Source organism: Oryza sativa, chromosome 11 (assembly GCF_034140825.1).
Source record: "Oryza sativa Japonica Group chromosome 11, ASM3414082v1".
Taxonomy (NCBI): Eukaryota; Viridiplantae; Streptophyta; class Magnoliopsida; order Poales; family Poaceae; genus Oryza; species Oryza sativa.
In genome coordinates this window covers 16799143-16870325 of record NC_089045.1, presented here as the reverse complement: position 1 = coordinate 16870325, position 71183 = coordinate 16799143, and the positions used below count along the sequence as shown (strand labels likewise).

Sequence of the window (71183 nt, the reverse complement as noted above, 5' to 3'; positions counted from 1 at the left end):
CATGATTTTTATAATAAAGGAATTGTACCCTTGTTAAGTTGCACTAGATGAATCTGAGAGTTGAAATTAGTTTATTTCATCCCTGAATGTTCCTTTCTCCTTTTTTTTTGTAGATGGCTACTTGCAATGCTATACTTATATTTGACGCTTCCGCAATGCTTATGTTTTAGAGGAGTTGCTGTCGAAATTTCTCCTTCTTTGTTAAATGTATGTCTATTTAGTAGCATCCCGATGTCTTTGTAGTTTCTGGGGTGTTACAAAGATCATCCGCAGCATTGTTATCGCCAGCATCCCTGTCCACCTCGCCCGTTTGATTTCCTTCAAATCCAGCGTACTGAGCCCAGTCGGGAATGTTCTCGTCCTCCACTTCATCTTCTTCTATTTCAACCCCTTGCTCACCGTGGGATGTCCAACAATTATAGCTTGGCATGAACCCTGACTCAAACAGGTGAAAATGAATAGTCCAGGATGCAGAATACTCCTTCTGGTTCTTACACTTATTGCATGGACAACAAATAAAAATGAATAGTCCTGGATGCAGAATACTCCTTCTAGTTCTTACACTTATTGCATGGACAACAAATAAAACCGTTACGCTTGTTAGCTTCGGCCACTCTCAAAAAATAATGCACGCCCTCGATAAACTCTTTGGACCGCCGGTCAGCATACATCCATTGCCGATCCATCTACATGAAATGAAAAAAAAATCATACATAAATAAATTTTGATACAATAATGACAGTCAAACAGTAATGATAAAATAATTTAAAACTCTTTCGACGAGCAATTCTTATTAACAATTTTTGAAGTTCTAAACTAATATTAATGTTGTACTTCTCTTAATTTTCAATTTAGTTTGTTTTCTATTTTTTAAGATTAATTTTCATCATATTTTAAACTATGAGAATAAAATTTCTATATATTCTTCTTCCCCACATAAATTTTCTCTCTCATCAACTTACAACAAAGTTTTGTAGAAAAAAAAATGTGTGAAACATAGCTCCAAAAGTAATATAACAAGAAAAAAAATATTGGAGGATGAAGTTACTAACCTTTTAGACATATCCGATTTGTATATAATTACTAAAAAATTTTCACAATAAATTTTGGCATGACCTCCTCTTTCTTTGAGAAATTTGAAGCTTGCTCTCGGGCTAGAGGAGGAAGAAGGCATATATAACGGGGGGATCTTTATTCCCTTGGTGTTACCAACCAACTGGGGCTAAAGATCGGATCTTTAGCCCCTGTTAGTAACAACAACCGGGACTAAAGATCCCGGGGGCCCTGACAACATCTGACATCTCTACAACCGGGACTAAAGATGATCTTTAGTTCCAGTTGATGTTACCAACCGGGACTAAAGATCACATATACGCGTTGTAGCCACCGACCAAAGTTGGTTTCTCCACCGGCGGGAGTTGCAGCTTCATCACTCTTCTTCGGGTGCTTACGTGCCGCCCGCCCTCCCGTTAGCTAGCTAGGGAATACTATGTCTGCTTGCTTGATCCACTGAGACATGCTTCTAGTTATATATTACTAACTTGAAATGCAGTAGCTATAATTAGTTGTTGATAATACTATTCGTGAAGAGTGTCTCGATCAAGGTTAATGAACTATAGTTATATATGCTCCACGGAGACATGCTGTTAGTTATATGCTACAAGTGATAATTAATTATACTCCCTCCGTTTCAAAATCTTACTATTTTTGACCCTGACACAGTCTATGAGATACTACTTTGACCACCAATATTTATAAAAGTAAGATGTTTTAAACAAAAATTAATTATATATTATGATAGTTTGCTTAATGATAATTAAAATATTTGACTTGTCATTAAGTTAAAAATATTTATATTTTAGGACGGAGTGAGTAATTGTTATAATTAGTTGTTGGTGTGCGTGAATTGGTTGGCAAAAATATCCGATCGAGCGCGTCGGCAGGCCAAATGCATGCATTCTGCAGACTCTTGCAGCATGTGAAGCTCCAGGACAAGAGTGACCAGCTAAGGCACAGTTCGCGTCACGCACTTTTTGCATGATTGCATCCGGGTTCCGGTGATACTTGTTGCCCAACACTGGAGACAAGCACAACTGATAAAACACGCGCGGCCCATTTCATCCTGTGTTAATAGCCCACGGCCCATCTCCCTTCCCACCTTATCCTACCTAGGAATAAGTTCACCGGAGGTCCCTCAACTTACCGAGTTCTTTGAGGTTCCTTAACAACAAAAACCATAAATGTGTACATCAAACTCACTTAAACCGTTCAAAGGAGATCCATGGCAGTATTTTTGACTGGTTTTGCTGACGTGGCATCCAAGTTAGCAAAAAATAAAAAATAAATACGTGGGGCCCACATGTAAGTGAAAAAAAATGTGAGGTCTCTCTTTTCTTTTCTTTTTTTTTCTTCTCTTCTCTTCTCTTCAAATCCAAATCTAGGCCTGCGGTAGAGGTGTTAGAGGTGACGGCGGTGGCAGCGGCGCACAGCCAAAGGCAGGCGGAGCGGCGGCGGCAGCGAGTGAGTGCGGGTGCGGAGCAACGGCGTCGTCGGCAGCAAGCAGTGGGCGAGCGCGCGGTGGCGGGCGAGCGGCGGCTCCGGGTTGCCGCCATCAGAGTTAGTACCGAGGGAGAAGGAGGGCGCGTCAGGAACCTCGTAACTTCACCATTGCTCCTCCCAGTGGTGCTCCTCATCACCGTCGATGTCGAGAGAGAAGGATGGTGCATCGAGAGCCTCATAACGCTTCTGCTCCTCCCCTCCATTGCCGTTGTCGGTGAGGTGGGACTCATCACCGTCGCCCTCAAAATCGATTCCGAGAGAGAAGGATGAAGTCCATCTGCTAGCAACGGCGATGGAGGGATTTGGTGGAGAACTCAGTAGGTTGGCAGAGGGGGGACCAGCGGCGAGCGAGAGCGGCAGAAGGCACAACAGCGGCGAGAAAGCATGGCAGAGGGGGGACCAGCGGCGGGCGAGCATGGCAGCGGGAGGAGTAGAGTGGCTGGAGTAGGCCGCAAAGGGGGGACGGCTGCAGGCGACATGGCAAAGGGACGGAGCAGCGGCCGCCGCGACACTTCTCGAGCTTCTCAAGCTGTAGCTGCCGTCACGCTTCTCGAGCTCCACCTCCACGAGCTCCGGCCCTCGATCTCCTCCACCAGCTGCGGTGCCTCCACCGCCCTCCGCGTCTAACCCTGCTCCGCCCGGCGCCGACCCCGCACCGGGTCGAGCACGCGGCACACGAATGGTGGCGGCAACACCTAATGCCGCCTCCCCCTCGCTTTCCCGCCGGCCGTTTCCCGCCCCTCCCGCCGGCCACCTGCCCCACTCCCAAGCTTGGGTAGAAAAAAAACCGAGACCACACATTTTTCTCACTTACATATGAACCCCACATATTTATTTTTTTTATTTTTTGCTGACTAGGATGCCACGTCAGTAAAACTGGGCAAAAATATTGTCATCGGACCTTCTTTGAACGGTTTGAGTGAGTTTTGGAGTATATATTTCTGATTTTGCGGTTAAAGGACCTCAAAAAATCTCGCTGTTGAGTTAAGGGACCTCCGGTGAACTTATTCCTCCTACCTACCCCATGGCTGCCACTCCGCTCCAGCTGCCCCGGCCCTCCCATCCGTCGGCTCCACCTGACCCTAAAGTTCCCCTTCCTTGTTTAAAAATTCATTGAATAAATCGCCTGAAGAAATTGGTTCAAATTAACCTAGAGTTGAATTCCTTAATCAATAAATGCAAATAATAATCAGAATCGGCATGTGGAATTTTTCTTGGGTTCTATTCAGAAGCCTTGGAAATAATTATAACCAATTAAAAACATCAAACCGCAATAAAGAATCCCAGGAAAATCCCTTTTCCTTTTCTTCTTTTTATTTTCCCTCCTCTTCCTTTCTTGGGCCGTCGGCCCAACCTCTCTCACGCACCACCCTCCTTGCCAGGCCGGCCCATTCCTTCCCTCCTCCACCCGAAGTCCTCCCGGACTCCTCTCTCTCGGGCGCCGACAGCTGGGCCCCACCTGTCGGGCCTTCCCCCTTCCTCCCGCCGCCCGCTTCCGCCCAAGCCGGCAACCGCCGCCGCCGAAACTGCCGCACCCACCTCCTCCGCTCCTCCTGTGCCCACGCCCTCGCCTTCCCGCCAGCTCGCGCGCACCCGTAAGGGCGAGATTCAATTCGAATCATCCCACTCTCTCTCTCCACCTCCCCCACGTCGTCGCTGGCCAAATAGGCCAATCCCCGGCCGTGTCCGCCCCTCCCGCGCCCATAAAAACCCTCCCCCGAGCTCCCTCTCTCGTTTCCCACACTCGTCGCCCCCTCCCGTGCGTCCTACCGTACTCGCGTCGCTCGCCGCACGCACTGCCGCTTGCCGCCGCCTCCAGCCGCACGATGCCATTGCAATGGTCACCGCCACGCTGTGCGCTCGCCGCTGCCAGCTTCGCCGTCGTACGAGCTACCCCGTCCACCGCTCGGTTTCCGCAAATCACCGCCGTAGCTCCAACTCCTCGCATGCCGGTGAGCTATCCATCCTTTCCACCTCCAGCCGACAATGGCGACCACCGTGGTCTCTCTCTCTCTCTATTCCTAACCCCTCTCAACTCCCTCCCAAGGTGCCGCCGCCGCCCGTCCATCCCTCCGCGCCGCCAGTCGACGCCGCCACCTTCGTTTCCCACTCCGGCCCGAGCTCGTCGGTGAGGACCACCTCTCTCTCCCCTTCCTTTTCTCTCTCCTGTTCTCCGCGCGCACGCCGTCGCCTTCGGCCGACGCCGCCGCCTTCCGCACCGTCTGCCATCGCCTCGCATGCCGCCGGTCACCGCCGGTGGCTGTGCGCGCCATCGCCACTAGCCATGGCCGGCTGGCCGGCTTTGAAGCCGAGCCGAGCTTGGCGGCTGCTCCCCGCGCCGTCCGATCAGCTCGAGGCCGATCCGGACCGTTGGTCTCGTGGACCGACGCTCCATGAGCCGCTGCCAAGTGGGGCCCGCATGTCGGCGCCCCCCCCCCTCCCCCGCGCTAACGTCATCCGGGATTAATTATTGCACAATAATGATTAAGGACTCTTCTTTTATAGTAAAAACACATTTAATCATCTAAATTTCATAACTAATTCATCCGAGTTCTGTTTAAGTTCATTCAAGTCTCAGTAAGTTCATAAGAATCCGTAGAATCCATTAAAAATGGTTTTGTTCTCTGTTTCAGTAGTCTTATAGCCTATTTTGCTTGTGTGCTTTGTTTGTCGCGTAGATTTCGGTCGTTTTGTCGATCCGTGATTCCCCGAAGACGTTGCTGTGATCTCATCAGTGCGAGCTCGAGAGCAAGGCAAGTCTTTTATTACAATTGATCTTATTGTACCCAATTTACAAATGTCCCGCATTTCTATTAAATGTTGCAATATTTTAAAATATCATGTGGGATGGGTCCTATTACTGAGTCATAGGTTGTTCACCTCATGCCATTGTTAACTTGGGTACTAATTGGACTAGATGTTGGTTTAGGAGATGCTTAGCCATGCTTAGTTGAACTAGTACACAAAGGAGGAATCACATTAATGCATAGACTTTGATTATTGGTATAGCTTTGGATTAGTGCCACCGCAATGGTGTTGGTTAATTAAAATACACTACATGGTGGGCAGTGGGTGCATGGTTTTGCTAGTCATGCCATAGCAATTAAGGACCGGTTCGCGGGATGCCCTGGAAGAATTTATCGTACTTACCACAAGTCAGCGTGGACTACGGCTGAGCTTGTAGTGTAGCTTTCCTCTAGCCGACGTACCCAGGTTAGGATAGGCATGATGGAGTTGGGTCGGTCGGGGTGTTCGGTTGATCGGCTTTCGGATTCACCATGGCACGAGAGGGGGGCTACCCATTGCCTGCTGGGGACGGGGCGAACCCTGAGGTGTGGTGCGATCGGTTAGAGGGGATTATGCGAAGGGTCCTGTCACGGCCTCTTTCCGGTATGTCGTGGTAGCATGTCGGTGCACGGGAACGTGTCATGGGGCTGTGTCTTGTGGGTACAGTTGTACACCTCTGATCAGAGTAAAACTATTCGAATAGCCGTGCCCGCGGTTATGGGCGGTTGACCAGATTCACCGTGATTAGTCTCACCTTGTTAGCTAATGAACTGGTGTAGTTCAGGTGGTTAGTTGGGCCTATTGCAACGTGGTGTAGCGTTGGATAGTGATTGGTTAATATTGATTAATTACTACAACTGTTTTACTGCTTTTGACTACTACTTTTAAATGCCTGCTTTATGCAAATAAACCTGTAGCCTCCTTTGGTTATATCTTGCATTATACCTCCTCTTCCGGTATGACTTGCTGAGTACAGTTGGTAGTACTCAGTCTTACTCTCTCTTCTCCACACCAAAGTTGAAGTTCTTCCCAGTTGGAGCCATCTTGAAGAAGTTGGTTTTGTCGCTGCCGTCAAGGATGCCTGTGGAGTGGAGTCGCCTCGCTGCAGGAGTCAAGTCTTCAGGCTTAGCTCGCTTTCACTTTTTCCACTGTATTTGTAATCTTTTTATATTTTTGTAAAACGTGGATCTGTATGTCAACAATTGTCGTTTGTGTACCCTGGCTGGTTCTGGATAGGGGTTTAATGCACATTCAGCTTAGAAATTCTGGTTTGTGAATTTCTGGGCGTGGCAAAAACTTAATCCACCGTAGAGCCTAAACGGAAGCTACAGCGCACTAGTGTCGCTATGTGCAGGAGTGGATCCGATCCTGACCCGTACACCTTAGCTAGGCTGTGGCCCGGGGCCTGGAGTAAAAAGCGTATGGGCCAAGCCCTTTTGCCATTATGATAGGCCGAGCTAATTAGTGGGAAAAAAATGCAATTTGATCCTTCGAATATAGTTCGGATTTGATTTGTACCCTCAACCAAAAAATAGGGTATATTGATCCCTCTAACCATTGAAACCGTGCAAAATGACTCCCTCACCTGTTTCTAGAGTGGTTTTCGCTAACCTCATGGGCACAGCTACGCGGGGTGCTGGAGAGCCAACACCCTATCCAACCCCCCTCTATACTAACTAGCGCATTAGCATGTTAATTAGTCCATGATGAATAAATATGGTTAGAAAATTAATTAATAAGAAAGAGACGGAGAGACAAAGCAAATCAACTCCTCGTCTTCATTGCTTCGGCTTCACACGTCTCTCCGTCCTCCCATTGCATCTCGCTGTCGAGCATGGTGTCTCAAGTTTCAAACTATCAAACATCCAACGATACAACTAAAAAGCTAAATTCAAGCTTTTTTAGGGCAGAATACATGATGTCTTGTTTTATCATCAGTATTGCTTACTCTGATTTATCACTTGTTCGCCCTGCCCACACCCCTCTAACCATAAATCTTGGCTTCGCCCCTGGCTAACGTGGCATCAACATCACAACATGGGACCAACATGTAAGTGATTCTTATATCATCTCATTTTCTTTCTCCACTTCCCTCTCCTTTCTCTCCCCTCTCTTTCTCTCTGAGTTAGTTGCTCGCTTACTCTAGCCACCGGGAGGCCTGGAGGAGCACCGGTGAGCGCGAGTCACGTATATACGAGTTGGTCACAAGCGCAGCGACGGACGACGAGCAACCGATGGGCGACGAGGGCAGCCGCCGCCCCTAGCCGATGTGGACAAAGGGTTTGTGCCCTCACACCGTATACTATAGATGGCCAAATGGCCGCCTGGGCCGAGGTCAGTCGGGCCGGCACAGCCCGACCTACACGTCGGGCCATGTTGTGCTAGCCCACGGGCTGCACACATGGCCCAGGCACGGCCCAATAAGACTCGGGTCGTGACGTGCCGGCCCAAAGGCACGACAACCCATCGTGCTTCTCCACATAATAAGTCTATTTTGCATCCCTCAATTCTTTGGGATGTGTATATATGGCTGAAAAAAAAGCCTTTTTCGTATTCCTCTTTTCTTTGGACCTTGCCTTATATGGTTAATTAAGTCTATATTTTAGGTCTGTCTACTATTTTTCTTCGATCGTGCCGTGTCATGCCGGCCACCGTGCCAAGGCATCGGCCCAGACACGGCCCAACTGTCAGGTCATACCAGCACAGGCCCGACACCAGTCGGACCATGCCATGCTTGGGCCAGGCCAAATGGCTGTGCTTTGGGCCGGGCTGTCGGGCCTCGGGGCATATGGTCATCTAAATGCCAGGAAAAAAATCACGCGGGAGATGTTTAGCAAAATCGATCTCCGGATGCAATGCAATCATGCAGAAGTGCGCGACGCGAGCTCTGCCGGTGGTCACTCTTGTGAGTCTTGTCCAGTTGTCCTGGAGCTTCACATGCTGCGAGAGCCTGCAGCGTTCGGCCTGCCGACGCGGTCGGATATTGATTATTGCCAACTAATTCAAGTACGCCTCCATACTCCTATGATAGACGGTACTCCATTATATATCAACAACTAATTATAGCAACTAATTAATTATCACTTAAGAGCATATGAGTAGCAGAATGTCTCTGTGGATTGCAGCAAGACATACTATAGTTCATTATCTATTTTCTAGCTTGCCAACTGATTTATGGTCCTATTAAGATTGATGCTATTTTAAACCATACTATTATTTAGTAAAATTAAGTGTTTAGCTTCCTACCAAATATATATATATATATATATATATATATATATATATATATATATATATATATATATATATATATATATATATATATATATATATATATATATATATATATATATATATATATATATATAGATTCATTAACCTATATATATATATATATATATATATATATGAATGTAGACAATGTTAGAAAGTCTTATAATATAAAACGGAGGATTATGGCAGCGCTGGCGCCACGATCGGCTTGCGCATCCGCCGCGTGGAGGACCTGAGCCTGCAGGAGACGGAGGCGGCGGAGTCGGGGAGCTGCCCACCGCTGTACAAGAGGATTCTGCAGGGCAGCAACAGGAACGTCGGCCACAAACTCCTCGTCAAGGACAATGCAGGTTGCCTTCGTGGTCAGTGCGCCGCTCGTGCGCGGTGCGCCCTACTCCCAACCCCAACTCCGCCCGTGCAGCCCCGTCTACAGGTGCCACCACTAGTCTTGATGATCTCGATGATCTTTGTCACCTGGCTGGATATATGGATTCATTGAAGGTTTGTAACACCGGTAACAGTGTGTTCTGCCTTTATGTCGGTACTAGACCTTCTGCATGTAGCCCTGAAAAAAAAATATATAGATTTGCTAACCTCCTGCCCACAGAAATTGTATCCCCAAATCTTGCAGATTTTGGACCACCGGATGAGCTAGCTTTGAGATTCGTGCTCCAGGCCTTCTCCTCCAACTCCAACGACCTCCTTTTCTTCTCCGTCGCCAGCGACACCCTACGGGTTAGGGTCCCGGGATGGGGTGGGGGTGGAAGGGGAAGGGGAAGGGGAGGAGTTCGCCGGCTTAGAGGGATGGCCGGGGGAGGCGGTAGCCCGGCGGTGGGCGGCGAGGCGTTGGTGGCGGGGGCATCTTGCGCCGACGACTCGCGGAGAAAGGAGGGGGGAGGGGGAAGGGGAGGGGGAGGAGGCTGGTGGGGAAGGTCTCGCCGGCGCCGTTGACGTCCTCCGGCCAGCCGGCAAGGCGGGAGGCGGTGCGATGGGGCGGTGGCGGTGTGGGGATCGGGCGTAGGAATAGTGATGGGATGGGTGGCGGCTGAATATGTGCGACGTGAGGGGAACAGGAGGAGAGCTAGGGTTAATGTCTATGCACGAATCTTGAAGCGGGAGCATCTATCCATTTGTCGGGTGATTTCTAATAAAAAAATCACCCAAATTTTTTTTACCCTTGTATTTACATCCAACGGATTACAAAAGAAAAATAACAAATACATATTAACATACACATTATTTTTAACCAAAATTACAGTGCATTTACATGTCAAATCAATTAAATTTACAAATGTAATTTTAGTTATACAAGACTGTAATTTTATATTTTAAAGGAAATAATAAGTACATATTTACTTACACATTATTTTTATCAAAATTACAGTGCACTTACATATCAAATTAACTAAATTTAATTTACAAATGTAATTTTAGTTATATAGGACTGTAATTTTATATTTTAAAGAAAATAATAAGTACATATTTACTTACACATTTATTTTTACGGAATTGTTATATGTCATTCGAATGAAATTTGGGGAAGAAATCTTACAGATTTTGGACCACTAGATCCATGCCCAGATTTGTGCGTTGGCTTCTCTGCTCCATCTCCGGCGGGCTCTCCTTCTTCTCCAGCGCCGACGACACCCTAACTCCGGCAGGTTATGGTTTAGGGTTGGGGTGAGGGTAGGAGGGGGGTTGGAAGAGAAAGAAGAGGGGATTTCCTCGGGGTTTAGAGGGATGGCCGTGGGCGACGGAGGACCGACGGTGGGCGGTGGACTCCGGCGGGCGGCGAGGCGGCGGCCGGTGGTGGCGAATCCAGCGGCGGGGAGCCGCCGGAGACGGGGAAGACGGCGGGGCGGGGGCACCTCGCCGTCGCCACCTCGAGGAGAGGAGGGAAGGGGAGGGAAGGGGGAAGGGGAGGGGGCTCACCGGGGGGGCCTCGCCAGCGCCGTTGACCCCTTCCGGCTAGCCGGCGAGGCGGGCGGCGGCGCGGTGGGGCGGTTGCGGCGGGGATCGCGTGAGAACGGGGTGGTGGTGGCGTGCGATCTAAATCGGTGGGGAGGAGGAGAGGAGTTAGGTTAAAAGGGTCTGCACGAATCTTGAAGTATATCTAATGGTCCAAAATTCGAATGATATAGGGTGGGATTTTCTGTCACAAGATGTATAGATAGCCCCGTAATTTTATTTTTTTATTTTTTATTTTAGTTTCAAATGTCTTAATTTTTCAATGGTTAAAAAAATCAATTTTTATTTAGATTTTTAAGATATGTTAAATTTGTTGTATCGATTAGTACTTAATTTGACATGTAAATTAACATAGAGATATTTCTTAATTTGACATATGAAAATTACATACTTCACATATTTTATTCACACAACAAGACTAACACACCTTGACTCCCTGTCGACCTCATCCACGGCAATTGCTGCACAAATCTTGGCGCAAAGATCATGTGGCCAAAAAAAAACGTCAAATGCCAGGAAAAAAATCACGCGGGAGATGTTTAGCAAAATCGTCCGGAGATACTTGTTGACCAACGCCGGAGACAAGCAAAGTGATAAGTCTCGTGTGGCCCATTTCACCCTGCGTTACTCGCCCACGGCCCATCTCCCTTCCCACCTTATTCTATCCCACGGCTGCTTCGCTCCAGCTGCCCCTCTTTCATCCACCATAGTCAAAGCAGAATCTGCGACGCAGTAGTGCTAATGTCTGGGCTTGGGGTTGAAAAGCCTATAGGCCAAGACTTTTTTCACCATGATGGGCTGAGATAATAGCTTATTAGTATAGGTCAGACCTATATTTTTATAATTTTCCATTAAAATTGTATTACTTTTAAAAAAAATTTAAGCATGTAGCATGTTATCTATCTATCTATTATATACTAAAAGTCCATTAAACTTCCTACAAACGCTCCTACGTGGTACTCCTACAAACACTCCTAAAATGCCATGTGGCACCAAATAAATCGGTGGACCCACTATTTTTAATTATTATTATATTTATCTCTATAAATCTTTCCATCTCCTTCTCCCTGCTATCCCCACCCCTCAGCTTATCAGCCCACGTATATACGTATGCTTGACCCAACAGAAAAAGGGCCCGGGAAATAAACATCTGTAAGTATCCCAAAAAAGCAAAAAAAAAAAGTACACTATTCGTTATTTGACAAAAACAACAAAGAGAATTGTACATACACAGGCATACATACTATCTGGAATAACAACGATCAATCCTTAAATGACTATTTAAAACACTGCATATTTATCTTATCTATAATAAAGAAAAAAATATATATTAGATCACTTCTAGAAGCACTACCAAGCTGTCTGTAATATTTATTAGAGAAAAACATATAAATTTTGAGAAAAAAGAAAAATATCCAATCCTCGATTTTAATTCGGTGAACCTACTATTTTCAAACCATTAGATTAGAATTATTTAAAATACATCCCGTCTAACCTCGCCGGTAGAAAAAATCCCGTGAATAGTACGCATATATATGTCCTACCGTACTTTGCTACTCACCGCAAAAAAGAAAAAAAAACGTAATTACGATTAAGAAAGAAGGATTAGCACTGCTACAGTTGACAGTCCCACGTAATTGCTACGAGAGAAACGTACGTATGTGCTGTTCACCCAAAAAAAATAAAAAATATTTTCACTTGTACAATAAATATGTACTACTATCCACCGGATTGTACAAAAAAATCCTCCGGGTACATACATACTATGCACTGTTTTCTAATTTGAATCTTTATACATACAAGCAACATCCATCCGTCTCTAATAAACTTATCTAAATTAGATGTGTATAGTGAAAATATTATGATTACATTTGATATGAACTATATTTAAATTTAAAAATTATCACATGAAAGCATATTTAACTCTTTGTCCCTTAAACATCCTATAAACGCTTTCAAGCTGCCACGCAGTACTTTTACAAATGCTCCTACGCCGTCAAATGGCATTTTAATAAATTAAAAAAATCACAAAAATTATAAGAATAAACAAAACATTTCGCTGTCAATTTTCACTAATATACGGTGGACCCATTGTGCGTAGTACCTCCCCACCTATTTCTTTTCTCACCTATTTTCCTTTCTTAGTCAGATGGAAAAAATATTTTATTATAAAGAATTTTAAACAACTATATTATTTAAATCATATAGCTAACTTTTTATTGGTGCACACCAATATCTTATTTACTATAAAACTTAAAATGGAAGATCCAAGTTAACTATGTTATAAAAAATTCATTACTCTTTTTTTTAAAATTCATTACTCTGACTAGCTATTGTTCACTGATCTATACATTTTAAAGAAAAAATCAAATAGATTTTTAAACCTTTTGGTTAATAACATACACTTAAATTAGAACAATTTAAAAAAATGAAGTACTTTAATTAAAAAATATAATACCCAAAGTATTTTCTAAAAGATCTAAGATTAAATGTATTTATAAAAATAGATAACTCAAAACTAGGACCTATTCAATCTATCTTAAAAACAATAATATCCTCCCATTCTCCTGCTTTACGTACACCTCTAACCTCCCCTATGACTCTCTCATCCTCTCCTCTCCAATTCCATTATCTCCTTTACTACTTTTTTTTAACTAACATAATATAGAAATAGTCATAGCTATTGTATTATTTATAACTAAATAATAAATCAAGATCACACTAGCTATATTTTACTATATAAAAGTTAAAATATATCATTTGAGGGTAGACCCTCTCATTTACCTGATAAGTAAATAACAACAAAAATTAAATGAACATATGTAACGTTATACTAAATAATCACTGTACATAACAAAAATCAATTAAACGCCTTCCAGAGCGCTCATAAAACACCATATATCATGCCCTAAAATTCTAAGAAAACCCAAATAAATTGACGTATCCATTATTTTTAACTATTAAATATATTTTTTAAAAAAGTCTTAAGTCACCATATGTCACGTCGTATAAAAAACAGAAATAACCTTATAAAATTCTTAGAAAAATGAAACACCATATCATCGGCTTTCACTTAAATCATTTAGAAATATTAGAAAAATAAAATATCCTCCGCCTCCTCCTCGCCCTCACACGCACACAACATTGCTCGTCTCCTCCCTATCTTTTATCTATTAAAATAAAAGAGAAACAATCAATAATGTTGGATATTTTTTTGAGAAACAAATTACAAACGCAGGCGCTCACAACACGCACACTCACACCTATGAGGGCACACACGCACATCCCTTACTGGACCCACATATTTTGAGATTGACAATGCCACCACGAGCGCCCCACTGTCAATGGGTATGTCATCTACCACTGAAAGAATTTATCAGTCTAGGACTTGAACCCGAGTGGGTAAGTTCTACCACAAGTAACCTAACCAGTTGAGCTACGTCCACTTCGCAATAATGTTGGATATTAAAACACCATAATTTTTAAGCTATATTTCTGGAATACTCCTATGCCTTTTAAACCTGGGGAACCATTATTTCTAAGAAAAACAAGTGTGTATTTATGGTACATCACATTTTTAAAATATTATTGTGCAATTATATTTTATCATTATTGTATTCAGGTTAGGTTGCATAGAACCTCTTACCCACTCTACATGAAATATTCATAGATGGATCGCCTATCAAACTACATCAATCATATTAGGCTATATAAAATTTAGTGGAGATTCATGTCCCATCCAATTTATTCTCTAATAAACCATGACAATAAATGTGCATTAAAAAACCTTACTTTTACTTTACACTTACTTTTATTTTCGTTGACATGTTTTCTAAAGAAAATTAGTCTACCATATATTTTCAAATGATGAAGAAGATTATAAATAATTGCTTATAGATATCACTTAAATATGATATAATATAAAGCTAATAGGTTAGAAAATTATAAAAACAACTAATGCCGATGAAAACAACGAAGAAATCGTGGCATGTGTTCTCCGGTTAATATTTCGCTACTATAAGTACGTGTCTCAAACTTAGCGTAAGGCGCATGCCCGCGCATTCGCGCGGGCTACCTTCCTAGTTATACTTAATAGGCGCGCTCTGATTGTGTATGGGGACAACAATTGTCGGAAATTGTTCACACTGTGTTTCTTTTCTTTTTTGTGTTCGCACCGTGCTTCCAATATACTTTCTTTCCAAGGTCCTTCGAATATATAGGTATGGGGGCCATTTGTGTGTCCACAAGAAAAAAAATATAAAGATACTATTGTTTAGTTCTCATATTCTCTGTATCAGACATATCGTTTTTTCTTTTTTTGGCTAAATATGTTTATAGGCACGAAGACCTGTCCATCATTTATTTACATATTTCTAGTTCTATCTAAAAATTATATATTTAGTTATTTTTTGCAGAACTGCATGCAGAAGGTTCGAGGGGAATTTTGTCGATGACATTGAAGCAGAACCGAGATAGAGGGAGAACACAGTTGCCGTTGTGACATGTCAGGGTAGGGATGAAAACGGATCGGAAACGGACGTAAACTAGCTTTATCATATTCGTTTTCATTTTTTTTGGAATCAGAATCAAAATCGAAAACCGGAAACGTAAATGAAATCGAATATTATCGAATTCAAATACGGAGCGAATACGAAACAGAACGAATAAGTAACGAATATTTGCCAGTATATTAAAATCCCCTCAAATTGAGTTTCTCCAAAATTTATATCGTCAATTTTGTAGATGGTCCTACAACCGTATGTGAAAATTGATTTTCATGGCAAAGAGACCAACATGTAAATATGATTATTCATTTTCTATTCCCAAGACTTTTTACTGTATATATAGCTTACTTACCATATCACTTATCATAAGTTCTTGATGTATAAAATGGATATGTTCTTTATTTTATTTCACATCTTCAAAACGTGTAGTGTCTGTTTTATACTTTAAACATTTTCAAATACAAATTTTATAAACTACAAAGTGGTAGATCTCATTGAGCTCTACAACTTTGATATGGAACACATCTCCATCACATGCCGTTTGAATTGTAGATCTAAGATTTTTAAAAATAAATTTGGTATTTGACAATGAATATTTAGACCCTTAAATGATCTTTTATTTAGTCAGCAAGAAAGCTGTAGATCTCATCAAGCAGCTCTACAATTTTGATATGAAGTTAATCATCTGACTCCTATGAAAAAGTTTAAGTATACATACGTGGTTTTTCTAAAATTTGATCCATGTCTGCAGATATCCGAATAAAATTCCCAGATAGTTTCCGACCGTTTTCCGATTACGACGGATAGTACCCTTACTGTATTTATTTTTGTTTCCGAGAATAAAAATCTGAATTCGTTTCCAAATCTAGTAATTTCCAGATAGTTCCAACCGAACCTATCCAAATCCGAAAAATGGTCCGGATGGACGGAAACTATTCGTACCAGTTTTAACCCTATGTCAGGATACATTGCTTTTGAGGATCATCCACCGTGTAACTTCTATGCAGATGCAAACCTTTGTTTTATTCATCGATTAATCAGTTTCTTCGTCCCAGTAATTCATCGAACAACAATGAATCGTATAGGCCGGATATTAATTGTATCTAACGCTCAAACTAGCTATTAACTACGAGCGTACGTGAATCGGATACAACACTTAACTACATATTACATATATGAAGTGATCGACTAACACAAAGTCATCAACAGCATACAAATTCACCAGTATCATTTCAACACAGTTAGTTTGAACATATCTTCCCCTGCAGTACAGACGCAGAATTATTGCAGAGGATCGATCGATCGATCATATCACCAGCAGCTTTAATTTCTCCAAGCTTTTAGCCCTTGCACTGGTAGATGTTGAGGCAGCTGCGTCCGCTGTACGGCTGGCCCCTGCCGGGGCAGGAGCCGTAGCACGCCGCCTTGCTCTCCGTGAGCCCGTTGTAGCTGGCGTACCGGCTGTCGTAGAGGATCCTCCTCCGCGGGTACGCTGCCTCCTCCTCCTCCACCACGCTCGCCACCACGTCCTCGACGTCAGCCACCCGGCCGCGCAGCACGTGCATCGGCAACAAGGCGCCGCTGCTGCCGACATCCACCGCCGCCACCAGCACCAACGCCGCGGCGACGACGGTGGCGGCGAAGAGGAGCATCAGCTTCATACTGTATGTCAGTACTTGGGCTAGCTGCTAGCTAGCTGAGACGAATAAAAATGGGGTGGTTTTTGTGCTGTTTAGCTATGTATTTAAGAGGAGGTGGGACTGGATTGGAGGGTACTGGATCGAGGAGGTGGTGGTGGTTGAGGGCAGGGAGAGAGAAGAGCGAGAGCTACTCTCTTCGTCAAAAAAAAAAACTAATTTTTAGTTTAAATCTGGATATATATATGTGTCTAGGTTGAAACTCAGAATTAGTTTATTTTTTTATGGAGAAAGAGTAGGATCAAGCAACTGAGGCAGCGACAGGACGCCTAACATCGCATGTGAAGCTAGAGGACGAGAGAGTCCAGCGGAGCGTGTCTCTCATGATGGATTTGATTAGCAAGAAGCGACTGCTTTCTCTTTGGAAGCGTATGGTATGGGGTTCGATCGTACTGTGCCATCCGGCACAGGGTACGTACGTACGCGTGCAGGAGTTAATTAAAACATTTTGGATGGTGAGGACGAAGGATTAATTAATTGGCAGCTATGTACGTACGGCTGTTAGGTGCACTTGATGATCGTTAGTTAATCCCTAAGCAGAACAGTGCCATCGCCATGACGGAATTTGGGGAGTATACAGTCGTTTCGAAATATATATTTAGTTTCAGATTTTGGATTCATCTTAGGGTTGTTTTGTATACCATCCTGTTTTTTGGGGATACGTCTTGCTCCCACGCAACTACGCAAGGTACAGCACGGTAGGACAGTAGCACAGTAGCAGTAGTGCCTTATGTTTTCCTAGCCTCAGATGCACATTGGAATTCCGACTTGTGGATGCACACGCTGTGCCGAGCTTGTCGCGCCGACTGCCGACTTGCCGCCTTCCTCAGAGACGCCGGCCGAGCACGGCCTAATAATCCGATGGGCTGGGCCAGCCCAAGCACGGCCCATGTGCCGGTCCACTTGATGCCGGCCGGGAATATAATAAGTTCACTCTAGGTCCCTTAATTTGTCGCTCAGTTAATTTCGTCCCTAGACAGGAAAACCGGGTACAGCACGTCCTCCAACTTTTAAAACCGTGCAATCGAGATCCCTCGGCAGTATTTGACCCCGGTTTTGACCAATATGGCGCCTACGTATATTGTTTGACTAGGTCTTCGTCCGACGTGGCACTTGCGTGGCGCTTACGTGGCAATTTGATCCAAATATAATAATGAACCCTATGGGGCCCACATGTCAGTTTCACACAAAATAATGAAAAAAAAGGTAGGGCCCATGTAGCCCCACATGTCATCTCTATCCTCTCTGTTTCTCCCTTCTTCTCTCTTTCTCCCTTCCTCGGCAAGCATAGCAGGTTGGGTGGTGGTCGGAGCAGGCCGGTGGCAAGAAGGCCCCCTCTCCCTCCTTGCCCGACGACGACGACTACTAGCACCACACGCCGCCGCCCCACCGGGAGATGACGAGTTGGAGATGAGATAGTGGAGAGGGAGGACGAGGGGAGGCCAACGAGGGTGGCGGAGAGGCCTCCCGGCGGAAGTGGATGGCCAGCGAGCGCGCGCGAAGAGAGAGAAGAACGGCGGCCAGCGGCTGGAGGGAAGAAGGGCGGTAGACGGCGGCCATCGGGGAGAAGGGTGATGACTAGCAGGAAGGAGCTAGGCGACGACGACCTCGAGCGGAGGCTGTGGATCCGCTCGCCGCCCTTCACCCCTCTTCCTCCTGGCATCCTTCGTCCCTCCCCGAGCTCCATGGCTTGCCGGGAAGCACCACGTCCTGTTGCGGAGTGGCTCCCCCATGACAAGGTGTTAGATGCACACGGCGAGCTCAGCGCAGAGGTAGTCGACGCTGGGGCGGGACATGCGGAAGGTCGCGGCACCAGGGGATGTGGGCAGAGCGGTCGAGACATGGCGAATCCACTCGTCTCCCTCCCCACCTCCATCCATGGCAACCCTGCAGCAGGCTCCCCTCCCCCCCCACCCCCAGCGGGGCTCCCCCTTCTCCATGCGCACCCCGCTCCGCGCCCCTCCGTACGACCCCCGTCTCCGGAGCTCCCGCCTCCCTCCGCTCCCATGGGCGCCGCGCCGCGTCGGCGTCGGTCTCAAACTCCAGCATCTTATTCCGATGGAAGGGAGAGGTGCCGCTCGCCTCTGCCTCCGCTGCTAGCTAGAAGGTTTCCTCCCACAAGTCTACCGCCATAGCGTCGCCGCGGCGGCATTCACGCCACTCCCCCCATCCCACTCCATCAGGAGCCGCGCCGCGAAGAACAGAGGAAGAAGAGCAGCAGCAGCCGCAGGGGATTGAGGATGGCATGTGGGGCCCATGTAGGCCCCACCATTTTTTATTATTTGGTGTGTGAAACTAACAAGTAGGTCCCACGGGTATTATTATTTTTCCAAATCGAATTGCCACGTAAGCACCACGTCAGCTAAAACCGCTATATAAATCGTCGAGGGACCTAGTCTGCACCGGTTTTAATAGTTGATAGACCAGTTATATATGGTTTTTCGGTTGAATCACGAAAATTGGATTCGTTGACAAGTTAGCCATTCCCAAACTCAAACCACAATCCACCAACCACCAACACCAGAGCGAACCGGGAGCGGTGTTTGGATTTGCGCCGGGCGGCCCGGTGGAGAAGGCGTGTCGCCGCGCGGCCGCTATCGTGAGGCAACGAGCTCGCTGCTTGCCTGCTCGCACACTGCCTCTTTCAGCCTATGCCTCCATGGTGAAGCAAGAATGAAAATTGATAGTATCAGTTTCTTTTTCCCGTGCCGAAGTGCTGATATCACTGTGTGTTGGATTTGATTACGGCATCTAATCATTAGGCAGGAAAATAAATTATTGCCCTCTAATTTTTTTGAGGCATCCACTGCATATTCTTGAGACAAAGTTTTTGAGAAAGCAATTTATTAATAATAGGGATACAAAGTTATTGTCTCATTAAAAAAAAACTTATGCCCTAGAATACAGCTTTCACCGTAAGAAAAAAAAAAGTACAACAGCTGACTTACACTATCACATAGATTATAATTTATCACATACATTATCATTTTAATTGGCACATTCGTCATCATTATTGATGCCAAAATCCATCAAACACTGCCATTGCTTCAACAATCTGCTGCCATCCAGTCTTAAAGGGCAAAACAATTTACACAACTATCTCCAATGCAAGGCATGACCTACATTCTTCAATAATTCTTCCGATCCCGTTAAATGCTTACTATGAAGGTATAGAACACGCCATAACCAATAGACTTGTGAAGTGAGCTAAGATAAGAATAGTGTGTTGTTTTTCTTTTCACCACCCAAGGAGATCGACATCCGCCATTAAACGTTTGATCATGTTTTGTGTGATTGCCTGATTGGTGCTGAGGTAGTGGGTAAGTTCTGTATATAGGTTCAAGTTTGACCTGGTGCCTAGAGAGGAGAGTTGTTCTACTCAGGCACAAATTGAAGGTGCTTGATCTACTCAGGCACCCAGCGAACAACTCCTAACTTCATTTGATATAGACGAAAAACCCTATCTGTTGAAAGTGTCAAAAAAATCTTTAGAAAAATCAAGATCCACTGCATCACCCATTGATTTGTTAGCAATCTCTACAATTTCCAGCTTTTTGTGAGGATCAAGTATGAAAGCAAGAGAATTAAATATGTGGAATAGCAGTGAAGTATTTGAGAAATTTTGCTTCCATGAGTTGAACAATGGGAGCTCAAATTCTATCAAACCGATTTTCTTCAAACACAAATGACAACTGCTAAAGCCATTCAATCACCAAACAAGATGTATTATAGTGAACTCAAGATAGTTGGATTATGGCATTATTAGATGGCTTTAAGAATTTACGCAAGCATGTAGTGATGTCCCATAATTGCTCCGTAAAAATCAAAATCTCACCATCACCATCCTTATTGATTGAATTGATGAAAACAAAAATTAATTCCTCATATCCTTTCACATGACGCAGCAAGATGTATGTTGCCGTCGGGATTACCTAGCCCGTTGTGAGTGTTCTTGCCATACTCGTCATTGTGTCGCCCCTAGCACCTAGCATCGATCGTGCCCCTTTCGTTGCTAGATCCACAGCTCGAGGCGAGTAGGGCACTATGACCATGGATGGTTTGGTGACAGTACCAGCGCGTGGGAGCTTGGTCTGCTTGATGCCGAAATTGGTGATGATTGTGGGCTCCACACTCTCCCTAGAGGCGATGTCACGATGGACTCAGATTGGGATCCAGGTGAAAAGTTGGTTTCGGGTGTCTAGAATGGTGACAGCTGCATCCTTTGATGCCATGACCTTGTTGAAGGCGTCGCATTGGAAGCCCCCGGCTCCATGTACGGCGTGATAATGTTGGGCCGTCGGCCTAACCTTCCTTCCTCCCGCGCCCTCTCTCCCTCCTTGTCGGGCCGGCCCATTGCCCCTCCTCTCCTCCCTCCGGGTCATCGACAGGTGGGGCCCAACTATCGGCCCCGTCTTCTTCCTCTAGCCGCCTGCGCCCGGTGGGCAACCGCCGCTCCCACGTCGCCGTCTGCGTCTCCCGCGCCCACTCCGCGTCCACGCGCCGCGCCCACATCGTCGTCCGCCGCTCCTCCGCTTTTCCCGCTTGCGCGCACGCCCGCAAATGGGCGGGATTCGATTTGAATCACATCCCCTCTCTCTCTCCACTCCCCCACATAGCCGGCCAAATCGGCCACCTCCCCGGCCACGTCCGCCCCTCCCCCGCCCATAAAAACCCTCCCCCGGGCCCCCTCTCTCGTTTCCCACTCTCGCCGCCCTTTCTAGTGCTTCCTACCGCCACCGCACCGCGCTCACCGAGCTCCACCGCCGCCGCCCATCTCCGGCCGCGCACCGCCGCCGCTAGAGCCACCGCCGCGCTGCGCAATCGCCGCCGTCGCGCTCACCAAGCCCGCCCGCACCTCGGTCGCCGCCTGGTTGTCGTCAATCGCTGCCGGAGCCCCCTTCTCCCCGAAAGCCGGTGAGCTTCCCCATCCCCTCCGCCTCCGGCCGTCAATGGCGTGCGCCGTGGTCGCCTTCCCTACTCCTAACCCCCTTTATGCTCTCTACTAAGGTGCCGTCGTCGCCCGTCCGCGCCTCCGCATTGCCGGTCGTCGCCGCCGCTTTCATCCTTCGCGTCGGCCGCTGAGCTCACCGGTGAAGACCCCCTTTTCCTCCCCTTCCTCTCCTCTTCCGCGCGCGCCTCCGCTCCCCGCATGCGCGTCACTGCGCTGCGCCGCCATCTGCACCATCACCCCCATCATCGACCGCTGCCGCTGGCCGATCGCCGGTCACCGGCCGCCGCCGTGTGGCATGCCCGGGCCGGCCTTGGCGCCGCCCGTCCCCAGCCTGCCGCTCGGCCCTCGGCCGATCGTGGCCGTCCATCCCATGGCCCGCATGGCCAGCCACGTGGTGCCACGTCAGCGCCACGTGGTACACCACCACCCCGGCCCCGTGGACCCGGTCCACGGTGGACCACCCCCTTTGAGCCGCTGACCCGTGGGCCCTGCCTGTCGGCGCTCCTCCCTCCCCCCCCCCCTTCGCTGACGTCAGCCCTGGGCAATATTACGCAACAAATTGATTAAGGACTTTTTCTTTATTAGTAAAAACACATATTATATTCTAAAATTCATATCTAATTCATCCGAGCTCCGTTTAGGTCCATTCAAGTCTCAGTAAATTCATAAAAATCCCAAGAATCCATTAAAAATAGTTTTGTTCTCTGTTTCAGTAGTCTTATAGTGTGTTTTGCTTGTGTGCTTTGTTTGTCGCATAGATCTCGGCCGTTTCGTCGATCCGCGGTTCCTCGAAGACGTTGCTGAAGTCTCATCAGTGCGAGAGCAAGGCAAGTCATGCATTACAATTGATCATATTATACCCAATTTACAAATATGCCGCATTTCTATTAAATGTTGCATTCTTTTACAATGTCATGTGGGATGGGTCCTATTACTCAGCCATATATTGTTTACCTTATGCCATTGATAACTTGGGTATCAAAATGACTAGATGTTGGTTTAGGAAATGCTTAGCCATGCCTAGTTCAACTAGTACACAAACGGGGATCACATTATTATATAGACTTTGTCTATTAGCATAGCTTTAGATTGGTGCTACCGCAATGGTGTTAGTTAATTAAAATACACTGAATGGTGGGCTGTAGATGCATGGTTTCACTGGTCGCACCCATGGCAATTAAGGACCAGTTCACGGGAAACCCTGGGAGACTTACCGTGCTTACCACAAGCGGGAGTGGGTAACTGCTTGATCTGAAGTATAGCTCGACCCTTTCCTAGGCACCGGTGGCGAGGGTGGGCGTGATAGAGTTGGGTCGGCCGGGGTGTCCGGTTGTCCAGCTGCCAGATTCATCGCGGCGCAAGAGGGGACCGCCCACTGCCTTTTTAGGGGTGGGGGTGAAACCTTAGCATGGTGTGGATGGTTATGGGAGGGTTATGCGGAGGGTCTTGTCACAATTTCCCCCTTTGCAGTATCATGGTGATACTTCGGGGCATGGCGACATGTGTGGAATCGTGTCTTGTGGGTAGAGTTGTACACCTCTGGCCAGAGTAAAACTATTCGAATAGACGTGCCCGCAGTTATGGGCGATCAACCAGATTCACCGTGATTAGTCTCACCCCTAGTTTAGCTTAATGAACTGTTGTAGTTCAGGTGGTTGGTTGGGCCCGTTGCAACATGGTGTAGCGTTGGACAGTGATTGGTTAATATTGACTAATTACTACAATTGTTTTACTACTTTCAACTACTGTTTTTAAATGTATGCTTTATTGCAAATGAACCCTTAGCCTCCTTTGGTTATATCCTACATCATACCTCCTCTTCCGGTATGACTTGCTGAGTACAGTGAGTAGTACTTAGTCTTGCTCTCTTTTCCCCCACACCAGAGTTGAAGTTCTTCTCAGTTGGAGATGTCTCGAAGAAGTTGGTTTCGTCGCTGCCGTCAAGGATGCCTGTGGAATGGAATCGCTCGCTGCAGGAGTCAAGTCTTCAAGCTTAGCTCGCTTTTATCTTTTCCGCTGCATTTGTAATCTTTTATATTTTTGTAAGACGTGGATCTGTATGTCAATAATTGTCGTTTGTGTACCCTGGTTGGTCCTGGACAAGGGTTTAATGCATATTCAGCTTAGAAATTCTGGTTCGTGAATTTCTAGGCGTGACAAGTTGGTATCAGAGCCGACCTTGACCGTAGGACAAGCCAACTGGAAAACCTAAAAGCCCTCTGAAACCTTTTCATCTGCATATGCTCTTTGCACTTGGATTTGTTTCGGGAAAATTTTGGGGTATGTTCTTTTGATTTGTGGGAAAAATCTTGGTCGCTCATTTAATTGGATTTCTCGACTAGGGAAAGTTTATTCGGAATTTATTCGACAGTCGGTCGGGAATTATTGGGTGATATGCACTAAGTCGTGTCTAGGTTCGATGGGGAGATTTTATGCATATCATTATAACTATGCATCTATTTTATGCATTAATTTATTGTTTAGTCAGATGCATTAGTATCTTTATCTGGGTTCATGAAAAATGTTCTATGCATAAAAATCGCCATGCTCAGTTATTTGTTTGAGTCATTTGTTGCTTTGTTTATTTGGATTTGAGCATGTGTTGATTCCTATCCCTTGTCTATTTTAGATGTCAGACCTGTTCTTCGATCGCAAGCGTCGCTCCGAGCTTCAGAGTCGCCGCCCTTAGCTTTATCGTCTTCTTATTTTTGTTTGCTTGCTACTTTCCGTGCTTAGGTTTGTTGGTTGTGGGTTAGTCGGCGGTCGATATCATGTGTCAGTGGTATGGCTGCTTTAATTAGGAGTTGCGTGCCTCTTTTTCGGTGTTTTAATCAAGATTAAGATAATTGCACCTAAATTTATAAGAAAGATTAGTTTCTAAGCCCCCTGTTTTCCTTCATTTTTCTCATATTTCTACATATCCCCCTCTAGATGGTGAAGACAAGGAATGGTTCCCGTGAATCCAACAACGTCAGTGGCAGCGAAGAGCAGATCGGTGGAGCACGTGCCAGTGATGTATCTAACAGCAGTTCATCTCCACCGCATGAGAACCCAACGATCGCTCAGGTGTTGGATAATCAGACTCAGATGATGACAATGATGATGCAATAGATACAGCAACAGTACCATCAGGTGTTACAACAGGTGCAGCAGCAAGCACAGCAGCAGCAGCAGAACCTGCAGTTTGGTCTTCCACCTCCCCAGTCCAAACTGTTGGAGTTTCTTCGTGTCAAGCCGCCCACTTTCTCAAGCACTACCAACCCAATCGAGGCCAACGACTGGCTTCACGCCATTGAGAAGGTTGCTTTTGCTACACACCAGCTGCAAGGTCCCGCTTCTGTTTGGTGGAACAACTACATGGTGACCCGTCCAGCTGGGACAGAGGTTACCTGGTCAGAGTTTTGTCAGAGTTTCAATAAGGCACAGGTTCCCGAGGGAATTGTGGCACAAAAGAAAAGAGAGTTTCGTTCCCTGCAACAAGGAACCAGAACAGTTACAGAGTACCTGCACGAGTTCAACCGCCTCGCGCGATACGCCCCTGAGGACGTGCGTACCGATGCCGAGAGGCAGGAGAAATTTCTGTCTGGCCTTGATGATGAATTGACCAACCAGTTGATCTCTAGAGACTATGAGGATTTTGAGAAGCTTGTGGACAAGGCTATCAGTCAGGAAGAGCAGTGCAACAAAATGAACCGAAAAAGAAAGGCATCTCATTTCAGAACTCTCTAGGGGAACAGTCAGAAGCCTCGCTTCATGACGGGATATCAGGGTGGACCTTCCACCATGATTATCCGGCAACATTGTCCCTACCACCCGGACAATTTCAACAGCATCAACAACAATGGCAGTCACAGAAATAGTGAGCAGCACAGCCTCAACCCTACTCCAAGTCCACTAATGATTCCAGCTCAGTCAGTTCAGTCAGCTCTGCCAGCTCAGCCAGAACAGCCCAAGAAGTTTGGAGAAATACCCGAACTCTACTTCAATTGTCACGAGCCCGGACACATGGTTGGTAAGTGCCCGAAGCCAAGACGTGCTGGACTCAAGTTTGTTCAGGCCCGTGTCAATCATGTGTCTACAGAGGAGGCGTAGTCAGCACCAGAGGTTATATTGGGCACATTTCCCGTGAACTCGACACCGGCAGTAATATTGTTTGCAACTCATTCCTTCATTTCCAAGTGTTTTGCTAGTGCACATGGGTTATCTTTAGTGAAGCTTAAGATACCAATGCGAGTTCATACTCCTGGAGGTGGCATGACCACAACTCACTACTATCCATCCGTGACAGTTGAAATTCAAGGGTTGATTTTTCCAGCCAACCTCATTCTTCTCGAATCCAAGGATCTAGATGTTATTCTTGGAATGGATTGGCTAACAAGGCACAGAGGAGTGATTGATTGCGCTAGCCGCACCATCAAGTTGACCAGTGCGAAAGGAGAAGTGGTAACCTTCTAGTCTCCAATACCGCAGAAGCCAGGGATCAGTCTGAACCAGGCCACTGGTGAAGAACAAGAGGTAGCAGTGGAGAAAACCACTAAGAAGTTGGAGGATATTCCCATAGCTAGAGATTATCCAGAGGTTTTCCCGGAGGATCTAACATCAATGCCACCAAAAAGGGATATCGAGTTCCGGATCGATTTAGCACCCGGAACTGCACCGATCCGCAAGAAGCCTTATAGAATGGGAGCCAACGAGTTGGCGGAAGTCAAGAAGCAAGTTGATGAACAGTTACAAAAGGGATACATCCTCCCGAGCACGTCGCCTTGGGGTGCTCCGGTTATCTTTGTGGAGAAGAAAGACAAAACCAAGAGGATGTGCGTTGACTATCGCACACTCAATGAAGTTACTATCAAGAACAAATATCCGTTGCCAAGAATTTATGATCTGTTTGATCAGTTGAAAGGAGCTACTGTGTTCTCTAAGATCAGGCTACCTGCGATCAGGCTATCACCAGTTGAGGATCCGCAAGGAGGATATTCCAAAGACAGCATTCATCATTCGTTATGGGTTGTTTGAATGCACAGTTATGTCTTTCGGACTCACTAATGCACCTGCTTTCTTCATGAATTTGATGAACAAGGTGTTTATGGAATTTCTGGACAAGTTCGTCGTGGTTTTCATCGATGACATACTTATCTACTCCAAGTCCGAGGAAGAACATGAGCAGCATCTTCGGTTGGTACTTGAAAAGTTAAAAGAGCACCAACTATATGCCAATTTCAGCAAGTGTGACTTCTGGCTTAAAGAAGTTCAGTTTCTCGGTCACGTCGTGAATGCTCGAGGAGTAGCTGTGGATCCAGCAAATGTGGAGTCAGTTACCAAGTGGACCCCACCAAGGACAGTCACTCAGATTCGGAGTTTTCTGGGACTTGCGGGCTATTACCGCCGGTTTATTGAGAACTTCTCTAAAATTGCCAAGCCAATGACCCAGCTATTGAAGAAGGAAGAAAAGTTTATTTGGTCTGCTGAATGCAATAGGAGTTTTGAAGAACTCAAATGACGATTGGTGTCTGCACCAGTGTTAATTCTGCCTGATCAGACGAAAGATTTCCAGGTTTATTGTGATGCATCTCGCCAGGGGCTAGGATGTGTGTTGATGCAAGATAGCAGAGTGGTTACTTATGCTTCACGGCAGTTGTGTCCTCATGAAGGCAACTACCCGACCCACAATCTGGAATTGGCCACAGTTGTTCATGCTTTAAAGATCTGGCGGCACTATCTCATCGGTAACCGTTGTGAGGCATATATAGATCACAAAAGTCTAAAGTACATCTTCACTCAACCTGATTTGAATCTCCGACAACGAAGATGGTTGGAGCTAATAAAAGATTATCATATGGAATACACTACCATCCCGGCAAGGCTAATGTGGTTGCAGATGCCTTGAGCAAGAAGAGCTACTGCAATGTTGCATGGGTAGAGAAATTATGTTGTGAGGTTCAACGTGATTTGGAACACCTGAACCTTAGTATAGTTGAGCACGGAATCGTGGCTGCCCTAGAGACACAACCCACACTGGTGGAGCAGGTTCGCATAGCTCAGGCAAGCGATCCTGAGATAGCAGAACTCAAAAAGAACATGAGGGTTGGAAAGGCCCGAGGTTTTGTTGAGGACGAACAAGGAACAATCTAGATGGGAGAAAGATTATGTGTACCTGAAAACAAGGAGTTAAAAGACCTGATACTGACAGAAGCTCATCAAACTCAGTATTCCATTCATCCTGGCAGTACCAAAATGTACCAAGACCTCAAAAAAAAGTTCTGGTGGGTCAGCATGAGAAGGGAAATAGCTGAATTTGTCGCACTCTGTGACGTTTGCCAGCGAGTAAAAGCAGAGCACCAAAGGCCAGCAGGTTTGCTACAGCCCCTTCAGATTCCAGAATGGAAATGGGAAGAAATCGGAATGGATTTCATTACGGGTTTGCCTAGGACATCATCAGGGCACGATTCTATTTGGGTAGTCGTTGATCGGCTCACCAAAGTGGCTCACTTCATTCCGGTGCATACTACCTACTCAGGGAAGAAGTTAGCAGAACTTTACTTGGCAAGAGTCATGTGTCTACATGGTGTACCTAAGAAGATCGTGTCTGATCGAGAAAGTCAATTCACTTCAAAGTTCTGGCAGAAATTGCAAGAGGAATTGGGAACCCGTTTGAACTTCAGCACAGCCTACCATCCGCAGACTGATGGCCAGACTGAGCGAGTTAATTAAATATTGGAGGATATGTTGAGAGCCTGTGCACTTGATTTTGGTGGAGCATGGGACAAAAGCTTGCCGTATGCTGAGTTCTTTTACAACAACAGTTACCAGGCTAGTCTGCAAATGGCACCGTTTGAAGCACTGTATGGACGGAGGTATCGTACTCCGCTCTTCTAGGATCAGACAGGGGAACGCCAGTTATTTCGGACAGAAGTTTTAAATGAGGCAAAAGAGAAAGTCAGAACTGTCAGGGAAAGATTGAGAATCGCGCAATCTCGATAGAAAAGCGATGCAGACAATCGTCGAAGGGAGCTCGCTTTCGAAGCAGGGGACTATGTGTACCTTCACGTCACTCCACTCAGGGGAGTACATCGCTTCCAAACCAAAGGAAAGTTGGCACCACGCTTTGTGGGACCATACTGGATCTTGGAACGTAGAGGTGAAGTCGCTTACTAGCTTGAGCTTCCCTCCAGCATGCTTGGCATCCATAATGTGTTCTACGTCTCTCAGTTGAAGAAATGTTTGAGAGTTCCTGAGGAACAGGCAAGTCCGGATCACATCGAAATCCAAGAAGACTTGACGTATGTGGAGAAGCCGACTCGTATCCTCGAAACTAGTGAGAGAAGGTCCAGGAACAAGGCAATCAGATTCTGCAAAGTTCAGTGGAGCCACCACTCAGAGGAAGAGGCCACTTGGAAAAGAGAAGATGAGTTGAATGCCGCCCATCCGCACCTTTTCGCCAGCTCTTCCGAATCTCGGGGTTAAGATTCCGTTTAAGGGGGGTAGGTTTGTCACGCCCTGAAGTTTTCCCCTTCTTCTTTCTTTAAAAATTGGGTTAAATAAATCGTCCGAAGAAGTTGTTCTAATTAACCTAGAGTTAAATCCCTAATTAATAAATGCAATTCATAATTGGAGTCGGCGTGGTAGAATTTTTCTTGAGTTCCCCATGCTGCAATACATTAACAGGATTTTTAGTGGAATTTTCAGAGCCCTATAAGTAATTTTAACCAATTAAAATTCATTAACCGCAATATTTAATCCCAGGAAAATCCTTTTCCTTTTTCTCTTTTCTTTTCCTCCCTTTTTCCTTTGTTGGGCCATCGGCCCAACCTTCCTTCCTCCCGCGCGCTCTCTCCCACCTTGCCGGGCCGGCCCATTGCCCCTCTCCTCCCTCCGGGTCACCGATAGGTGGGGCCCAACTGTCGGCCCCGTCTTCTTCCTCTGGCCGCCTGCGCCCGGCCGGCAACCGCCGCTCCCACGTCGCCGTCTGTGTCTCCCGCGCCCACTCCGCGTCCACGCGCCGCGCCCACATCGTCGTCCGCCGCTCCTCCGCTTTTCCCGCTTGCGCGCACGCCCGCAAATGGGCGGGATTCGATTTGAATCACATCCCCTCTCTCTCTCTCCACTCCCCCACATCGCCGGCCAAATCGGCCACCTCCCCGGCCACGTCCGCCCCTCCCCCGCCCATAAAAACCCTCCCCCGGGCCCCCTCTCTCGTTTCCCACTCTCGCCGCCCTTTCTCGTGCTTCCTACCGCCACCGCACCGCGCTCACCGAGCTCCACCGCCGCCGCCCATCTCCGGCCGCGCACCGCCGCCGCTAGAGCCACCGCCGCGCTGCGCAATCGCCGCCGTCGCGCTCACCAAGCCCGCCCGCACCTCGGTCACCGCCCGGTTGTCGTCAATCGCTGCCGGAGCCCCCTTCTCCCCGAAAGCCGGTGAGCTTCCCCATCCCCTCCGCCTCCGGCCGTCAATGGCGTGCGCCGTGGTCGCCTTCCCTACTCCTAACCCCCTTTATGCTCTCTACTAAGGTGCCGTCGTCGCCTCCTCTTCCGCGCGCGCCTCCGCTCCCCGCATACGCGTCGTCGCGCTGCACCGCCATCTGCGCTGTCGCCCCCGTCGCCGGCCACTGCCGCTGGCCGGTCGCCGGGCACCGGCCGCCGCCGTGAGCCATGCCTGGGCCGGCCTTGGCGCCGCCCGTCCCCAGCTGCCCGCTCGGCACTCGGCCGATCGTGGCCGTCCATCCCATGGCCCGCGTGGCCAGCCACGTGGTGCCACGTCAGCGCCACGTGGTACACCACCACCCCGGCCCCGTGGACCCGGTCCACGGTGGACCACCCCCTTTGAGCCACTGACCTATGGGCCCTGCCTGTCGGTGCTCCTCCCTCCCCCCCCCCTTCGCTGACATCAGCCCTGGGCAATATTGCGCAACAAATTGATTAAGGACTTTTTCTTTATTAGAAAAAACACAGATTATCTTCTAAAATTCTTATTTAATTCATTCGAGCTCCATTCAAGTCTCAGTAAATTCATAAAAATCCCTAGAATCCATTAAAAATGGTTTTGTTCTCTGTTTCAGTAGTCTTATAGTGTGTTTTGCTTGTGTGCTTTGTTTGTCGCATAGATCTCGGCCGTTTCGTCGATCCACGGTTCCTCGAAGACGTTGCTGAGGTCTCATCAGTGCGAGAGCAAGGCAAGTCATGCATTACAATTGATTATATTGTACCCAATTTACAAATATCCCGCATTTCTATTAAATGTTGTATTCTTTTACAATGTCATGTGGGATGAGTCCTATTACTCAGCCATATATTGTTTACCTTATGCCATTGATAACTTGGGTATCAAAATGATTGGATGTTGGTTTAGGAAATGCTTAGCCATGCCTAGTTCAACTAGTACACAAACGGAGATCACATTATTACATAGACTTTGTCTATTAGCATAGCTTTGGATTGGTGCCACCGCAATGGTGTTAATTAATTAAAATACACTGAATGGTGGGCTGTGGGTGCATGGTTTCGCTGGTCACACCCATGGCAATTAAGGACCGGTTCACGGGAAACCCTAGGAGACTTACCGTGCTTACCACAAGCGGGAGTGGGTAACTGCTTGATCTGAAGTATAGCTCGACCCTTTCCTAGGCACCGATGGTGAGGGTAGGCGTGATGGAGTTGGGTCGGCCGGGGTATCCGGTTGTCCAGCTGCCGGATTCACCGCGGCGCAAGAGGGGATCGCCCACTGCCTTTTGAGGAGTGGGGGTGAAACCTTAGCATGGTGTGGATGGTTAGGGGAGGGTTATGCGGAGGGTCTTGTCACGATTTCCCACTTTGTAGTATCATGGTGATACTTCGGGGCATTGGCGACATGTGTAGAATCGTGTCTTGTGGGTACAGTTGTACACCTCTGGCCAGAGTAACACTATTCGAATAGCCGTGCCCGCGGTTATGGGCGATCAACCAGATTCACCGTGATTAGTCTCACCCCTAGTTTAGCTTAATGAACTGTTGTAGTTCAGGTGGTTGGTTGGGCCTGTTGCAACGTGGAGTAGCGTTGGACAGTAATTGGTTAATATTGATTAATTACTACAATTGTTTTATTGCTTTCAACTATTGTTTTTAAATATCTGCTTTATTGCAAATGAACCCTTAGCCTCCTTTGGTTACATCCTGCATCATACCTCCTCTTCCGGTATGACTTGCTGAGTACAGTGGGTAGTACTCAGTCTTGCTCTCTTTTCCCCCACACCAGAGTTGAAGTTCTTCTCAGTTGGAGATGTCTCGAAGAAGTTGGTTTCGTCGCCGCCGTCAAGGATGCCTGTGGAATGGAATCGCTCGCTGCAGGAGTCAAGTCTTCAGGCTTAGCTCGCTTTTATCTTTTCCGCTGCATTTGTAATCTTTTATATTTTTGTAAGACGTGGATCTGTATGTCAACAATTGTCGTTTGTGTACCCTGACTGGTTTTGGATAGGGGTTTAATGCACATTCAGCTTAGAAATTCTGGTTCATGAATTTCTGGGCGTGACACATATCCTCTGTTTTGGCTTTCACTTTGGGACTTTGCTGCAAAAAAATTGAGGAAGAGGAATAGTTTTCGTAGATTTTCGTCGACCACATATGGAGGTTAAGCAATAGTTTGTTATAGATTTCTCCAGCAGGCCGTGTTAGTTACTTCTCTTGTTTCCAAAGTTTTAAATCGCATCTATTTTAACGACTTTGTAATAACTGGTTGTAGCAATAGCCGGAATGAATTTCTCTATTATCTTAAGAAACCTCATATGCCATCCTCATTAGTTGATCCGCTAGTCAACTTCCCTCAGTTAGGCTGACATAGACCCTTTTTAGCTTATTATTTGCACTACAACAAAATTCCAGTCCATTAGCGAAAGTTGACTGTTCCACTAATTGGACGATCCCAATTATCAACGCCTGATGGTTTATACTCTTCGACGAGATGGTTCGAACTGGCATTCGACGAGATTAATCGGAAGGCAAAGCAGCAAAAACCTCCCTTGCGAGATATGTTGAAAATTAGTTATAATTTGACATATTTTAATTCAGAAAAATAAGATAACAAACATGACATGTGCAGCAGAAAATGATCTTAGTGAAAGTGCTAAACATGAACATGCTAATAATTAAAAGGACATCATTAAAAAATAGTTTTAACCTATAGATAAGAAGGTAACATACCCGAGAACGCTCCGGTAAAACATAAGACATTGTTGGTGTTGTTGCCTCCGTTGATGTTGTTCTCGCCTCCTCCAATGCTGTTGCCTCTACCAGCACCGTTGACGCCAGCGCCTCCATAGTTGCTTCCACTGGTAGACATGATTAGTGGAAGTAGATGAAACAGAGTAGAATCAATGTAGAGGAAGAAGACAACATTGTGCAGAACTGATGCAGCAGAGCAATCACACTAGAAAGCGCTCCCGAAAAACTTGATCGCAGCCTACCAGTGCAGGTACTCAAGCGAATGGAGTTTCGGAGGCCTGCTCGTCCTCGCCGCCTAGCAGTGCAGGTACTCAAGCGAATGGAGTTCTGAGGCCTGCTCGTCCCAAACACTGCAACCGAGGATGCAAAAATGTAGCAAAGTAACAAAAACAGGATGTGCCGAGGAGAACCAGTGTGGGGGAGAGGAGAGCAGAGAGGTGTTTTCCCGTAACCGCTCAACAGGTGCTCTCCAATAGTAGCCTATTTAAGTTGAGATCCTTCCACATGGATTTTTAAGGTGGTATTAATCCATTAGCATTAGTTGTAGGTCTATCGAATTTATTAGAAATAAATTGGGCCTAGCCCATTTAATCCAATAATTCAAAAACTTGATAGGTTTTTTCGGTAGTTAGATTTGCGGCATCACTAAAACCATATGCTTTTGATGGTTCAAACTATAAAAGATGGAAAGCACGTGCACTATTGTGGTTGACGGTTATGCAGTACTTCTCTGTTTCACGGGGCAAGACAACCGAACCGTCTCTCTCACCTGAGGAGGCTAAGTTCGAGACGGCGGATTGCATGTTCCGTGGAGTATTGATCAGTGTACTAGCTGAAATATAGTGGACGTGTATATTTTGGTCTCCACCGAAATACAGGTATAACAAATAAGTTCAGGATAACATTTCTTGTAAGCTCTAAAATTTGGTGGGGGTTGTTGGATTAAATGGGCTAGGCCCAATTTATTCCCAATAAATTCCATAGGCCCACAATTAATGTCAGGGGATTAATATCACTTAGAAATTAACTTGGAGGGATCTCAACTTAAATAGAATGTTATTGGAGAGCACATATTGAACGGTTGAGGTGCTGGTGGGACTGCCACACGCCGAACCAGGCAAGGCGTGGCTGGCAGCAATTGCTCTCTCTCATTATGTTTTGCAACGAACGGGAATTGAATCAGCGTGGTTCCTATAACGGGTGAACGAATCATCCCGATTTATTGTAAGAGGTCCCTTTTTTTTTACCTTGTGACCGTGTCTTCTTTTTCATCTATGGATATTCATTTTACTTAAGAATGCTTTTATTTTGGCTTCTACCCGCTTATCTTCGTCCGATCAAGGCTGAAACCAGAGTGAACTGGTGCTGCCTACACTCTTCCAGTGACCTGCAGATTGGCAGCATTTAAGCAAAAGAAAGCTAGACAGAAAAAACATAAATTTGTGTTTCTTTTCCTACCAGGGAACACTTGTAACTATACAGAGGAGCCTCCCGACTCCTGAGCAGTGAGCACACTGCGGACACATGTATGGTATTTCAATTTCTGTAGATGACGGTATAAATGAATAGCTCTGCAAAATCTGTTGATTCCTTCGTCGGGGACGAGCTACACTATTCTGACAACGTGTTGTACATGAAGATCCAAGGTAAAAAAAATACAAGTAAAGGATCCTCAAAAAGGAGAGAAAAAGAAAAGGATTTTGAAAGGAAAATGTTGTATGTCGACAAAAGTGTCACCAATTGCCTACTGGTACCAGATAATCCTTCAGTGCATTCACCCTCTTCTTGCTCCTCAGTTTCCGAAATGCGGCTGACTCTATTTGCCGGATCCTCTCCCTGCTCACACCCATGGTGTTGCCAATCTCCTGCAGGGTTCTTATCCTACCATCTTCGAGCCCAAACCTAAGTGTCACCACTTGCCTCTCACGGGTGGTAAGAGTGTCCAGTGCCTTGTGTACGTCCCGTTTCATAGACAATCTGTTCAGCATCTCCTCGGCTGTCTCGGCGGTTGGATCAGCTGTGACTTCCTGAAAATGGAAGCAAGTTATCATCTGCGCTCTATAACAGAAAATAAAGTGTTATAGAAGTGGATTGTACCTGGTAAGTCATGTCTGTGCTACCAATTTTGCTATCAAGGGATACAGAATATTTTGGAAGGTTCACTGCTGCCTCGACTCGTTTGATCGGCATACCAGTGTCTGCAGCTATTTCTTCGTTAGTGGGTCGTCTTTTAAGCTTTCGACGAAGACGTTTAATGCACTCCTTCACACGATAGCTTGCTTCAACCATGTGAGCCTAGCAATGACAATAAACCAATCTGATGAACATTGGATGTGAAGAGTCATCTTTGCCAAAATATAAGAAATATCAGCCCCTTGAATATTTCAGTTTTGTGCAATCAAGCCAGTAAAGAGTACATTGTAAAGAGTACAAAAACTTGCTACCGTTCTCCCCAAAAATGTTCGAACATAATTTGTCATTATGTCTTATCCGAACTACAAATTTACATTGGCATGTATCTGTTATTAGCCATATAAGCAAAATGACCTAACAAGACATTTTAGACAATGAGAGCTAAGTGAATATAATTGTATAATTGAATGGCTCATACCAAAAAGTTCTGACTGAAAAGCAGAATAGTAGAGGAATCATATAATTAAAAGCCAGACTTTAGATGCTTGACAGAACAAACTTCTTATTGGTACTATTTGGCCAAATATCAGCATAAATACCATCCATATGAGTATTGGTTCTGAAAGCTATCCCATGGTATCTAGCTAAAGCTAAAGTTTAGCTGCTAAACCCAATCAAATGTACTGAGATTATCTCAATCAAAAGGCCTAGTTTATACGAATCATTGATAAGCACAAATAGTTCAAGCAAAGTCAAAACATATGTAATATGTAACAAATGCAAGTGTTTTTTCATGATATGAGAAATGGATGACAACACAAACTGTTAAAAATATTCCATCATGTCTCATATTGCAACAACCAACTGTCAGCAATGATTGATGCTATGGAATGAAATCTTAACAAACATTTTTGCACTGGTCACTGACTAGTAGGAACATTAAATTCATCATAAGTATTCGCACAAGATATGGAAATGCATTCACTCCACCATTGACCATTTTAGAACAAAATTGTACATACAATGTTGAGTAACATAATTTGCCGTCAGTTACTAGCTAACCAGGTTATGTGGAGGGCATAATGGGGCAGAAAAATAGAGCATCAAATGAATCATCAGTCAGGGAAAACAAAGGATGAGGGACCTACCGGCAAGCGAAATATCTGTGATTGCTCTGAGACAGATTTACGCATTGCTTGTTTGATCCACCAGTGAGAATATGTCGAGAACCTAAAACCCTTTGATGCATCAAATTTTTCAGCACCCCTTATAAGGCCCTGCATCCCTTCCTGTAATGAAGACCTAAAAATAAAATGTTGGTGCTAAATACAGCACTTCAGATGCTTTATTACTTATTAACCAGAAAAGGTACAAAGTACATGCATGTACCTGGATAAGATCATAAAGTTCCATTCCTGGACCTTCAAACTCTCTGGCAATAGATATTACAAGTCGCACATTGGATGTAACCATTCTATTCTTGCAATAAATACCATGATCTAAACGCTTCCGCAAAGTTCTCTCATCAACTCCAGCTGCTGTAGCCCACTGAGCGAAGGTTGGCTGGCCACCATTGTACTCTGCAAGCTCAGCTTGGATTGCTTCTAGCTTTAAGAGGTCCTAATCATATCCAACACAAGTATGCATAATTAACTCCAAAACTTACTCAATGGCAAGGTAACTATACTAAATAAAAGGAGCAACTGATTCTAGTGTATCGGTGAATAGTGGGTTCCAATATAAAATTTATGTTCAAGAGTTCACAGATTCCACCAGTGGCTTTAATGAACCTGTAAACTGTAGATCGAACACTATTGGAATATTCAAAACTTATGCAACGCAAGACACAAAAAAAACATTGCAAAGGCCATGCTATTGTAAGCTTGTATACAAATGAATATATTGACGAAGTCAAGGTTATGCCTCTTCTCATATAATAACAACTATCCAAGAAGATCACCAATTTCCATGTATTTTGTTAAGTTTCAACTCAGTCAGCCCATGTTGACATTATGAATCATAGCTGACTTAAACTGTCGAATGCAACCTAAACGTACAAATATTTCTCATCATCTTGGAGAAGCAAATTAATAACAGGATAAGGGTTCACCATCTTTGGCTCAAAACTGAAAGGCAAATTCAGAAATTGTTTGATTTTTTCTACATCTGCTTTGTGTTTGGCTTATTTCATATCCACCTTGATAGTGGTTATGTATAAATTGTAGCAGGACAGAACACATAAGCCTAACTTTTCAGCTGAGAGGATCGGATAGTGCACCCACACATGAATGAAATGAAGGGATTAATATGTTCATTACTTATAATGTAGTAATCTCACCTGAATACCTTCCGAGAACTCAACCTCTTCCTTTGCTGTAAGAAGTCTGCGACCCGTCATCTTCCACAAGGAACCTAATGGATTTGTGCCAGAAGAGGCGCCCTTTGACCGCTTCTTCTTTGAGGACGTTGCAGGTTTTGGGGAAGTACGGACTATGGTAGCAGCCTTTATTGCTGCCCTCGTTCTCCGAGCTCTTCTCTCAGTTTGACGAGCAGACTTCACAGCTATACTAGGGATGTCCTGTGTATCACCGTCTAGTTCAGCTTCATCACTCAAGATGCCATAAGACTCTATCTCCTCTGACAAAATGCCATCACTATATTTATCAAGAATGTTTGGTTTCATTTCCGTGCGAAGTATTTCATTTGCCAAGTAGTTGACCACAGCTTTTTTTGGTCTGGTGTTACGTTCATTTTTATTATTTTGTACCATACGAACAACTTCCTGTGCAGCTTCAGCAGCTGCTCTAGCAAGGGCAACTGCCTCTGCTGCAGCAGCTGTTACAACAGCCTCTTCATTTAGAAATACTTCTGATGCCAGGGCCGATTGAATTTTTTTCTGTAAACAGGTGGAAAAATTACAAAAAAGAAGAGTGAATATCACAGACGAAGAACTGCTAATTTTGCAAGTCCTCGAGTTAGGACATGGATGTATTATTTAGCAATCAACTAATTCTACTGGTGATATGAGAAAGTGCCAATTTTACAAGGCCACAAATTAGAACCTGCATTGTTTGGGACCTAAGTATTGCTACTGGCGCCGTCGTAGTTGGCACCTTGTACATATAAAAGGAAAAATTATACCCACTCGAAGTGAAAAAAAAAATGAAATCAAATCTCTTTCCAAAAATTTCCACTTCACTAACTGTTCAACAAAGATTTCCATTAAGAATTATGTTGATGCAATAAAAGTATGGAATTTCCAGTAACAATTCACCAACGAAGCTCATGGTCATGTTCAATCATACCAAATTTTTATCAAACTTAGTGTAAAGTATGTAATGGTAAGCGTGTTCGATCTAATTTCACTCTTGAATGTTCCAAACCAACAACCTAATCCCACATCCGCCTACTGCCCAGCTCTCCACTAGCGCACTAAAAGCAAATGAACAAAAATAGCTTCGTCGCAGCTCAATTCCATGACCACCATCACCAGCAAAACGTATAGTCCCCAATCCGATACGATATCCCAATCAACCAACCGAGTGGAGGAGGCAAGTCACCTGGAGAGCCGGCGCGGAGGAGTCCGGGGCGGCGGCGTACGCGAGCCGCATCCCCCCGCCGGGAGCTTCTACGACGACGGGCGCCGCGGCGGAGGTGGTGGCGGTGACCGCGCAGTGGACGCGGAAGGGGCCCCCGCGGGAGAAGGAGCACCTCGACGACGAGGAAGGGGCCGAGGTGGACGAAGACGACGACGACGGTAAAGAAGAAGTAGAGTGGTGGTGGTGCGCGTGGGGGCAGGGCGCCCACTTGAAGTGCGGCGCGAGGCACGCCATTGGCGGCGGCGGCGGCGGTGGCGGGGAGGAGACCGGCCGCCGAATCACCTGGGGTCGGCGGCCTCCATCGCCGGAGACGGTGGTGGTAGTGGAGGTGGAGGTGGAGGCGAGGCGAGGCGACGGTGGAGATGGCGTTTGGGTTTGGCTCGGGTTGATCTGGATAAGGGAAGGAGGAGGAGGTCAGCTCGGCTAAAGCTGGGGGGATTCGTGGGCCGTTTGGGCCGGCCTGACTTTCTCCGTGGGATTTCAAATCGGGCCCATCCAAGATCTCATATGTGGGCCATTAGGACCGTTGGAAAACGGAAAAAGTACACCGAAGGTCCCTCAACTTGTCATTAAATTACAAAATCGTCCCTCCCCCAACCGTAAAACCAGATATACGGGGTCCCTTAACTATACAAAACCGGTCACCCGAGATCCTTCGGTGGGTTTGACCCGGTTTTGGTCTCAGCGTGGGACCCACGTGGACCCCACGTGTTAGCTGGGCACGTCATCACCCTCTCCCCTCTCCTTTTCTCCTCTCTCTCACTCTTCTCTTATCTTCTCTGGGCGACTGGGCGACAAGGCGAGCACCGCTGCGGAGGCGCCGCGTCGGCGGGCGAGACCGGTGCGGCGTCGGCGGGAGAGAGCGGTGGCGGAGAGGCGGCGCCGACGACTCCGCGCCGCTCGGCCTTGTCGTCGGCGGCGGCTCCGAGCGCGAGGGAGGAGGGCGCGGGCCTCGTCGTCGGCGTTGGCGGCGGGGGTGGCCTCTCCGGCGGCGGCGGTGGCGGGTAGGGGGCGGCTCCTCCGGCTGCGACGGCGCGGGAGAGGCTGGCGGCGAGGGTGTATGAGGAGGAAGGCGCCGTCCGCGGTTTCCTGCTGCTTCCCCTTCACCGTCGTCGAGCTCGTCGGCCTCGCCGGCACCGGCACGTCGGCGCGGCACAGGGGGCACGTCGTCCGCAGGCGAGCGCGCGCACCGTCTCCCCTTCCTCGACGGCGCGCAGGCACACCGCGCACTCCGCCGCCGCTGCCGCCGCCGCACTACCTCCGCGGCGGGGCGGGAGCACGAAGCAGGGCAGCCGCGCAATGGCGGCGGAGTCGAGGTGCCTCGACGCCTACTGGCCTACTGGGTCGACGCGCCACGCGGCGCCCTCAACTTCGTCATCGAGCTCTTCGTCTCCGGCACGCTCCGTCAGTACAGGGAGAAGCACCGGCGGGTGAGCGTGGCGGCGGTGCGGCGCTGGTGCGCACAGATCCTCGACGGGCTCGCCTACCTCCACGCACACTCGCCGCCCACCATCCACCGCGACCTCAAGTGCGACAACATCTTCGTCAACGGCAACCAGAGGGAGGTCAAGATCGGCGACCTCGGCCTCGCTGCGTTCCGCCTCTCCGCCGCCGGCGGCGGCGGCGACCACACTCGCTGCGTAGGCACGCCGGAGTTCATGGCTCCCGAGGTGTACGAGGAGTCCTACGACGAGCTCGCCGACGTCTACTCCTTCGGCATGTGCGTCCTCGAGATGGTCACCCTCGATTACCCCTACAGCGAGTGCTCCAACCCCATCCAAATCTACAAGCGAGTCATCTCCGTACGATCTGATCAGTGATCACCATCTATTCGATTCTTGCAGAATTTCTCGTGAATTCTTGGACACGATTTGATCAAGAAAATGCTTGTTTATGATCAGGGGATCAAGCCTGCTGCGTTGTACAGGGTGAGCGACCCGGTGATGAGGCAATTCATTGAACGGTGCCTCGCCCCGACGGCGCGAGCTGCTCGACGACCCGTTCCTGCTGCCGCTCGAAGACGATGGCTTCTTCTCCGGCGACGGCGATGGCCATGGCAGTGTTGGCGTTGCCTACTACAATTTGATGTACAACTACCTGCACCAGCCTGCTTGCATCGACGATCACCATGCGAAGGGATCGACAAGGTTTGGGTGGGACGGACGAGACGGCGGCCCGCGGGGGGAGGACATGGCGGCGTGCCGGCGGGCGCCGCTGCCGCGGCCCTCCCTTTCTCCCGCGTCACCGCCGCCACCGCCACGTCGTCGGCCGTCGGATTTCCTCCCTCGTCTCGCCCGGCGACCTCCTCTCCACCCGCCGGGCGGCCACCATACCAGAGAGGATAAAAGTGAGAGAGAGATGAGGAAGGGAGAGAGGGGAAAGAGTGACGTGGCGTACTGACACGTGGGGCCCATATGGGTCCCATGCTGACTCAGTCACCACATCGGATAAAACCGGGTTTAAAACTACCTAAGGATTTAAAGTGAATGTTTTTGTAAGTCAAGGGATATTATATATCTGGTTTTGTGGTTGGGGGACGATTTTTTAATTCGATGACAAGTTGAGGGACCTTGGGTGTACTTTTTCTTTGAAAAACTATTCGGAGGATACGCAAAAAGACGTACTGGTTTAGCACATACGGAGTAATTAATTATTACTCTCTCCATTAAAAAAAAAAAGCCAACCTAGAATAGTCGGAGGTTGGTTTTTTTATGGACGGAGTATGTATTATTAGCTAAAAATACTTGAAAATAAATTAGTATAATTTTTAAAGCAACTTTTTTATAGAAAACTCTTTTTTAAAAAAAATACTCCGTTTAGCGGTTTGGGAAGCGTGCGAGCGGAAAACAAATAAGGAGAAGTTGGGAACTTACACAAAAAAAAACACAACTAAACGTCGTCCCAAGAAAAAGCAAACAAGTTCATCTCAAGTAGGGATCCAGTTTTAATCATATCCTGAATCGTAAAACTCATATGTTTGCATCGTGCTTTCATAATAGTGTAGAGTTTTAAATATTTGTAAGTTTATTGTTGAGAAAATATTTATAAGTTTCAAGTACTTTCATAATACTGATATTTCAGTCAATCCTATCAAGTACTATTTAATAATGGATCTAGTACTATTTTATCTAGGTTCTTAACTTGCTCATGTACATATATATATATATATATATATATATATATACTTACATCACCCATAAGCAACCACTAGTTGCAGGGCCAACACCGTTGCAAGTACAATACTAGTTTGGCATAGCTCTCTTATCTTTCTTACAGTCCAATTTCAAAGTGCAGCCTTGGAAATTCCATTCAACTGAAACTCCATGCAAGAAACTGTTTGTAACTTCTGGAAATGTACACTATACTATGTTAAGCCCCGTTGCATACTGATACTGGATTGTACTGGATGGGTTTATCTCTTCTCTCGCTCTGCCAACCTGATCAGCAGAATTAGAGGCAGCATTAAATAAAATGACAAGTAAATTAATATATTCACAGTCTGTTTAAGAAAGTTCATCAAAAGAAACAATGTAATTCTAACCTTTGAATCTGTATTCGTCAATGCTTTGTCCATCTCCTCAAAAACATCCTTTATTGTTGGACGCCCTACACTTGAATGCGCCACGCAGAGGACCGCAATTTTCAATATCAACACGAAATCTTCAATGTTAACCTCGTCTCTAACACGGGGGTCTATGAATTCGTCCAATGGTTTTTTCCCGCTCACCACATCCCTGGCCTTCATTTGGAAAAGTTGTGTGTGCACTTGAATCATAATCATTTGAAAGACGATGACTACAATAACTATCTTTAGAAAACAACGAGTTTTACATTTTTTATCTTTGAATTCTGGGTTGTCGGATTTTTTTTTCTAGGGTTGCATTTAGTTGCATTACTTACATTTTTTTCCTCCATAGAATTTAGTTTTACTTCTTTTTGTTGTTTTGGGTGTTGCATATTCATAGCACAATCATATTTCCATTCTTTTAGATAATTATTCCAAAAACAATTTAAAATGTCTTAACATATATAGTCAGTTGAATTTTGAACATAAATGACACTAATATGAGAACAGATAGTGAGCATTACTCCTAAAATTCTAAGTGAAATCATAATTGCATACTTAGAGAGGTTGTTATAGATTGCGTAGCATCAAACATATGCTGGTTAGAAGTATCATTTTTTACCTTCTTTGTAAGGGAATCCCTGGCAACAGTGTCAAGTTCAATGACCTTCCTTCCTGACAGGAGCTGCAGTGCAACCACACCAAAACTGTAGATGTCACTGGCACAAGTAAGCTTGGAATGTGTAATGTACTCTGGATCCATGTAGCCAATGGTCCCTCTCACATCTGTGAAAACTTTAGTCTCCTCCATTTGCAACATCTTCGCCAGCCCGAAATCAGATAACTTGGGCTCCATGCTCTCTGTCAGTAAGATGTTAGTGAGCTGCAAAACCAGAACAGGACACCAGTGGGTAATGGTTTGATCAAATTTATGGTTCACATTGCTAGAATCACAAAACCATTCAGTACTGTCCTCACCTTAATGTCTCTATGAACAATGCATCCATCAGGGTGTGTGTGAAGAAACCTCAAGACAGATGCACAATCCCTCAGAATCTTCACCCTTGCTGGCCAGGACAGCACAGAGTCACTCCCTGTCAATCAAGACAAAAGGATCATTCCAAACATAGCTGAACCTAAATTTTTTCCACTAAATTTGAAACCAAAAAAAGAACTGTCATCAGCTCTGCTCAAAGCTCAAAATAACTATTCTTACTTAGAAGGTTCTGAGCCAGGTTTCCATTGGCACAATACTCATACACAAGGTACTGGTCACCCCCATCATCACAGTAGCCAAAGAGGCAGACCAGATTGGGGTGCCTCACCTTGGAAAGGCCTTCCACCTCCCTCATGAAGGACCCGGACATGGCCGACTTGTGGATGTGCTTGATCGCAACAAGCTGACCACTCGGTAGCACTCCTTGGTATACCTGGCCTGCGCTACCGGAGCCAAGGCAGATCTTGCTGTTCGCGTAGTTTATCGCCTTCTCGATCTCGCCCTTGCTGAACTTGTACAGCCCTGACCACCTGTTGATCACCTCCCCATGAACCTTGTTGTCTTGGTGGATAATGAAAGTTAGTAGTTAGTAGATGATGTTGTGCAGGTTGATTTGTATCTGAAGTTTGTCAGAATTCATGTGTTGTAGGGGGGGTTATCGTTTATCAACCTTGAGAAGATCTTGTTGAGTCAATGGTCTCATCAGCTTTGCTCTTTTTGCTCATGTATCTCATGAGTGCAATGATAAGAGCAATCAGCATGACTGTGAAAACTATTACTACTGCAAATGTGCTACCTGAAAAAAAAATACACAAATAATATTTATTTAGACTTTTGTTGGTGATGCATAATGAACTGTGCTGTGTTCGGAAAAGAACTGATGATCTTGGACTTACGTTTTATCTTGATGTATCCACCTTCTGCGATTGTCAAGAAATATGATTAGTTGGTGTATCCATTTGACATGTTATATACCATTGGTGTTAATTCTACTACCGTTATGCTCGTATAGTTACTCATTAAGAAATACTTGTCGGTTTTGACTCTGAATTGTACAACTTTGACCAACAATAATTTTTAAATAACCTATTATTTATCATTAGATTAAATCTAATCGAAAGAACTATAGTAATATCTTACCTTCGAATCTATTCACTTTGACATTGTTTGAAAATAATAGTCAAAGTTGTCAAGGGAGAGATCATGTTTAAATGATAATACCTTCGGTTTTTAATAGATGAAGCTATTGACTTTTTACACATGTTTCACTATTTAGGTTATTTAAAACTTTTGTGCAAAGTACCTATAATATGATAAACCAAGTCGCAATAAAATAAATAATGATAATGTTTTTTAATAAAATGAATGATCAAACATGTGTCAAAATGTTTACAACGTCATGTAATAAAATAAATAACCATAATGAGGGTATAAACTCAACGCGATTATTTCATCAATTAATTTGTTTGCTCCAGTCAAAAAAAAAAGGGGGTAAGTACGAACTGCATGCTCGTTTTCTTTTAGCAACAACGAAACTTTTGCATTTTAACACTAAGGTAGAAATATTGCATTATTTAGCAGCTATTCCGCCTATTCGGACGTTGAAGCTTGTACATATCTTTTTTTAAAAAAAAATATGTTTACAGTTTTTTTTCTTTTGCAGAAAGAGAAGTATTCAAGTGAATATGAACTGATCACCCCCAAGATAAAGACATTGAAGACGAACCTGCAACAAAATCTTGATCACCCTTGCAAAAACCAACTGAAGTTACCATAATCAAAGCCATCCATAAAAGCACCTTCTCCATCCTTCAGCTTCTTCAGTGTCCTCGAGCTGGAGTATGTCTCCCTTTTACCTGAGCTGTGTTGATCAAGACACAGTTGCAAATTAAAGGAACTCCGTGAAGCAACCCCAAGGAGCAATCTTATATGCGTTCCCATCCATAGTAACCATCGATCGCTGGATATTCTTCTGGACCTGATTATTAGTATAATGAGTTCTCAGCTTCTTATGCTGTGATCTTGGCGTATGTGGTATCGTGGATTGGTTGTTCGGTTTAAATGTGGTTAATTAGAAAGAAGGGGATTATGCGCGAACCAGCGTGCCATGCTGTAGCTGTCTGGACCATAGTACACACCGATCTCTTATTTTGTTGGCAATTAATGACTTGTTTATTGATGAGAGAAAAAGGCAGAGACGCACTCCTTCCATAGTTAAAAAAAAACCAATTATATACTTAATGTGATTACTATGAATCTAGACACCATATGAACATCCTTGTGTCTAGATTATCGTACTAAGGTGTATCACATCTGATTTACAATGTTGGTTTATTTTGTGATAGAGGGAATAGTGCTGAAGATTTGTGCAGGTTTTGTGTTAGTTTAAGGTTGCAGCCCAGCGCAAGGTAGCTGGATGGAGACGTGCAATATCTTTCGTTTTCGTTTTGGATAGTTTCATTTTGAAGGGGCACAAAAGATGACAAATTATACGTTCCATTTTGGTACCTGTTTTATCTTATCAAGCATGGAAAAATAACTTGCATTACATAATTCTGCAATCATAATTGTTGGATCAAATTGGACGGTCACGATTTCCACCATGGCATCCGGGCAGGCATGCAATTGCTGGACATTCAAATGCATGATTTGAATGCATAACTTGCATTATAGCCATTTCCAAGCAATTTCACATTTCAATGGAAGCATGGAAATCAGGAAAAAATTCAGGCATGTACACGACGAATACAGAAAACGCTCCAAAAGAATACCTCAGGGTTGACAGTTAACAAAACAACCGTTCTAAATCCTACCCCATGTCAAGCAGAACCATTTGACCACGCCTAGTTTTGCTACTTATCCATTCTCACCCTTCTAGACCATCCAAAAACAAAATGTTCCATATCCTCTATGTTACTAGCACTACGAAATGACATAGACTGACCAAGCTAGGGACAGCAATAATAAGCATACAAACCAGTAAACCAATCCTTCATGGCTATTAAGACGGTTTTAGCACCCTATCTCGTCATCAATTACCAGAGGGTGATATGCTGATCATCAAGCATTCTGGTTCTCGACGCGCTAATTACAGTATCTGCCACGCGCCTCCACTGCTGTCCGCGGTCAAAAGAGCTGAAGATAGCCTCTTGATGCGGCATACTCTGTTCCCACCTTTGTACATGGCATCACAGGGTTGCCCTTGCGAATTATCCATTGTACTTCCTTGGCACGTTGAATGAGCCAAATGTATCTGAGTCAGAAATAGTGAAATCATCACATCTCCATTTCTCTAGTTGCTGGTGGAGGCCCATCTCGCTTGTCTCACCCTCGTAGTCATCTTCATCAATGTTTGTAGGCTTCCACTGATCCACCAGGCTGGATAGTCGGTTCACACAGTGGCACATGTCTGGCCTCTGGTATGGTTCTCTTGCTGTGCAGTGGCGGGCAAGGTCGGCTACCTCCAGCAAACTCGTCCAACCTTCTGCACTGAGCTCCAGCGTGGGATCTACAAACTTCCTGAACTTCTCTTTATCAAGAATATTTCTTCGGAAGATTGTTACAAGATGTGTTTCATCATCAGGTAACGAATCATCAAGTACTTTCCTTCCCGTAATCATCTCCATTAGTATCACACCATATGCATACACATCAACTTTTGTAGTAACTTTTCCTGTAGCTGTAAAGATAAGATGGCATGTTAGTCATTACACCATCAAAGAATGAGACACATGGAAATGTGTACAATACACACAATCACACATAAAGGTTTGGTTTTCCATAGGCACATGTATATGCATTATAATCACCGCTAAAATGTTACTCAAAGATAGATAAAAAATCCAAATTAATAACCCATTCTTTATTAAATAAAGATGGAGTGATAATGTATGTGCTCACATATTTATGTGGAGATGCATTCAAACAAAGGAATTTAATGAATACACACTAAGCACTATGGCTTACAATGGCAATAGAATTCAGTAAATCTTTCGCAAATATTTATTGCGAAAAAAATCGTAGAATAAATTCAGAAGAACTTTTTCATTAACAAGCTCATCCTTTTGTATAAACAGAAAAAGAAATAACAGAGTAACTTAACTTAAAAGAAATAAATAAACAGAACATTTAGTTCATTGTAGCCCCAACTATGTAACATGACCACCTGTATTACCTACATTTTAGAGGATGGATAAACAAGTTTCAAATCCCAGTGGCTGTGAGTGAGTAGTTTAACAAATCACTTTGCCTGTTTAACTGTGGTTTTTCAGTTAAGTAGATAGCGGGGTCCACATTCATACAGACTGTATAAGTGATAGGTTCATATGACAAACAGTAAATTAGAATATTATGGATCATTGATGGCCAATTCTCTATGAAGATCAGAACCACTATCAAGTAGAGTGAAGAGATGGACTTTACAGCTTACACATTTTGGTAGTTGAGGGACAGATTAAACCAGTTTGGCAATTGAGAGATGAAAACTGAACTGAGTGAGTTAAGGAACAGAGAATTGATTTTTTTCCTTTCTTTTATTTATGTACTACCTCTGTCCCAAAGTATAGCAATTTTTGAATGGATGAGACAACCTAGTACTAAGAATCTGTGCAGGCCCTTATCTAGATTCGTATTACTAGGATGTGTCCCATCCGTTCAAAAGTTGTTACATTTTGGGATGGAGGGAGTAGATCGGTAGATGCGGAATAATTAAGGATGGACGAATGAACTTAGGGTTGAAATACGAAAAACTAAGCCAATTGGGAAACCAACTGAATTGTCACGAAACTTGCTCGGGAAAAAGGAAAATTTCCAGAACCAACTTATTAATCCCATGAGATCTTAGTGCTTTATTTCAGTCTTTTTTTTTCATCTGTCTCCAACTTACTCAAATTCAAACAGTCATCTGCATTTACTTCCAACATATAGATTAACTCCATGAGATCAGAGTATTTTGTTTCAGTCACTTTTTTTTCATTTGTCTCCAACTTACTCAAATTCAAACAGTCACCTATTTTTACTTTAAACAGATAGATCAATGCAAGAAAGGCCTGGGGGCCTTCCGGCTAGCACCACAAGGTGTGGGCTAGCCGACGCAAGTTCGAGCCTCACCGCTCTTAATAAATTTCGATATGAGAGCCCCTCCTCCCATATCCAGCATTTTTTTATAGATCAATGCAAAAACTTCTTGTAGCCTATAGAAATAGAATAACTCAACAAGGCCCAAGGACAAGCATCACACCAGCAGCAACAGTATGTGGTGTGCTCGAAGCTGATTTTTTAGTTGAAAACAAATAAATATTTGTTATCTGCTAGTTGCATTCAATATATTGTTTCGGACTTCCCATGTCAACCTATGCATATGCTCGTCTCACAACTAAACTCTCCCCTCCTACCTTGCAACATACCTTGTGCTAGTTCCCTAGCTGTTCACTCCCTTTTCATCCTTCTGCTACTCGTCTCCATCCCTACCACCTTTACCAGGCTAAGTTACCTCGACCGGCACATAAGGGAATATTCGTTGTATTCCCAGGAATGTATCATGGCTCTTCATATATACTAAACTACAACTATATTGATCACATGTCATGAGTTAAGTAGGACCCTTATTTTCTCTGAGCATATCAATTGATAATAGCTATTCTTTGTAAGTATATCAGCAACCAGAACTAATAATTTCTATGGAATGATTTATTGATGTCATAATTATGCTCAAGCATCTAGGAGGAAAAAACAACATGTGAACTGAGAAGCTCCAAATTTCACAATATCAAGATAATGCATTTCCTGTCCCTAGGAAAACATAACTTTTTTAGATAACAGAAGATATCTCCAGCCTCTGCATCATGGAGGTACACAGTCAAGGAATAACTGCTAATAGACATGATGCATGTGAAAACTTGAGTTGATAGAACAGTAGAATGAACAATACAAAAATGTGTCACCGCAAGGATAACTAGTGACCTAGTGTTTCCCTAACAAATACGACCAGCTATTAGTGTAACCACTGGCTGTGGATTTGAGACATGTTTTAGAGTTTGGATAAAGAAAAGCAATAAAACCCCTAGTAAAGTGACAATTGAGCCTGTTTTCAACTCCAATTGTGATTTTTACCCCTACTTTCCCAACTTTGTGGTTTCGCCCTCATTTTTTTGAACTCTTCCCCCATTCCGTTAAGAGGACTTAACAGATTAAAATTATCTCCAGCAGAAACCTGGATAATTGGTTTGGGCAACGTTCATTGTCACAAGAGATTATGTGTCAACAAAGTAAGAAGTTCAATGTTCGAAGGATACACAAATATTAGCTGTTCAATTAAAGGATATAAACATGCCCCAATTGAAGAAAACCATTTATGAATAGTACTATTGATCTCTCCCCTCAGACTAAACAATCGGGTTACCCACTTACCCTTCCATATTTATTTCTCTCCTATTACATTGATGTACCCTTTAGTCTAATGGATTGATAGTATGAACAAGGTAGTCAAACCTCTACTATGAAAAAAGCAACATACGGAGTGGTTATGAAATTTGCATTACTTTAAGAAGCATAACAAGGCTAGGATCTGCAAAGCACTATGGCATCCTTATAAAAAAAATGGTGCTCATGTATCCAAGAAACCAGTAGTGCTGTCCAGCTAACAGGAGTAAAAAGATGCAATATGGTTAACTTATCAACACCTACTCTGAAAAGTGACATCATAAAATAACTGCACATCCCACAGAAGCTCTTAGAATAAAGGAGAGGAAAGCTCTAGGTGTCTAAGATCTATATTTTGTTTCCTAGAATGTAAATGGCTAGATAATACAGCATTGTAGTACATCCAATACTTCACTGGACACTTCAGTCCTGCATAAGATACTTATATGTTCTAAGTCATAAACAAGATTTCACAAACAAGGCCAAAGGTAAAACTACTCACGTTAAAAGAACAAACTGAGGCCAATGCTAATACTCTGCCAAGACATTGCTTTGTGCAGTTCACAAGCGCAATGCTCCCATTACAATTAACCACGTATTATACCATGTACCAAAAAAACCATATGCTGGTCCATTATTCTAGGTGCGCCCAGAATTCCAAGTGCAGCATTTCAAAAGGATCTATGTAATAATTGATGCATATAAAACATTTCTATGTTCCTACTAATCGATGTTCTATTTCCTAATCGATAATCCCTATGCTATACTAACCTTGTATCCTAGTTTCTATAAGCCCAGCATCATTATTTTTATTAGGCAGAGAGATGGAGAGGAGAGAGAAGCAAGTTGTTTCTCTATAGAGAGAACTCTTTTGGGGATAGAAACAAAAAGAAACCTAGGCCAACACCAAATTCACTACACTAAGAGATTCCATGAAACAATTAATGCTATTAGCTCCTTCGACTTATGAAACTACTTAAACAAATCACACCTCACATATTTATAGGACTGAACCCATCCTATTTCAAAATAAATTTTGAATAAAGCCTACCAATCAGTAATTCTTCAAGGAACCCTTTGTAATGGCTGTTACTATCATTGTTCCTGGGTGATATGAAATCCTATAGAAATGGCCAAGTCATTTCTAATTGGAAATGCCCTATGGGTCCTCCTAGGAAGTGTCAGAGTGCAACACAATTGTGCTCGTCCTTGAATTATGATACTAGTGAATATGCAAAGCTGAAAATTTGTTCCAAGACAAATGTAATCAAACTGCAATCACTCCAAAAAAAAAAACAGATTGTAACAGAGGAGAAAAGTGTGCAAAAAGAAACTACAGACTGGTAATTTAGAATAAAAAAATTAACAGCAGAGAGAAGTACACTTACTAGCATATTCAGGCGCGAGGTACCCAAATGTCCCGGCAATTCTTGTCATCAATGACTTATCTGTATCTTTGGCAAGCTTGACCAACCCAAAGTCCGAAACCTTAGCTCTCAAATCTTGATCTAACAATATATTGGAGGGCTTAAGATCTCTATGGATGAAAGTTTCCTGTGCCAAGCCATGCAAATATTCTATCCCCCTAGCAACATCCAAAGCTATTGTCATTCTCTGCGTCCATGTAAGAGGGATAAACCCACTCTGCTGAAGATCACAGAGATGCTCACGTAATGTTCCACCAGACATGTACTCATAGACCAAGAGTCTCTCATTGCCATGGGTGCAGTAACCAAGTAGTGCAACCAAGTGCCGGTGTCTTACTTTCCTAAGAACATCAATTTCAGCCAGGAATTCTTCCTGCCCTTTAGTCCCCATGGTACCACTGTCGCACCTCTTCACAGCTACCAGCTTTCCATTGAGGTTGCCCTTGAAAACCACACCAAACCCCCCTCTACCTAAGATGCAGTCCTCACTGAAGTTGTTTGTGGCTTTTAGCAGCACTTCTACTGACAACTGCATTCCATGGGACTCAAACAGCTCAGAAATGTTTGAGCTGTTAGCAGCGCTCACATGGCTGTAAAGCTCAGTTGGGAATGCACTGCTTCCATTGCTAATGCCATTTGCTCCAACCACCTGAATCTTCATCATCTCAGATTCAGCAGGAGAGGTTTTGGTTGACACAGGCCTGAACTTTTCTACATTCTTCTTCTTTCGATGATGCACCAAAAGCGCAATGCAAGCAAAAAGAATAATCACAGCTACAATAATTCCAATAATCATTCCAGTATTTGGCTTTGACTTTCCTCCACCTGCAGAATCTGACGATGAAGAGTCACCATCAGAACCACCTCCCCCTCCACTGCTACCACTTGATTGCCCGAACAGGTTTCCTTGAGCAAGCACATTAACTGATGGCTTAAACTTGGGCACTTCGCCAGTGAGTCTGTTATTTGCGACATTAAGAACTGTAAGGCTCGGCAATGTAGTCAAAACATCCGGTATCACCCCTGTGAGGTTATTGTTCGAAAGATCCAGCCTCGCGAGCCTAGTCAGGTTTGCCAAAGCAGGCGATATCCTACCTGATAAGTTCTTACGAGACAAGTTGATCATGGACACATCCGACGAAGTGCAAACGATTCCGACCCAGGCTGGACTGCATGGATCATTCCCTTTCCACGTCTTGGCGAGCTCATACGGGTAACCAAACCCTTCAGCCACCTGAAGAAGAGTGGTTGTCAGTGGAGAACATGGACCAGGTGTATTAAGACAAAACCCATTCCCGCTATCCTCATCTTGCCCGGGGATCGCAGCAAACGCTGGCTTCGGCCCCTGAAAATTATTGTTGGACAGTGAAACATTCTTCAAGCTCATTAACCCTGTCAGCGAGGGCGGCACCACACCAGTGAGCATATTGTCCCTGACATTGAACGCTTCCAGCTGCGTGCCGTTCAAATCCGGGATCGGGCCGGTGAACTTGTTGGACTGAATCCACAGCAGCTTGAGGCTCTTCATCGAGGCGATGACATCGATTGGGCCCGATAGCTTGTCATCCGACCTCTGGTTGTTGAGCTGCAGGCTCTCCATGGCAATGAGCGAGGACAACTCGGGCGGCAGCCCGCCGGTGAGGTTGTTGTAGGAGAGGCGGAGGTTCCTGAGCGAAACGAGGGTGGCGAGCACGGCGGGGAAGGGCCCCGAGATGGAGGCGTTGGAGGCGGAGAAGGTGTCGAGGGAGGAGCAGTTGGCGATGGCGTCGGGGACGGGCCATGGCGGGAGGGGGAGGTTCTCCATGGTGAGATACTGCAGTGAGGTGAGGCCGTGGAGGAAGTCGGGGGGGAGGGAGGTGAAGGCGTTGCCGTCGAGGGCGAGGCGGGCGAGGGAGCCCATCCTGGCGAGGGAAGGGACGGCGCCGGTGAGCGCGTTCCCCTGGAGCTGCAGCGCGGTGAGCGAGGTGAGGGAGGAGAGCGAGTCCGGGAGCGTGCCGGAGAGCCCCCTGTCGGCGAGGTTGAGCTCCGTCACCTTCCCCGCCCCGCCCCGCTCGCAGGTGACGCCCTCGAAGCCGCACACGTTGTCGCCATCCCACCCTAGGGCCGGGACCGACCTGGCCAGGTCGTGGATGGCTTCCGCGTCGGTCGCCGACTCGGCGACGCCGGCGGCGGCGGCGAGGAGGAGGAGGAGGAAGGGGAGGAGGGGGAGGCGGCGGGCGTCCCTCCCCATGGCGGGCGGGGAATGCGGCGGCTTCCCGGCGGGCGGAGGCGGTGGGGGATTCGGGGCGGAGAGAGAGAGAGAGAGAGAGAGAGCGAGAGAGAGAGGGAGAGGGTATTTTTGGGGAGGAGGAAGGGTTGGCTTGGCTGCTCCGGTTTCTCTCTCCTCCGCTTGCGTATTTTTTTTTTCTTCTGTTCGATTTCTCTCTCGTCTCTCCGGGTTGCAGTTCTTGTGAGCTCGTCGCTCGCTCGCATGGCAAGTGTGGGGCTGTGGGCTGGCGTTGGGGGGTGGGGCCCGGCGGCTGCTGCACTCTGGACTCCGGTTGCTTTCCATCACCATGTGGCACAGCTGTTCTTTTTATCTTTTTTTTTCCTTTTCTTCCTTGAAATTAAGGTGTTTTTTTTCATCTTCGTTTATTTATTATTCCTCCCTAAAATTAAGGTGTTTTCCTTTTATGTTTTCATCTTTGGAAATACCATTTGTAAGTGCGAGTGTGCTGCGTGTTATGTAAAGGATTTTTTTTAGAGTTTGGAATTTCTGTTTTATTTGGGTGAAACTTACTAAAATAGATTCATTCAAGTCGTAAATATTTGACATGATCAAACGTTTAAAATTCTGGAGATCAGTTTTATTTACAAAGAATTTATAAAATTTGTACTTTTCGAGGCAAAGCTATGTATACCATTTAGTTTGTTTTGCTTTTAAGCATTTGAAAAACTATTAAAACTCTCCCTCCGTCCCATAATATAAGGGATTTTGAGTTTTTGTTTGCACTTTTTATCACTCGTCTTATTAAAAAAAATTTGGAATTATTTTTTTTGACTTGCTTTATTATCCAAAGTACTTTAAGCATAACTTTTCGTTTTTTATATTTGCACAAATTTTTTTGAATAAGACGAGTGGTCAAACAGTGCAAGCAAAAAAAAAATCAAAATCCCTTATATTATAGGACGGAGGGAGTACTAAATATCAGATATTTGTGTTTTACAACGAGATGGAGCACTTCTCATGAAATACATTTAGAAATTAAATATAAACAATTTATATTTACCTTGGAAATTTATTTACTCAACGGAATGTTTACAATATGGCAGTGTTTAGTTCACCACCAATTACCCCAAACTTTCAACTTTCCATCACATCACATCCAAAACTTTCCTACACACATAAACTTCCAACTTTTCTTAAACTTTCAATTTTTTTCAGGAACTAAACACACCCTATGTTATCGACGCAAGTCTGGTAGGCAGGGGTGCGAGTGATTTGTGATTTGTGAGGCGTGTTCTGCAAATTCTAAATTTACATGGTTTTTTCCCCTCAAACTTCGCTCCAACTTCCAAACAGACATTTATTTCTTTTTTAAGAAACACAGTGCAAACATTTCCCATGCTTTCATACTACTCTAGAAATGTCCATTCTCAGTGGTCCAAAACGGAACGGTTGCCATATGGGTTGGTTGACTGGGAAATTACTCCTACGCTTGCGTTCGTATTTGTGCGGCGGCACGCAGAACAGTACTCCCATTTAATGAGCAAAATTTGATGAGAATTTATTACATTCACCGCACCAACAAGATGTCAGTAGCTGTACGTTCTTCATGGGCAAGAAACCGGAAGTACCCTTACATTCCCACACCGTGTGGGCACTTGGGAGTGCAGTAAATATATTTGTCGCTCCACTTTACAGAAACCTCATTTTCCCAGCTCATATAAAATTGAAAAAAAAAGTACTATAGGCTGTGTTTAGTTTCTGAAATTGAAGAGAAGTTTTGGAAAAGTTGGTGGTTTGGAAAAAAGTTAAAAGTTTATGTGAGAAGAAAAGTTTTGGATGTGATGCGATGTGATGGAAAGTTGGGAGTTTGGGGGAAGTTTGGTGTGAACTAAACAGAGCCATAGAAGCATTGTGAAATATTGTGCATTATTCGTGTATGGCTCTCGTGTTGTCTTCTCTGCCATCCTCCCTTCTGCTTTTTCCCCGTCTTGCTGTCACCAGACAAACGTGCGGGGGGCTACACCGGGCCAAATCACGGCAACGCACTGCGGCAAACCACAATGGATAACCGGTGGTCACAGCGGCCCATACCGGTGATGGCTAGTCACAATGCTGAGCGCCAGCCACTCGCACCAACAGCATGGCGGGCTGACCGAAGTCAGATCGTCCAAGCTAGCTAATTGTACCCCTCCTCCTCCTCCTCCTCTTCTTCTTCTTCTTCTTCTTTAAAAATATGAGAGTAGAATATGAGAAGAAACAGTTGAGAGAGAGGGGGTTTTCCTGAAAACCCAAAAGGTTTCTAAAAATGGAAGCTGATATAGTGTGCGCACGATGTTGCCAGCTGGCCAACGGGTGTATGCAAGCAAAGCAAAAACAGAAAGATCGACGTCCCTGCATGGTATGATTGGTATCCGACTATCCGTGACAGCGATGCGGGTGTGACTTGCTGACGTGGAATCTTGGACTTGTGCTGGACATGGTTGGTACGTAGGTGCACACCTAGCTGTACGGTGCTTGCACACATGATTGTGTTTTTCAATTCAAAATTGCTATGCATACGACCTAAATCTCACGTACGGCTAAATTTAATTAATGGTATAAATAGTCGTGATGCATATAAAGATGTTTTTTTTGATTGACATATAGTTGTATTTATAATTGTATCTGAGTTATACAACTGGATTTCACATATAGCCGTAATCTTTTAAATTTTAACATGTAGAGAGATTTTCTTTCCCTTCCTTTTGAAAGGACGATAGGCAAGGGTTTCTACCGAATATGCTGGAACGGAGATACTAATCATACTAATCTTTCCAATTAATGCTCAGGTAGTTGCAGTGGTAAAAAAATGGCCATGTGCTTCGAGATTTTGCCATACTAGTAATAGTGGAGGAATGAAAGCATCTGGATTATTGTTGGTTTCTGTGGCGCCATTAACGTTTAAGAATTAGTTTAGATGTTTTGAGAATATCATTAAAAAAAGAGGATGTTTCTGAGAATATAGTTGTTTCTCAGAAAATTATAATTTTAGTTAATTTGGATTAATTCTGTTAGAATTAAGATTTCTTTCAAAAGGAATTAAGAAGCAACGTACAAGTCCAAAGAAACTGATCTGTCCAAGTACTTATCCAAGCACGTGTAGATTCTACTAACGTAATTAATTCAAGGGTTAGATTGTTCACGTAATCAATTCAAGGGTTAGATTTTTCCTACTGATCGGGGACGTACGTACTGGGATTAGGAGGAATAGCGTTGAAAGTGATGGACATGTGAGCTGCAACCATCAGTCCAGCACAGAAATGGTTTGTCGTGCAACACAGTTTTCTTCTGTTCACATCGGATAAAACTTTTCTCACCCGGTGAACTGGAGTATAAACAGGGTAGTTCCGCAGACTCTAAATAATAACTTTCTCGTTCTTTATTGAAATGATCTTTACTCGGTCGGCTGATTTTCACAATAATCCCGGATCTAGTAAAAACCGGGACTAAAAATTATTTTTAGTCCCGGTTATAAAAATTTTGATCTTTAGTCTAGTAAAAACCGGGACTAAAAATTGTTTTTAGTCCCGGTTATAAAAATTTTGATCTTTAGTCCCGGTTTATACCCTGTCAGAGCCATGTCAGGGGACCAAGGATCTTTAGTCCGGTTGATACTACCAACCGGAACTAAAGATTATCACTTTATCACTTTAGTCAATCTTTAGTCCCGGTTGGTAATAACAATCGGAAATAAAGATCATTTAGATTTTTAGTCCCGGTTGGTAAACCGGGACCAGTTGAAGTTACTAACCGGGAGCAAATATTTTTCTCCCATATCTGATCGGTTAAGTCCCAGACTAAATATTTAGAGATAAGATCATCCCTCTCTAACACCCCACAGATCCAAGCCTCCTCCTCCCCTCTCCTCTCCTCCCCCATTCTCCCCTTCCTCCTCCTCCCCTCTACTCCCCTCCTCCCCTCCCATCCGGAGGCCGGCAGGCGGGCGGCGGCGGCGGGCAGCGGCGGGTAGGCCAGCGGCGGCCGTGCCGGGCGGCGGTATGTGGCCGGGGGGCCACGCGCGGCGGCGAGCGGCTGTTTTTTTTTAATAATCTGTGATTATTGAGATGTATAATTTTGTGATTCATTGAACATTTGCATGGATCTGAGATGTATAATCTGTGATGTATTTGATTTGTTTTCTATTTTTTAGGATTTGTGATATATTTGATTTGTGTGTATGAGTAACTTAGGTTTGTGATGTGGAGTTGGGATGTTATTTGATTTGGGGATTTGGGGTTTGATTTGGGGATGTGCATGCCACTCGATTCGGGAGAAAATAAAAAAGAGAAAAAAAAGAAAAAGGGACCATCTGGACTGCCCGCTACCCTATGTTTAGTCCCGCTTGATAAGAACAACCGGGACTAAAGATCCCTCATTTTTACTCCCAGTTGTTGTTATCAACCTGATCTTTAGTCCCGGTTATTTCAACCGGGACTAAAGATGGTATCTTTAGTCCCGGATTGCTACTCCCGGTTGGAAACCCGGGACTAAAAGGGGGTTACCAACCGGGAGTAAAAAAGGTTTCTCCACCAGTGTTAGTAGCGCTAAACGATGTGTTTCATCGAAGTTTTTTTTATATAAAAACTATATTTAAAAATCATATAAATGTTTTAATTAAGACTTAATTAATCATACGCTAATGGTCATCTCATTTTACGTGCTACTATAAAAATAGAACTACTGCTCCTAATATTCCAAGCGCCAAACATACATCAGCCCAGGCCTACCCCACCCCATGTCCCGTCATCCCACTCCTACCATCGTCGTAGTAAACGATTTACTCTATCGCGCGCCTCAACCACCCACCTTTATTCGAGTAAACAATTTACTTCAATAATAAAAACAACTCCCCTGCTTCCGATCCCACCACATTCCGCACCGTGCTCCCACCATTATCGGAGTAAATGATTTACTTCGATAAAAACAACTTCTCTGCTTCCGGTATATATTCTATTTTTCTTGTACCCAACCAACCACCCTCGCCCCCACTTCATTTTTTTCCTTTTTTTGGGATCTGAATCGATCCACTGTCCCAGCCCACAGATCGGCGACACACCATGGAGGAGGATGACGACACCGTGGTGGTTGATGGCGGTGGCCAGCGAGCGGTGGCTGGTAGCGGTTGAGGCGAAGGCACTGCTTCGGGCCTCGCTGCCGGACGCTAGGCAGCACCTTAACAAGCAAGGAGGTGTTCACCTGGGCCAATAGTAACAACCAGCAGCTGCTCCACGTTGGCGACATTAATAGAACAAGCAAGTAAGGAAATGACACTCATATTTGCATCTGCATACTCTCCTTCAACTTCACGCATGAAGCCCCTTATTTTTTAAATCAAATTAATGTGCAATCTCCAATATTACCTGATCTCAATTGATGGGCTGCATAGGTCCTACATTTGCATATCGTGCTGCATGTGGCTGGCCGCAGGGGATAGGGTGGAGTCCACCGGTGATGGAGGTTGTTTGCTATTTTTCTTTTGCTCGTCATCTCTATTGACATGAACGAGAATGTTTTTGCATTTTTTTTGTGCTTGCATTGCTAGATGATGGATGGTTGCTACTGCGAAACATCGAGCTCATCTCTATACCACACGCTACATCCTACCATGATTCCATCGTCGACTACTGCTCGCCACCCGGTTGCCCTCTCCACTACCAATCACAAGACACAGATCGTGATCTTTATCCTTATGGTAAGATCCAGCAAAGCCATCAGATGGATTTTTGGATGAATCATTTTTTTTCTTTTCTAGTTTGATTCACCTGTGAGTAATTTTATCGCTTGTGCATGATTGAGCATGTATTTTTTTCATTCATATGACTATTTTGTGATACAGATCAACAATACTCTTAGTATCAGTTTTTACTCTTATACTGTATATTGAACACATCAGTAAACATATTACAACACGGTGGCTATGAGATCATGGCTATATCGAGAGGAAGGTGGTAATTGTTTTACTCGCAGACCACGAAATCTCAGTATTTACTCTTATACTGTGTATTGAACACATCAGTAAACATATTACTATACGGTGGCTACGAGATGATGGGCTATATCGAGAGGAAGATAGTAATTGCTTTACTCACATACCACGAAATCTAAACAATATTTATAATACTGGTAAAAGAATTACTAGCGTTGTAAGCTGGTAGTAATTCTTTTACAACCATCTAGGTATGGCATCATACGATATGGAGGCATTCATGCGAGTAAATTTGTTGCTTTTGAATGAACAGATGTGGGAGGCTAGGAGTAAATTAAAAACTCCACGGAGTAAATTCGTTACTTTTGAAACGTGCAGAGATACTAGAAAAACAAAAAACTCGGAAAGAAAAACTAGACGGTAAATATTTTACTACAACACAAAAACAGAAAAACCACAGAGAATGAAAGAAAAACAGAAAAATCTAGATAGTTAATATTTTACCGGACCCATTGATGAAGCACCGATGAGATGGAATAGGAAAAAAAAAAGAAACTCGGAAGGTGGAGTGGTAAAAAACGAAAAAAAAACCGAGGAAAGGTGGGATGTGGAGGAAAGGTGGGGTGGTAAAAAAGGAGAAAACCGGAAGGAGAGGGCGTTGTGCGGCACTCGAACTAATATTCCATGCTGTAGAGCACAGAATAGCGCTACCGCTATAAAAAAAACTAATCTCAACAGCTCCTTCGAACATGCCCTTAATTAATTAGGAGTTTAGTACTCCCTTCATCCTAAAAGAATAAGAATGATTTAAAAAGTATATTTTTAAGTTATACTCGCTCCGTTTTATATTATAAGTTGTTTTTTTTCTCAATCAAACTTCTTTAAGTTTGACTAAGTTTATAGAAAAATATATTAACATTTTCAATACAAACACATACTATCAAAATATATTCAATGTTATATATAATGAAACTAATTTGGTGTTGTAGACGTTGCTAATTTTTTCTTTAAACTTGGTCAAACATAAAGATTTTGACTAAAACTGATGAACCCTGAGTTCCTCTCGACACTCAAGGCTGTTGTTGGCCCGATCTTTCAGTGAGTTGTGATAACTACGATTTGGGAGATACGTTGACGATCCGACTACAACCGTACGAGACGTTGTGTTGCGCCTTAGCGATCGATACACCTCTCCGTGGGTTGTTGATCTTGCCGGTGCAGATCAACCCTATTCCTACAAGCAAATCGAAGAAACAAGCAAGAATAAGATAAAAGCAATCTGATATTGCAAATAGGAATTTAATACAAATGATAAGTTGGGGTTCCGAAGAACAAGCAGACGGACGGTCTAGCCGACACGCGCGCTGCAAGCAAGTAGCAATAGCTCAACTTTAATCTATCAAAACCCGAGAAACCCTGAAGGGGTAACTAGCTATATATAGGGGTGGGAAAATGACCTAGGGGTGCCTAGGGTCGTGCTCCACCAGCTTGGGGCGCACCCCACATGGGCCCCACCTGGGCCCCACCTGGGCCGGGGTCCCAAATGAAGTTACAAGTCCACAGGCTCATGACAGGTGACGCAGCACCTTGATTCTTCATCTATGGATGACTTGGATGGAATTTGGCGATGATGCCAGATCCGTTGGAAAGAGGACTCCGAGAGCTTTCCATCAAGTACTCATGGGCCGAAAACGGAGGTCGTATGCAGATTCAGCGGCCATTTGAAGTCAGCAGTGTAGCAGGTGGCCGAATCTGATTCCAGCACTTGGAGGATTTGATCTTGATATCATCTTATTCATCCATGATGTGAGCAATAGTTGTATCCATAGTAGCCATGGTCACATCAAAAACATGTCAAACGACTTATAATATGAAACAAAGGGAGTACTATGCATTTTATATTTATAATTTACTCCCTTTTGTATAGGGGCAATTGCATCTGTGCCCCCATTTTCGAAGCCAATTGTTGTTTTACCCCCACTTTTTAGGGTTTGCAGTTTTACCCACACTTTTTGAATCTGAATCAGCCGTGTACCCCCACTTCTAACAGCCAGTTTTAACGGTGTTAGTTGTAGAAAAAAAGGACATTTATACCCTTGGTGATTATTGAATTTTTGACCCCTTTTTTTCAGCTTTGTGTGATTTTACCCCTGTTTTGTGATTTCAGCTTGTGTAACGAGCATTTCGACCAAATATGAGCATCTCTTGTGATTTTTTTGTACTTTAACAAAAAAAATTACAATACTAGGCAATTACAATTTTTTTTACCAAAATTTGAACAAAAATCACAAATACTAGCCTTCATGGTCGATGCTCTGGACCATGAAGAGGACGACATAGGCGTTGGTGAGGAACTGCAGCGGCGGTGCGTGGTAGTCAAGGCGGAGGTGAACACGCTGATGAAGCCTAGAGGGGGGTGAATAGGCTGTCCTTGAAAACTTAAAAACAAATAGCAGCAGTAAAATTCAAATAGACCCGGAACTTCCTGGTAAGGAACTCCGGAACTTCCGGCCTGCCAAGCCCGGAACTTCCGGTGTTCTTAGGACAGGAACTTCAGGGTAACAGATGAAAGATGAAATTCAAATTTCGTAATAGGAGACTAAGCTAATCTTCTCAAGATGGTGCACAGGTATTCTAAGCAGAGGACAGATCACAGAATCATCCAGAGAAACATCACAGAAATAGACCAGGGCGATTTTTTCCTGAAGTTCGGATCTTGCGATCCTACTCTCTGTTGAGGAGCTCCAAAGAGCTGGGTCTCGATTAACCCCTTGCCTCACTTGTGCAAAAACCCAGAGGAAATCCACAGCCTTCAACCCCAAACACCCCTAGGCAAATTTCTAGAATTGAGTGACCACCAAGATCCAACTCAACCTACTTCTAGAAATCCACCACAAGTGTGGGTTGCTCTACTTGGAAACCCTCTAGAATCTCAGTACAAGAACTTCACTAACTTACCTCGTTCCCTTTTGGAGGAGAGGGGATCCTTAACAAACTTACCCGGGACATCCACAATATGCAATGGATTCTCGCGGGCGATCTCCAAGAGTAATAAGCACCGAGATGACAGCCCACGAGATATTCCAAGTGCTCACCCAAGATCCTAGTCTTCACACATCTCCAAATCTTCTTCTCTCCCTCTCAATCTCTCTTTCTCACAAGAATTAGGCTTTAGATTGAGTGGAGAAGGAAAGAAACACTTGGGAGAGGCTAGCAACAGCTCTAGGTTCGAAAAGTGAAAGTGGAATGGCCAAAGAACGAGCTGGAAACGAGCTGTATATGTATAATAGCTAGGTGACGTCATCTAGCCATTACTCACAATTTTGAACTGGAAACTAGACAGGAAGTTCCGGACCTGGAAGACAGGAACTTCCGGACTACACTTAGGAAAATCTTTTTCACAAGGAAGTTCCGAACTTGCACTTTTGGACAGATGGAGTATTTGCAAAAATGACTCCTAGGGAAACTTGACACTTGGTTCACACTAAGAGAACTTGACATATCTCAGAGCATCACCTGGAACCCCTCTTAATAGTACGGTTTTTCCTAAAAACTCGATTTCAAAAGATAAACTATCCTATGCACTTCTCGAGTTCCGGTCCGCTTTGATTTTGTACTTTTTGGGGGTCTCTAAGCATCCATCTTCCACACCTTGGACTAATGCACCTGAAAGTCACTCAATGAACTCATTAGTCCCTTAACCACATTTGTCATTAATCACCAAAACCCACTTGGGGGATTAATGCACTTTCAGGAGGCACATCCACCCAACGCACGCGGCGGCGAAGAGGCCGTTGACAGCGAGGAGCAATGCCACCTCCTCGAGGTGCCACCCCTGTAGGTAGGCAGTGACCTCGACGGTGAGCAGCAGCACGGACAGGAAAAGGAACACCCAGATGCAGTCATAGGAGCACGCCCGCAGCGCCGTGCTCTCCCTCACCAGCCCTTGACGCGGCCGCCGCCGCCTCGCGTGCGCCCGCGGCTGCTGCCGCCTCCGCCTCGCCCGTGCTGCTGCAACCACCGCCTCCGCGCGTGCCCGTGGCCGCCGCCTCCATGCGCACCCTCCCGCCGGAGCCGGAACCGTCGCCTCCGCGCAAGGACTGCGGCCGCCGCCTGCCACACTACTCCCCCCGGCAATGCGACCATTACCTCCCTTCCCTGAGCCTGGCCGCCGCTTGCCTCGAATAGGAGCGACCACCGCTCGCGGGAAGCTCTACGACCGCTGCTTGCATCGCTGGGCAGCGGCCACCGCGCGCGGGAAGCCCTGCAACCGCCGCCCCGCCGAAGAAGCACCGGAGCACCATCCCACGCTTGCCGCCGCCACGCGCACGTCCGAAATACCGCCGCCGCCGCTGTCTCTAGGGTTTTGGGTGTTCACATCTCACGACCAATCCGGTGGGAGAGGAGCTGGTTGGATGCTTATCCATTCCCTCAAGGGTAGAACGGTAAATTGATATTTCATAAATCATTTTTTTCATTTCCATTTGTTTTTCTTAACCCAAAAATGTGGGACCCACCTAACAAGTGTTAAAATTACAAACCCTAAAAAGTGGGGTAAAACAACATTGGGATTGAAAGTGGGGGCATGGATGCAATTGTCCCTTTTGTATAAGAGCAAGTTTAATAAAAAAGACGGTAAATCAAATATAAACTTATATGGAGCAAAGATAACTTAAAAAGTAAAGAATATTGGCACTTATACAAGAGCTAACTCTTCACTTAATGTATGGATGATAGAAAGAGAGAGGAAGAAAAATAATGATAACCTTATACACCCTCCGTTTTAAATTATAAGTCGTTTTGACTTTGATCAAAGTCAAATTACTTCAACTTTAACTAAGTTTATAAACAAATATAGTAATATTTACAATACCAAATCAGTTTCGTTAAATCAAGAATTAAATATATTTTCATAATATATTAGTCTTAGATTGAAAATGTTACTATTTTTTTCTACAAACTTGGTCAAATTTGAAGCAATTTAACTTGAGTAAAATACACGGCCGGTCCTTAAAGTTGAGCGCAGCTACTGCTGCAGGGGCGGGATGATGACACTACTGTTGCGGAGGGGCTTGTTTGTAAAATTGGTGCTTCCGTGGCGTGCCACGTCGGTGGTCAGACCCGGTCAGAGGTCCTTTGGACCTCAATGAGTCACTTAAACAAGATGGTGGACCTAGATGTGCAATTTACAAGATTATGGACCTAAGTGACACCCGTGCTCAACTTTAAGGACAGGTCGTGTATTTTACTCATTTAACTTTAACCAAAATCAAAACAACTTATAATCTGAAACAGAGGGAGTTTCTCTCTATATATATGTTGACTCTAATATAAACTTATAGGTAGTACCCCCTCCTTTTTTAATGTATGACGTCAGTGACTTTTAAAGATATGTCTGGCCATTCGTCTTATTAAAAAAATATGTAATTATTATTTATTTTATCGTGACTTCATTTATCATCAAATGTTCTTTAAGCATGATTTAAATATTTTTATATTTAAAAAGATTGAATAATATAAATGATCAAACATCGATAAAAAATCAACGACATCAAAGGAGAGGGCATGCCCAAGGATATTGAAATGCACATATTGGATATTAAAATTATCCTAAAGATAAGTATGTATATCGACAAGGGACATGTGTAGTAGTAGTGTGGAGATTATGGATACCCCATACCTACACGGCATGTATAGTCCGACTGGGTATGGGGTGCCATGTATAGATAGAATATCTTTAAGAGGACTCGGGTTAAATTCCAAACTTGTATGTCAAGGAAATACCTAAGATCCTAGTCGGTTATGATTGTATTTTATCTGTAATTCAATATTCCGTTAGGGATATGGACTGTATTTTGTAATACGGACTCCTTCCCCTATATAAGGAGGGGTCCGGGTGCCTCTAGGGGCACGATTTTCACCCAGATCATACGATCAATAATACACTCGGCGGATCAATCCCCGGACAGGAGTAAGGTATTACTTCTTGATTAAGAAGGCCTGAACCTGTATAAAATTCCTTGTCTCTAAACCCATCCACTTTTCCAGCTTGATAGCCACCCCCTTTTAGTATTGCCGAAATCTTGTTTCGACAGTTGACACGCCATGTAGGGGTAGCGTCAAGTTCTTCGCCGACCAGTGCGATGGGTTTCGTTTCCGGCATCGACGACTTCGTCTTCCCTCCCGGGCAGGCGTTCCGATTCGGCAGCCTCGACTTCATCACCAACGACTTCGGCAAGATTTCTCTCCTCGACTCGGATTCAACCAGTCGGGAAGAGACCAGATCTCCGCCCCGTTCGGTATCCCGAACTCGGCCGAGGTCTACCCCAAGATCATATCCACCGAGTTGGCTTCAAACCTCTTGGACAAGATTCAATCTACTTCAACACGACCCGATCAAGATGATGGGGCCTATCCGCCGATCCTGATGAAACTCCCCGACGATTTGGCTGCTATCTTCACCACAAGGGCGTCTTCTCCCCATAGGCCTAGGCGGGTTCCGGCTTCAGCCCCGGCCCGGCCTAGCTCCAGGGAAGTCGGCGTCATACTCCAGCCTCTCGGCACGGTTTCGACGGAACAACTGGACGGCTACCTCAGCTCCCCCGGCGTCGACTCGCAACCAACCGAGATCATGGAGTACGACGACTTCGGCTACCGCTACGACTACCGCAACCTCGACGACTTCGACGAAGTCTTTGAAGACAACTACACGCCTCTCTACTTCGGCATTTTCATGGCTGACAACGAGACGGAAGAACAACGTAAAGCCCGAGAAGTAGAAGAACTACGCGTAAATCAGGAAGCCGAACGACGCCGACTGGAAGAGGAACGCCAAGCACAAGAGCGAGAACGGCTGTAGCGTGAGCAACAGGAACGCGAACGGGCTGCAAAGGAGGCTGAGGACCGGTGACGATGGGCCTTGGATGCCGGGCGACGAGCACAAGAACTTATCGGGCAGCAAGACGTCGAGGGAACTACTGTTTTTCGCACCCCTCAACAGAACGCGGTTGCAGCGATCACCCTCCTCGACACCCTCCTGAAGGAAGACGCGCTCAATCAAGCCAATCACATCGTCAACATCTTGAACCAAACCAAGACCATGATCGCCGCCTCGGTCCCGGTTAACTCTGCAAGCGTCCGCACACCGACTGGCAGCCGAGTTCCTCATCTTCGATCCCAAGACTACCACCAACCAAGCCTCAGCGTCGCAGGTACGGGATCCAGTCGCAGGAGCAGGGGTCACGACGAGCGATCTGTCCACTCACCCCCCCGAGCGACATAGGGAGCGTCGAGTTGAACGACCACGCTCCCCACCTCGCAGGCGCCCCGTCGATCTTCGCGATACTATCAACTAGCGCCGTGCGGCAAGAGGCTACGCTCCCCACCATTCACCAGATCGCTACGACGACGACGTGGATGGAGTCGCTGCTTTCACAAGCGACCTGCGTCAAGTGGATTGGCTAGCCGGCTTCAAGCCAACTAGAATTGAGAAGTATGACGGCACCACTAACCCGGAGTCTTGGCTCACCGTCTACGGTCTTGCAATCCGCGCAGCGGGAGGAGACAGCAAAGCCATGGCGAATTATTTGCCTGTGGCCCTAGTGGATTCTGCCCGGTCCTGGCTTCATGGGTTACCCCGTGGCACAATCGGATCATGGGCGGAACTTCGCGACCACTTCATCGCCAACTTCCAGAGTACCTTTGAACGCCCTGGTGCACAGTTTGATCTCTACAACGTCATTCAGAAGTCTGGAGAATCCCTTCGAGATTACATCCGACGCTTTTCTGAACAATGCAACAAGATCTCTGACATCAGCGACGATGTCATCATCGCCGCCTTCACTAAGGGCATTCGCCACGAAGACCTAGTCGGCAAGTTCGGGCGCAAGCCTCCCAAGACGGTTAAGCAGATGTTCAAAAAAGCAACGAGTATGCCAAAGCCGAAGATGTCATTACCGCGTCCAAGCAGTCGGGCACCACTTAGAAGCCGAAGAAAGATACGCCGACTACAGGGGGGAGTGGAACTACCAATCACAAGGATCGCAAGCGTAAGCCCGAGGAACTTGTGGCAACTAGTACACCATCCTCCCGACAACGTTCGCGCATCAACACTTTTGATAAGATCATGAACTCCCAATGTCCGCATCATCCCAATTCCAATCATGCAGCCAAAGATTGCTTCGTCTACAAACAGTTTGCAGAACAATACGCCAAGAACACACGCAAAACCTCTGACGGAGATCAAAGCACGTCAAAGAAAAAGGATGATGAAGATGATGCCTCGACTAGTTTTCAAGACCATCGCAAGGAACTCAACCACATCTTTCGCGGACCCCTGGCTTATGAATCCAAGAGAAAGCAAAAGTTAACCGAATGGGAGATCAACGCGGTTCAGCCCGACACGCCCCGATATCTTCGGTGGTCAGAGACAACAATTAAGTTTGACCGCTCGGATCATCCCGACCGATTAGTCCATCCGAGGCGGTATCCCCTGGTATTAGACCCAGTGGTTCGCAAAGTCAAGCTTCGAAGATCCCTCATCGACGGTGGCAGTGCACTCAACATCCTTTTCGCCAAGACTCTAGACGACATGCAGATCCCTTGCACGGAATTAAAGCCGAGTAATGCGCCCTTTCACGGAGTCATCCCGGGGCTATCTGCTAAACCACTCGGCCAGATCACTCTTCCGGTCACTTTTGGCACTTGGGAGAACTTCCGCACAGAAAACGTTTGCTTTGAAGTTGCTGATTTCGAGACAGCGTACCATGCCATCTCGGACGCCCGGCGTTGGCCAAGTTCATGGCCGTTCCGCACTATACCTACATGATGATGAAGATGCTTGGCCCTCGGGGAGTCATATCCCTGCGGAGTGACATCAAGCAAGCCGTCACATGCGACAAGGAAAGCTGCGAGATGGCCCAGATCCGCGAGACCACGCTCGCCCGAGAGGAAATCTGACTGGCTGCGTCCACGGCAAGCGAAGGAGAAGTGCCTGCAACCAAGATGCCAAAGAGCGGAGAAAGCGATGCCAAGACCAAGAAAATTCCTCTAGATCCCTTTGATCCTACTAAGACTGCTGTAATAGGCGCTGTGTTAGATTGTAAATAGGAAAGCGCGATCATCACCTTTCTTCAAAATAATAAAGATATCTTTACGTGGAAACCATCTGATATGCCTGGTATTCCTAGAGAGGTGATTGAGCACTCTTTACATGTTAAGGAAGACGCTAAACCAATCAAGCAATGACTCCGCCGTTTCGCACAGGATAGGAAGGATGCGATCAAGGAGGAATTGACCAAGCTGTTAGCAGCAGGCTTCATCAAGGAAGTCCTTCATCCCGACTGGCTGGCCAACCCAGTCCTGGTTCGGAAGAAGACGGGGCAGTGGCGCATGTGTGTTGATTACACCGACCTCAACAAGTCTTGCCCCAAAGATTCCTTTGGGTTACCTCACATTGACCAGGTAGTTGATTCAACGGCCAGCTGCGAGCTACTCAGTTTTTTGGATTGCTACTCAGGATATCATCAAATCCGACTAAAGGAATCCGATTGCTTAAAGACTTCATTCATCACGCCCTTAGGGGCCTACTGCTACATCACCATGCCTTTTGGATTAAAGAACGCAGGAGCAACTTATCAACGCATGATCCAGAGATGTTTTTCAACTCAGATCGGTCGTAACGTCGAAGCTTATGTGGATGATGTGGTTGTCAAGACCAAGCAGAAGGATGATTTAATTACGGATCTAGAAGAGACCTTTGCGAGCATCCGTGCTTTCAGGATGAAACTAAACCCTGAAAAATGCATCTTCGGAGTACCGTCAGGGAAGCTGCTTGGATCTATGGTGTCCCATAGAGGCATACAAGCCAACCCGGAGAAAATTAATGCCATCCTCAACATGAAACCGCCGAGCTCCCAGAAAGATGTTCAAAAGTTAACCGGCTGCATGGCGGCGCTCAGCTGGTTCGTTTCCCGACTCGGCGAGCTGGGATGCCTTTTTTCAAATTGTTAAAGAAAACTGACAATTTCCAGTGGGGACCCGAAGCACAAAAAGCCTTTGAAGACTTCAAAAAACTTCTTACTACTCCACCAGTCTTAGCTTCACCACATCCGCAAGAGCCGCTGCTGTTATACGTGTTGGCAACTTCCCAGGTTGTAAGCACAGTCCTGGTTGTTGAGCGAGAAGAAGAAGGCCATGTTCAAAAAGTCCAACGACCAATTTATTTCGTTAGCGAGGTTTTGGCCGACTCCAAGACAAGATACCCTCAGGTTCAAAAGCTATTATATGGTGTTTTAATTACCGTCAGGAAACTATCTCACTACTTCCAAGGTCACTCAGTCACGGTGGTCACATCGTTTCCACTCGGGGATATACTTCATAACCGCGAAGCGAAAGGGCGGATCGCAAAGTGGGCCTTAGAGTTGATGTCTTTGGATATATCCTTCAAGCCGCGAACTTTGATCAATTCCCAAGCTTTAGCTGACTTCGTCGCCGAGTGGACCAAGTGCCAAGAAGACACACCTGCAGAGAAGATGGAGTATCAGACTATGCATTTTGACGGGTCAAAAAGGCTTTCAGGCACTGGAGCAGGAGTTGTTCTAATCTCCCCGACTGGAGAGAGGCTGAGGTACGTATTGTGTATACACTTTTCTGCATCTCACAACGTGGCAGAATATGAGGCGCTTCTTCACGGACTAAGGATTGCAATCTCTTTGGGGATTCGGCGTTTAATAGTTTGTGGAGATTCTCAGTTGGTTGTTAATCAAGTTATGAAAGAGTGGTCCTGCCTTGATGATAACATGACCGCTTACCGACAGGAGGTACGCAAGTTGGAAGACAAATTCGATGGACTTGAGCTCACCCATGTTCTTCGACACAACAATGAGGCAGCCGATAGATTGGCTAATTTTGGTTCAAAACGAGAAGCAGCCCCTTCTGATGTGTTTGTTGAACATCTCTACGAGCCAACCGTACCACGGAAGGAAACAATCGAGGCCACGGACACTCAAGACATAAGCATGATTGAAGCCGACTGGAGAGAGCCCCTCATAAGATTTTTGACAAAACAAGAACTTCCTCAAGATAAAGATGAAGCCAAGCGGATTTCCAGGCGCAGCAGACTTTATGTCATTCATGAGACTGAGCTGTACAAGAGAAATCCATCGGGAATCCTGCAACGCTATGTTTCTTTGGAGGAGAGAAGACAATTGCTTAAGGATATACATTCAGGCATCTGTCGTAATCACGCTGCTGCACGAACCATCGTTGGCAAGGCTTATCGGCAGGGTTTTTTTCTGGCCCACAGCTGTGTCCGATGCTGACAAAATTGTGCGAACATGTGAGGGTTGTCAATTTTTTGCCCGACAAACTCATCTACTGGCTCAGGAGCTGCAAACCATCCCGTTGTCTTGGCCGTTCACGGTTTGGGGGCTCGACATGGTTGGCCTGTTCAAAAAGGCTGTCGGTGGTTATACACATCTCTTTGTAGCTGTTGACAAATTTTCCAAGTGGATTGAAGCCAAAACGGTCATCACAATCACGGCAGACAAGGCTAGAGATTTCTTCATCAACATTGTGCATCGGTTTGGGGTACCCAACAGGATCATTACTGATAACGACACTCAATTCACCGGCGGAGTATTTAAAGATTTTTGTGAGGACTTCGGCATCAAAATTTGCTATGCCTCCATAGCGCACCCCATGAGCAATGGACAAGTCGAACGTGCCAATGGTATGGTACTTCAAGGAATAAAAGCGCGAGTTTTCGACCGACTGCATCCCTATGCCGGAAAGTGGGTAGAACAGCTACCATCTGTACTTTGGTCCCTGCGCACCACTCCCAGTCGGGCTACGGGCCAGTCGCCGTTTTTCCTGGTCTATGGAGCGGAAGCAATGTTGCCAAGTGAGGTTTAATTTGAATCTTTACGATTTCATAACT

General features: G+C 45.3%; 5 protein-coding genes and 1 long non-coding RNA gene across 7 annotated transcripts in view; 2 read left to right on the top strand and 4 right to left on the bottom strand.

Moving 5' to 3' along the window:
* The window catches only part of LOC136353902 (uncharacterized), a 1085-nt gene extending 859 nt beyond the window's left edge, over window positions 1–226 (top strand). Inside the window, exon 2 of the long non-coding RNA XR_010737413.1 lies at window positions 1–226. This exon is cut by the window's left edge and continues 95 nt beyond it. This is a non-coding gene — a long non-coding RNA (uncharacterized lncRNA).
* Window positions 227–16294: 16068 nt separating this feature from the next.
* On the bottom strand, window positions 16295–16929 carry LOC4350442 (uncharacterized). Its single transcript, XM_015760541.3, has one exon. The coding sequence runs from the start codon at window positions 16751–16753 to the stop codon at window positions 16433–16435; it is 321 nt and encodes a 106-aa protein (XP_015616027.1). The 5' UTR covers window positions 16754–16929; the 3' UTR covers window positions 16295–16432.
* Window positions 16930–34488: 17559 nt separating this feature from the next.
* On the bottom strand, window positions 34489–39058 carry LOC4350441 (RNA polymerase sigma factor sigB). Of its 2 annotated transcripts, none has more exons than XM_015762409.3 (6): window positions 38624–39058; window positions 37402–37959; window positions 36453–36683; window positions 36212–36352; window positions 35028–35225; window positions 34489–34957 (listed from the first exon to the last, which is right to left on the bottom strand). In XM_015762409.3, the coding sequence occupies exons 1-6, from the start codon at window positions 38894–38896 to the stop codon at window positions 34664–34666; spliced, it is 1695 nt and encodes a 564-aa protein (XP_015617895.1). In that variant the 5' UTR covers window positions 38897–39058; the 3' UTR covers window positions 34489–34663. The 2 variants fall into 2 exon arrangements, with proteins under 2 accessions (XP_015617895.1, XP_066161306.1); XM_066305209.1 differs by having other exon boundaries at window positions 37402–37641.
* A 668-nt stretch (window positions 39059–39726) lies between these two features.
* On the top strand, window positions 39727–41230 carry LOC107279543 (uncharacterized; the record flags this gene model as incomplete). The annotated part of the gene is made up of 2 exons (XM_015762412.3): window positions 39727–40464; window positions 40564–41230. Coding segments are annotated over 2 exons (1182 nt in total), but the record flags the coding sequence as incomplete, so codon positions are not given.
* Window positions 41231–41846: 616 nt separating this feature from the next.
* Window positions 41847–45111, bottom strand: LOC107279542 (arbuscular receptor-like kinase 1). The gene is made up of 8 exons (XM_015762411.3): window positions 44951–45111; window positions 44121–44144; window positions 43895–44020; window positions 43444–43785; window positions 43206–43321; window positions 42850–43110; window positions 42204–42401; window positions 41847–42099 (listed from the first exon to the last, which is right to left on the bottom strand). Exons 1-8 carry the CDS (start codon window positions 45030–45032, stop codon window positions 42022–42024), a joined length of 1227 nt encoding a protein of 408 aa, XP_015617897.1. The 5' UTR covers window positions 45033–45111; the 3' UTR covers window positions 41847–42021.
* Window positions 45112–45970: 859 nt separating this feature from the next.
* LOC4350438 (receptor protein kinase TMK1) lies at window positions 45971–53531 on the bottom strand. The gene is made up of 2 exons (XM_015762145.3): window positions 51033–53531; window positions 45971–46903 (listed from the first exon to the last, which is right to left on the bottom strand). Exons 1-2 carry the CDS (start codon window positions 53299–53301, stop codon window positions 46434–46436), a joined length of 2739 nt encoding a protein of 912 aa, XP_015617631.1. The 5' UTR covers window positions 53302–53531; the 3' UTR covers window positions 45971–46433.
* Between the last annotated feature and the right edge of the window lie 17652 nt (window positions 53532–71183).

Excerpts from the sequence above, each read along its gene's own strand:
- LOC4350442 (XM_015760541.3), bottom strand. The coding sequence starts at position 16,753 with ATGAAGCTGATGCTCCTCTTCGCCGCCACCGTCGTCGCCGCGGCGTTG.
- LOC4350441 (XM_015762409.3), bottom strand. The coding sequence starts at position 38,896 with ATGGCGTGCCTCGCGCCGCACTTCAAGTGGGCGCCCTGCCCCCACGCG. Across the intron at positions 36,353-36,452 it reads AACTTTATGATCTTATCCAG|GAAGGGATGCAGGGCCTTAT; the intron begins GTACATGCATGT and ends TCTTCATTACAG. Across the intron at positions 34,958-35,027 it reads GCACAGACATGACTTACCAG|GAAGTCACAGCTGATCCAAC; the intron begins GTACAATCCACT and ends TTCCATTTTCAG.
- LOC107279542 (XM_015762411.3), bottom strand. The coding sequence starts at position 45,032 with ATGGAGAAGGTGCTTTTATGGATGGCTTTGATTATGGTAACTTCAGTT. Across the intron at positions 44,021-44,120 it reads TGGATACATCAAGATAAAAC|GTAGCACATTTGCAGTAGTA; the intron begins GTAAGTCCAAGA and ends TTTTTTTTTCAG. Across the intron at positions 43,786-43,894 it reads CTCAACAAGATCTTCTCAAG|ACAACAAGGTTCATGGGGAG; the intron begins GTTGATAAACGA and ends TTATCCACCAAG.
- LOC4350438 (XM_015762145.3), bottom strand. The coding sequence starts at position 53,301 with ATGGGGAGGGACGCCCGCCGCCTCCCCCTCCTCCCCTTCCTCCTCCTC. Across the intron at positions 46,904-51,032 it reads CCTCGCGCCTGAATATGCTA|CTACAGGAAAAGTTACTACA; the intron begins GTAAGTGTACTT and ends TTATCTTTACAG.